General features: G+C 46.1%; 4 protein-coding genes across 6 annotated transcripts; 2 read left to right on the top strand and 2 right to left on the bottom strand.

The window, feature by feature from the left end:
• The first annotated feature begins 20,811 nt into the window (after window positions 1-20,811).
• Window positions 20,812-21,487, top strand: LOC121836774. Its single transcript, XM_042291964.1, has 2 exons — window positions 20,812-20,929; window positions 21,204-21,487. Exons 1-2 carry the CDS (start codon window positions 20,812-20,814, stop codon window positions 21,404-21,406), a joined length of 321 nt encoding a protein of 106 aa, XP_042147898.1. The 3' UTR covers window positions 21,407-21,487.
• A 9-nt stretch (window positions 21,488-21,496) lies between these two features.
• LOC120846490 lies at window positions 21,497-32,324 on the bottom strand. Its single transcript, XM_042291963.1, has 6 exons — window positions 32,221-32,324; window positions 31,344-31,502; window positions 28,440-28,652; window positions 24,785-24,956; window positions 23,666-23,751; window positions 21,497-22,025 (listed from the first exon to the last, which is right to left on the bottom strand). The coding sequence occupies exons 3-6, from the start codon at window positions 28,533-28,535 to the stop codon at window positions 21,735-21,737; spliced, it is 645 nt and encodes a 214-aa protein (XP_042147897.1). The 5' UTR covers window positions 28,536-28,652; window positions 31,344-31,502; window positions 32,221-32,324; the 3' UTR covers window positions 21,497-21,734.
• On the bottom strand, window positions 32,223-39,841 carry LOC121836773. Of its 2 annotated transcripts, XM_042291961.1 has the most exons (4): window positions 39,477-39,841; window positions 37,276-37,404; window positions 34,223-34,353; window positions 32,324-33,296 (listed from the first exon to the last, which is right to left on the bottom strand). In XM_042291961.1, the coding sequence occupies exons 1-4, from the start codon at window positions 39,627-39,629 to the stop codon at window positions 33,143-33,145; spliced, it is 567 nt and encodes a 188-aa protein (XP_042147895.1). In that variant the 5' UTR covers window positions 39,630-39,841; the 3' UTR covers window positions 32,324-33,142. The 2 variants fall into 2 exon arrangements, with proteins under 2 accessions (XP_042147896.1, XP_042147895.1); XM_042291962.1 differs by lacking the exons at window positions 32,324-33,296; window positions 34,223-34,353 and adding an exon at window positions 32,223-32,308.
• A 2,644-nt stretch (window positions 39,842-42,485) lies between these two features.
• LOC121836772 lies at window positions 42,486-49,169 on the top strand. 2 transcript variants are annotated; one of them, XM_042291960.1, is made up of 3 exons: window positions 42,486-42,608; window positions 45,274-46,720; window positions 47,590-49,169. In XM_042291960.1, the coding sequence occupies exons 2-3, from the start codon at window positions 45,274-45,276 to the stop codon at window positions 48,561-48,563; spliced, it is 2,421 nt and encodes an 806-aa protein (XP_042147894.1). In that variant the 5' UTR covers window positions 42,486-42,608; the 3' UTR covers window positions 48,564-49,169. The 2 variants fall into 2 exon arrangements, with proteins under 2 accessions (XP_042147894.1, XP_042147893.1); XM_042291959.1 differs by lacking the exon at window positions 42,486-42,608 and having other exon boundaries at window positions 45,144-46,720.
• Window positions 49,170-71,018: the final 21,849 nt, after the last annotated feature.

Below are 71,018 nucleotides of genomic sequence, written 5' to 3'. Positions count from 1 at the left end.
TTTTGAGGGATTCGGACTTTGGATTTGATGGAGAGAAATTGGGGACGGGGGTCGAGACTTTAGACGAGGCAGGATGATTTCCCAAGTTGGGACTTGTAGCTAAAGTGTAAATAAATGCACATAGTTCTCTACAAGCAGTGAGTCGACCTGTCACTCAGCGACGTTCGGGCCACCACGCTCCAGACCATCGGAGCGGAACCTGCCTCCCACACCACCGGGAGGACTCTAACTGGCGCAGTCGATATGATGGTGGCGCGATTTCCGGTGGGACGACGTGGCGGCGACCTGCGGGCAAGTACGTGAGCTTCGGCTCAACGGCGGACGAGGCAACATCCACGTGAGAAGCCTCGTGGGCTCCGGCCCGAAGTGACCAGGACGACATCCCCGTGAGAGGTCTTGGGGGTTTTGACCCGACGTCAACGGTGGACGAGGCAACATCCACGTGAGAAGCCTCGTGGGCTCCGGCCCGAAGTGACCAGGACGACATCCCCGTGAGAGGTCTTGGCGGGTTTTGACCCGAAGTGGACGAGGCGACATCCCTGTGAGAGGCCTCGTGGGTTTCGACCCGAAGAGAACAAGGCGACATCCTCGTGAGAGGCCTTGTGGGTTTCGACCCAAAGGGGACGAGGCGACATCCCTGTGAGAGGCCTCGTGGGTTTCGACCCGAAGAGAAGGAGCGGACGGAGCAACATTTACGCGAGAAGCTTCGTGTGCGGCGGTCCAAAGTGCAGCGACGACGCAGCATCGTCTACGTGAGAGGTTGCGTGGTGTTGCGACCCGAAGAACAGACCAGCCGGGCCCGAACCCAAGACCAACTTCGGCGGGTGACGTCCAGCGACACCGGAGAGTCTACGCCTCAGGAGCAGCGCACTGACACAGGTGGGACTCATTCCTGTTTCCTCCGGGTTTCGCATGTCAGTGGTGACTCGGTCGATGACCAAAGGAGCTCAGGAAGCGATGAGTGAGAGCGGCAGTAAGAGCCCGGCCATGCTGGACGACGTGTCGGAGGGGGGAGGGTGTAAGAGCGAGAACGTGCTGAAGCTAAAAATTGAAACTCTAAAACTGCAACTCCAGCTCGCACGAATTAACGCGAAGCAGGCAGAGGAGAAGGCGTGTTGCGGTGGAGAAGACGCGGGTGAAAGAAGCAAGATGTCGGCGTACGCAAAGGAGCTGCTCGCGGTGTTGGCTCAGATGCCAGATGCCGAGTCCATGGTCCCAGGGTGGTTCAAAAACGTAGACACGCTTTTCGCGTCGATGAGCATACCAGCGGAAGCACAGGGGGCCATCGTTCTTCCGTTTCTAACGGAAAGAATGAGGGCTTTCAGCGCGAATCAGTCAGACGGACGGATAATGCCGTACCCAGAATTGAAAGAAAAAATTCTCAGGGAGCTTAAGATGACTGCCAAAGAATACCGGAGGTTATTCCTCACATCTCGAAAAACAGACGGCGAGTCGTGGGCACAATTTTCCACGAAACTAGAGACGTTTTTTTTATACTATCTGAACAGTCGCGAGGTTTAGACTCTGGATCAGCTGAAGCACCTCATGGTGTCAGATAGGTTGAAGCAAGTCATGCCAGACGAAGTGAGAACCTACGTTCTCCAAAATGAGACGAATGGGTGGCTTAGGCCATAGGAGGTAGTTGAGTTGGCGGAGAACTTTGACGAAAGCCGTCGTGGGAGAAAGCCTCAAGGCAGGGAGAGAGCGTGGGGCGGCGCACCCGTTCGAGGGCGAGATGGACAGTCGAAGGAGACTGTGCTGACGACGACTGGCGGTGAGGGACGCGGCGCTGACCGAACGAGGGCGAGTCGTTGTTTTGGCTGCGGTCGAATGAGACATATCCAGAGAAACTGTCACCAACCACGAAGGCAAGCGGACGAAGGTCAGGGGAACCAAAACAAACATGACCCACGAAAATTGGTAGCCCAGGTGGCGTCTGTGCCAACGGAAACAGCTAAAGCATGCGTCAAAAGGGCCGGTATGAGCCTCAGGTGGGTGGATCTCGTACTGGCGGACAGACCTCTGAAAGCCTGCCTAGATTCCGGGCCAGAGATTACGGTGTTGAGATTGGAAACGGTTCCTGCGGCGTGCTTAGAACAGCGTAGAGGAACAATCAAGTTGAAAGGAGCGTTCGGAAAGGTGGTAACCGCCGGTTTGGCATACGTGCCACTGAGTTTAGTAGTGGAGGGAGAAAGCACGGGCCAGCAAGTCCTCACACTGTGTGCGATCACCGACGAGCTGCCGGACAGTTTGGGAGCGTTGCTTACGCCAGAGGTGTACAGAGAACTATTGCAAGTTCGATCGGTTCCCGAGAGGGAGGCGGTAAAAATTCAAGTGACGGAAAATGAGATAGACCAGGAATTCCGACACACACCTGAGGGCACGCTGGGGGACGAGGTGCTCGAGTGCGAAACCGAGGAGAACGGAGAAAAGACAGACGCGGACGGCGATGACCACGGCGACATCGAGGTCGAGCCAGCGGTCCAGACAGGTAGGGGGCACCCCAAGCCCACCGGAAAAATGGACGACGCCGACGGGTTGCCCGAATTCTTGAATGAGCGGCGGAAGCTTGAAAATCCGGAAGAAGACCGCGAGGACAACGCATATGGCGAGGACCGCGGCGGCCGCAAGGCGAAGCACGTTCAGAGCAAAGCTGGCGCCGACGAGGCAGATGCACCCGCCGGTGATCCGGTGACGCAAGGAGGCGAAAGCGAGAGCGGGAGCGATGGTGACGGCGGCGACGAGGGGACGAACCCGGTTGGCGACATCGAGCGCCGGGATCCAGGGAACCCCGGCGCACCGGTCACCGCGGCACTGGGGATGCGAGGGCCGTCCCAGGCTGGAACGAAGCAGCCGCGCAAGAGGCGGATCGACAGGTCGGGGTCGGCGGTCGAGGGGTGCTCCGGGTCCGACCCTACATCGGCTCCGGGTTACGACGCAGACGGCCACGGTGAGAACCTGGACGACGGCGAGGTGACGGCGGAAAGGGTCGTGATCCCTCCGATTCAGGCGTCGAGACGGAGGCTCCGACTGCGGAGAGGCACCGACTTCGGGACCGCGGCCATGTCGTCGCCGTGGGTCAAGACGGCGGTGCATCGCAGGGCGACTCCCGGGAAGAAGGTTGAGTCGAGCTACTACAGAAGGGGGAGTCTGGACGCAAGGGGCTGCGGGAACGGCAGGTGCGGAATGAGCACAGGGGAGAGGAGGAAGCCAAACCGGTCGGTGCCCGGGGCTCGCACGCTTGAACAGGAGACTTCAGGCTTGGGCTCGGGATCGGCGAGTGCCGCGGAAGCTACTGACTGCGCGCCGCCCAGGGCAGTCCTCAGAACGTCTTTAACGGCGACGAGGTGGACGACAAAACGCTCACGATTAGGGGGGTAGCTAGCCAGGCTACTAGATTTTTATTTCGACCTTAGTCTACTTTTATTTCACTGCCCTCCTGATTCATGTTTATTTTGCTCTTCGGTTGGCCCCTCGATATTATATATTCTACGAAATATATACTTTTTGTGTTTGGTTTATATTCTCTGCGGGAGAAATATGAGTGTACACGTAATTGAAAGGTGCTTTGTAGCATGTCGAGGCTAAATGGGCATGATTAGGGCGTGGTCCTTCTGCCACAGTTTTGAGAGCTCCCACCACTGAATTTGCGGGACCCTGGAATGTACAGGAGTGGGTCCAACTTGTGTGTGATCGTTGGTGGCAGTGTGATTTTAAACATGACAGCTATCATGACAGTTTTTTTTTTTTTTGTGCGCCCATTCTGGCGTGTGCTCGGATGGTTTGCCTGCGGCGGCAGTGTGTTCGCCGTTTTAGTATTTTTGGTTTGGATTTGTAATCCTCTTCTTTTGTTGTTCTTTTTTTTTATCGTTGCCGTTTGATTTTGTTGACATTTACGGATGAGCAGTTGGTGAACATCTAGAGCGTGATGTTGACGTTGTTGCTTTTGGTTAACTGTGGGCCAAGTAGTTGGTTCGAATATTTGCCAGTGCGATATTCGGGGAAGGAATTTATGTTGCGCTTACATCAAGTGTCAACGCATCAGTCTTGGTGGGGAGGAGTTAAGTATTTAGGAGTCATGCTTATTAATTAAGGTGTTTTCTTTTGGTTAGGAAAGTTTATCTTTCCAGAGTTGCGTCGGCATTGTGTTTTTTTAGCTTTCTACGTTTGGGTCGGCGGGGCCAGAGCGGCCGCGGTGCGGGAGCGGTCCCCCCGCGGTCGTTAAGAAGCGTCTCGGGTTTCAGGAGTCTGCTCGGACCGGGACCGAAAGAGCCCGCGCTGGAAGATGCTTGTGGCTTATAACCGAATGTGCGTGTATGCAGAGGGTTTTGCCGCTTAGTGTAAAATTGTCCTTTTTGCCCGATGCAATAACTTAGCGGTTGGCGCCAGTCAGACTGAAATAATTGCAGAGAAGGACTCTACAAGGAGTTTGGGTTTGGCGGTTAGGACGCCAAAATGACAGCTCGCCGACCATTGGGGAACAGTGTACCACGTGTGAGTGGCGGAATTTGAAGAGATTGGTCGATTCCTGAGGGGAAAGGAGGCCCCTACGGGCCTACAAAAGGAGCGCGGAGAGGATTTTGAGGGATTCGGACTTTGGATTTGATGGAGAAAAATTGGGGACGGGGGTCGAGACTTTAGACGAGGCAGGATGATTTCCCAAGTTGGGACTTGTAGCTAAAGTGTAAATAAATGCACATAGTTCACTACAAGTAGTGAGTCGACCTGTCACTCAGCGACGTTCGGGCCACCACGCTCCAGACCATCGAAGCGGAACCTGCCTCCCACACCACCGGGAGGACTTTAACTCTCCGTCTTCTCCTTTCCCATGACCGCAACATGCTACCGGCAAAGGAGAAGAAATACCCAGAGGCACGAATTCACAACAGAGCACTGGCGTGAGCAGTGGCGTAGACAGGGGGTTGGTTTGGGGGGGGGGGGGGGGTCGAAACCCCCCCCCCCCCCCCCCCAAAATGCCGAAGCTCTTCCCGCCGGGGCCCGCTCGCTTTACTCCTTACGCACACGGAGCGAAGGGGGAGCGCGGACTAGCTCCAACTAGTAGCTGCGCCGATTTGTTCTGTTGGGCTTTCTGGAAGAATTCCGCTCTGTGTAGAAGACGCTCTGTTTTGGGGGCATTTTGCTGACTTTCACCCGAATGCCTGTGACTCCTCACAACACAGGACTGCGGTGTTCTCGGAAGTAAGCGTTCCTCTCTATGTTGTTGTTGTTATTTTTTTGCCAGCTGGGCGCGGCTGATCGCAACTGGCCGACGGGAGACCTTATTCTTTTTTTGTGTTGATTGCTGAAGCATCCAAGGAAACAAAAGTGCGCGGATTTTATTTTAAGAATAGCTTTCGGTATTTTCCGTTTGCGAAAACAAGCTATTTTGCGACGTCATTCGATCCCCCGTACCCGAGAAAACTGGGGGAGGGAATGGGGGGGGGGGGGGGGGGCGGGGGCAAGTGCTTCTTTGGCACCACCCTGCCGACGCCCATGAAATGTAGGAATATTACTAGAATGGAAAGTTGGGCGAGTTGGTATGAATTCATTTTGAAAAACAGCGCGAATACCACACGGACAAGAAGGAGGAACACACAGGACGAGGCGCTGATTATCAACTGTCTATTCAGAACACATACATAGAAATTCACGCGAGGTCGGCTTCTTCTGGAAGCCGACCTGGAAGAGGGAAAAGAAGAAGCCGACCTCGCGTGAATTTCTATGTATGTGTTCTGAATAGACAGTTCATAGTCAGCGCCTCGTCCTGTGTGTTCCTCCTTCTTGTCCGTGTGGTATTCGCGCTGTTTTTCAAAATGAGTAGGAATATTTAAGCTTGTTTTCCGTGCTTGAAGGCGAGTATAAATATTATGACATGATGTGATCATTATATCGGGTATTTGGAGGTCAAATCGGAATTAGTCATGCGTTCGAATGCCAATTTAAAAGAAATCAATCGCGCCGGAGCACCTACGGCTGAGCTGGCAAACTCGCTCTCGTAGTGAAGTAACCAATAGAACTTGCCGTCAATAGGACCGTCCTCGGGGAAGCCCAGAGGTTGATGAATGTCGATAAAGTTCCATGTTGATAGCAGCTTTCTGTTTGGGGGGGGGGGGGGGGCGACTTCCACGTAGCGAAGGCCTCAAGCTTGTCTCTGCTAAACCCAACTTGTCACAACCGGTACCGACTCCGCGGTAACTCTAGGTAACTCTAGTCTCATTGAGCTGCACCACATTTCTCGCCCAGTGGAGTGAGTCACTCTCAATCAAAAAACATATATTGATAAGAGCTGTGAGGGTTGTCAGTTGTAATGTTTGTACACACGCTATTTGATAGGCTTCCTGAATAGCAGCCAAAACGTTTCAGTGTCGACAACAGCTTAGAAACGGCGAAAACGGCACTTTTTCTCGCTTTTCCCATAGAGTTCCATGCATTTGGTGGTGTCAATCAATGGCTGCCGGTGGCGAAAGTCGGCCCCAGTTCCCGAGGCCGAGGTCTGCCATCCAGTCTAACAATAGAGATCAGTGGAAAAACCACACACAGAGAAAACAGACGCCGACGTCAGTCCTACCGGAGATCAGCTCCAGCTGCAAGCACGCTCTGACGTCAACACGTAACCGCACAAACAGCCCGACCAGGGTCTAATACCTCTGTCAGACGGGCACCTATAAAGAACTTTACGCCAAAGGCCTTTAGGATTTTCAAATGACCTTTAAGATCTGCCGTGCCAGACAGCGCAAGTAAAGGCGCATTTAAACTGAGCAGAAAACGCGCGTTGCGGTCGACGTCGACGCCGGCGTCGCAAAAGACGAAGCAGTCACACCGGGCCACCCGACGGCGGCGTCTTCTCGGGGAACCTCGCGTTTGTTGAGAGAACGCGGAATGTTTTATTCGTCTGCTTCGGACGATTGTTGTTGCTTTACCTTCGCGATTGCATATGCGCTGGGAGACAACAGTCTCCACTGAATGGACAACGGCGATGATGATCATATATATATACGCTTACAGTTTACACTCCGGTTATATGCAGCATTTGCGAAAAGCACCGACTCAAGCGGGCAGCTTCAGAAGGTGTTTTTTTGCCGCATTTTTGTGCAAACAAAGCACGGTGCTACGCCGGCGCGACCGGACCTTTAACACTGGACGCAGCTTGTGCGGGAGTGTTTTCGATGGAGAACTGTTGTATTTCGTAGTGGTGGGTGCACACAAAGACTATACAACAGATTGGGAGTGATCGCTCGCGCTGAGTCAGACGTCGGAAAATACCGCGAACTTCGGTGGCAGCTTTCGCGCAAACGATGAAGAGTAGTTTCAAGGCGTCGTACACGCACATAAAACACTGCTCACAGTCAGATATTCCACTCGGCTTGTTTCTTTCCACACTGAGATGCTTCCAGCTACGTTTGGCGAGTGCACCAATACCTCTGCATTTTCGCCTTCCTTGTGGGTCGAAAATGAAAAGAGCGAAAACATGTCCTAACCGGAAAAGGGCGACACGTCACGTCCGGACGCTCGCTGATTGGATCAAGCGCGCGCGTCGAGGGGAAAAATTGGGTTCCGAGGCGTCGTCCTCCTCGGCGCGCGACTTTTTTCAATACAAAAATAGGCGAAAAATTCACCCACGACGCGCGTCTTTCCGCTGTGTGAATGCGCCTTAAATGTCATTCAGACGATATTAACAGCAATTGAAGTCTCGCAACTCGTTCGAACGCTTAAATCACGTTCACGCTAGAAAAATAATGTTTTGGCGATATAAAAAAATTTTAAGTATTTTTTAAGCAAACAAAATATTTAAAAAGAGACAAAATAACGAGTTTGGTTGAGTGATTACAATAAAGTCCATTTTAAGCCCAAGGAAAGTGTTTTTTTGTTTGTTTTCTGGCAATTAGAGGCAACCCTGAGCGCCTCCTGCTCACTCAGTCTATGGTGCCTGGAACGGGTCTCCAACTGGTGTGCTTACCGCGTCCAAAAAATTGGACCCTTGATTTCCGCCTGACGACGTGATAGAAGTGGCATGCTGTCATCGGTCGCGATCATGGCGGCGTCCCAACAGTTGTGTTATGAATGGCAGACGCGTGTTTTGGTATGGGTCGCTCGCCACTGTGATAGTCCACGGAAGCTACAGCAGCCGGAAGTTGGGACGCCTGGGATGCCGTGAAGACAGCGACACTTGCGTTCGCTCGTGCTTTTCGCCAGCCTTTCTGCGGCCAACCGCCAGGATCGCGACAGGCAACAGCATGACACTCAGGCTTGTGTGACGTCATTTGTTGTCACTTTGGGACAACTTTTTATGTATGGGCGGGATAGGACGCTAGACACACCAGTCGGAGACGCGCTACAGGCACCATACTCAGTCCTAACGTTGCTCAGTGCTCCCGCACCTTTCCATGCTTCTGCCACGCTTTTACCCTGTTTGGTTCGGTGTCGTGCTCGCGCTTGAGCTTCATCGCACCCGTCGGAGGTCCTCCAGCCGATCCTCCCAAAGTCGTATCAGCGCCCAGGTCGCTTCAACGCTCCAATGGAAAGACGCCAACCCCTTCCTACTCGTGGACGCTCCTCCGTCGTTCGACGTATCGCACGACGCGAGAGTGAGATACAAAAATATATATGTACAACAAAACAGTACGCAATACATTATTAGAGTATGATACAATATGAAGTAGATAAATAAAAGCTAGATAACTATGGTTGTAAGGAAAATCGAGAAGAGGAAAATTGAAGGGCCGAAGCGGGCGATGCGAGCAGGCGAGCGGCTGGACGACGAGGCCTCTGGGGCCATGAGTTAGGGAAAACTATTAGTAGAGCGAGGTCTGTACAGAACATACGTGAAACACGCTTTTCCAATAATAAACGTACAAAAACATTGATTTTAGATATTGGTATGATCTTTAGTCTAATTCGCTTCTCTCGTGTAGACCACTGCTGACGAAAGTACGCCTTTAGCAGCCATAAAGGAGTTGTGGCAACTCAGGTTCAGGTAAAGGACCTTTAGGCTAAATGTCATTTCAGCTGCCGTGTGGCACTGCTTAAATGACATTTACGTTAAAGGTCCTTTGGCGTAAGGGTCTCTTTAGGTGCCCGTCTGATAGGGGTATAACACAAAAAAGGCAGACCACGCAGACCCAGACAAAAGCTAACGAAGCCCCCCGAAAGATCTATATCCGAGGACGCGTTAATCTCTCCGCTCGCGAAGAACTTCTAGACCCAGAAACGTGCCTATCTTCATGTCACATCCTGCCTCGCTGAGTGCATCCCGCATTCTCATGATCTACACAAAGATGCTCCTCCTGGCCACTCGGTCACTCCTTGTCTTCAAAGTGTTACTTTCAGGTATAGAGCGAGACGAAAATAAGGAAAAGGAAGCGAGGTTACTAGATCTCTTCTACAAATCTCCATTGCTAAACATGGTGCAACCCGCAAACCGTTACCTCTTCCCAAATCAACAAACAAAAAAATTTAAAAATATCTCCGAAGATGACATAATTGTTTGTCCTGTCGTCCTGTCCTGTCCAAGCTGTCTCCCCTTGTTCAAAGTGAATAAAAAAAGGAAGCAAACTGAAATCGACGACGCCAGAATGCTGTCGACAAGAAAGGCTTCGTTTGCTCTTCCACTAAACTCTAGATTGCAAAACACGGGCTGCTATTTTTTCTAAGGCGACGAAAGAAAAAGGAACGACTTTACTAGAACTACGAGGAGTCGTCTTTCCACATATCAAGAGCTTTTAGTTTTCCGGCATGCCCGTACGCCACTGAAAAGGCAGTTGTGGCTATCACTATGAAATGCACGGACGACTTGGAATATTTTCGCGTATGAATATTCTTGGTAAAATTTCAAGGAGAGTGCATACTGAGAGACAGTGACAGCCGGGGTCACAATGCAACGAAAAGTACATGGCTGGATGTTTGAAGAAAGCGGCTATTGAGAAGGAAAAGCCACCGGAAATGTTGGAAAACATCGGGATCACCTCAGTGGACTGTCTCAAATCTAGAAGCACCGAGAAACCCCATGAACTCGGTAGGCGGAAGGAACGGGGTTTATTATATTGCGCCACCGCATAGACAGTGATGCTCATGACATGTATGGTAATTTATGCTCGCCTCTTAACGCCCTCATGACCTTGTTTCGTCCGGATGGGGCTAATATTTTGTGCGACTTTTTCATATTAACAGCCGAACGGGCAGCTAGCCTTGATGCATAATAACTAATTTTTGTTTTATTTAAAAAAAAAAAGTGCCGAGAAAAACTTCCACTCGCTTAGTAATGTACTATATTGCGTTTGCGGCCAAATCTCACTGTATACTAGGCAACAACTACTAGAGTTATAGTACATGCTGCGATAAGTAAATGATCAATACAAGTAGGCTAAAAGTTGAAGGAAAATCTCTTGCGTCCCAGCAGACTGCTCTAGAACGTATACAATTTCCAGAACCAGCGTGAAGAATGTTGAAGAAAAAGTCATGGTCAAACTTGTCGTATTTGGGTTTACACACTCAGAAAAAAAGGGTACATTCTTATACCCTTTGTCCCATATAATACACCCCAAAACTTCATTTCGACGTATAGCGCCCTATAGCCGAACAGACGGCCCCAAATTTTAGGAGCAGCTTGATAGCTGTGTGGTACGTGTTACTGACAACAAGAAAAATAATCGGGGTTTTCTTGGCCCTACTGCAAAAACTCAGTGTTTTCTTTATGTGGTCTTCGATACGTACTTTAGCTATTTAAAAAGTTACATCTCACCGTTATCAAGCACCTCTTGAAATTTGGGGCCGTCTGTTCGACTATAGGGCGCTGTACGTCGAAGTGAAATTTTGGGGTGTATTATATGGGACAAAAGGGTGTAACATGATACCCTTTTTTTATTAGAGTGTAGGTAATGGGCAGTTAATCTGACGTAAACATTAAAAGGCGCCTAGGCAATGCAGTACGACGGCTAACCGTCTTTCGGGTGCCAGGTTCAGCAGGGGGACTCCAGGTCAGTTGTTGATGAAACGATGTGACGTGAAAATGTCGTTTTTTGTAACATCGCTAGATGCAATATATTTTTCTTAAATAAACGGGTGGGGAATTTTGTCACTATGTCACGACCAGGGTTGGGCAGAAATAATCAAAAATGTATATGGAAATACAAATACTGGGGCACGTTAATACAGTAGGTAAAATACAGATACTAAAATTTATCTCTAAAAATGTATCGCGATGCGTATCAGAAATACATTATAAAAAGAGGCAAAAAGTCTTTGCAAATACAAAAACCATAATACATTTTAGGGAGGGCATAAGTACAAACACAGAAGTACTGATACTGCAATACATTTTTTTAAATTTGTTTTTGGACGCCGACTGAGATGAAACTTGAAGTTTGAAGTGAAAGTTTTTGATCCCGAAATTACTTTCCCGTAGGCTTGGCACTTTGTCTTGAAGGTGGTGGTTTCGGACGACGAGGAGTCTTCAATGAGCTAAAAAAAAACGTTCTATCAAGGATTGACCGCGCTCCCTTCCCTGACATCCTCTCTGTCTGACGAGGGATGCGAAGAGACTTCGACCTCTAAAAAAATTCTGTCACCTGTCAACATTGATTACATGACGTCACGGTGGAATGAACTGGTATTCTTTATCTGTAGGTGTGGCCTTGAACATGAAACTTGACCACGCTGCTGTATGAAAGGACAATACGTTCTTTCGTTGTAGGTTACCTCGTTGAAAATCTTGCAGGCAGCGTCATTTGGAATTTTAGAGAATAGTGGACCAGCTGAAGCATCCTGGAACAAATGTCTTATCTTCTGTTACGGTTGAAAACACGATACGGTGGCATCCTTGTTGCGAAGATCCTTTCTGCTCACCCTCCGCCACCTACGCATAAATTGCAGTCCTCACGTTTCGCCTAGCATCATCCAAACAGCGACCTCGTGGATTGCGACCTGATACTTTTGTGTTTAAACAACTGTCTTTTTACTTACCCTCCCTTGTGTAATACCCGGCCACGGGTCCTCAAAGTAAATAAATGAAAATATGGCCGGCACAGGTGCGAGCTCTCCGAGAAACACAGCGCTTGAGACGAGTCGCAGGTGTAAGAAGTCTGGGTCGGCACAACGAGGCCACGTCTGGCCTCCCTCCTGGGTTTCGGATCACCAGAGCAGCGGTTCACGTAACTCACGTTCACGTCGGCTGATGACGTACCCTTGAGTCGTGCAATATTACGGGCGCAGCCGCAGACGCATTCGAATATGTGCCGAACTTCACTGCGTTAGTCATCCTACCATTTCAAGTCAACCACCGTCAGGCTCGTGCTGCAGCGGACTGTGACCCAGCTTTGCCGGCTGGGTGTACTGTGTACGGTAAGGCGAGAGAGACGTTTAGCAGCGGGCATTGGATGTCAGCAAACAGTGACTCAAGAAATCCCTACCTAAGGACCTGCCGCAGAAGATGCTCCGACTCTACTCCTGGCACGCCACCTGGTTCGAGTCCTCGGCTATGCAACACTTCTCAGAAGAGAGAAGAGGACGTATGGAAAAATAGTTTAGAAAATCGGAAGGCACCTCGGTCAGCATAGTAACAATGCCCCAGCATCTCTTTGATCCTGGTGCCCTCAGAAATTAAAAAAAAAAGCGTTTGGACTTTTTTTCGGAGGGAGTGCGGGGGGGGGGGGGGGGGGGGGTATATTTCTCAAGAAATGTAACAAAATATATTTCATCCCGATTGTATCGCCATAAAAAAAAAAAAAAAAACATTCCAAATGTATTTTGATGCAGAAATACAGATACTGATGAAAACAAAATGTATCGTAATACAGGAATACAGATACGAAGAGTATTTCTGAAATACTATCGCGATACATTTGTATCACGATACCGCCCAACCCTGGTTAGGACTTGGGAGCAGTTATTCGTATTCTTAATTGTTCATTATAACGACGGGAAGCAATATAACACTTGTGGCGGTAATTGGCAATAGTTGGTATACCTTTCTGCTCATCCCGCTATTCTGGTCACTGTGCGGACACGTTCCTGTGGTCCGAGGACAAGCTCTTGAGTTTTGCACGCTTCTTTCGCTTAGAACATGGCGGAATTCGAAGCGCATAAAAACGTTGGCGTCACCTATATTGTAGGAACTTGTCCGGGGACACGTCCGCCATGTGAATACACCGTAAGAATGCGCTTCTTCGATAAAAATTTTCGCCTTTTCATGTTTCGAGTTAGACTCGATGAGCGCTATTCCAGACATGTATCGAAATTCCGTTCATGAAGAAACAAATTAGTCATTACTTGACCAGTGCAGTGTGACTGCCCGGGGTCTTTATTGTGCGCCACGCGGTAGTGATAAACGACTCCACGCCGATACGAACCTCGTCCATATCCAAACTTGCAGGAGTGGAAATGGAAACCAGGATCCCTGGGTTCTGCTGTGCGAGCTTTCGGTGCACGTTCTCTAAGCTACGGTGCGCTCACACTCCGCTCGTGAACTCCGCCGCCTGTACGTGGAGAAACAGCTGTTGTTTCGCGACAAAAAAACACACGGCATGTCAAAGCTTTCTCAGAAGGTGCAAGGAATCTATATATTTTTTTTCATTAAGCGTTCAGCGAAGGCTACATGATTCTGTCGGAATTGTACTGAGCTCGACTAAGGTCACAGCTGCGCTCTGCAGCCCAGCTGCAGAGCGCAGCTTTGATTTTAGTCGAGCTCGCTGCGCTGCGCTCGCTCTGCAGCGCAGCGACTCTCCGGCGTGAACCATCCGTTGATATTCTTCGCGCAGCTGCGCTTCAAGAAAAAGAACAGTTCTGCGCGTGCACCCAACAAAAACGGTGGCTTGGATCCCGTTGAGGGGGGGGGGGGGGGGGGGGGGGGGCGCTTTTTACATATTATTTTCCTGTTTAGAGTTCCCCTCAAACATCTCGCTTTAATTTGGCTACAGTCTAAGTTTAAGGCCTTCCTTTTATTCAGTTGTAAATCAATCTGTCCTGCCCATAGTTGGGTAAGTTGGGAACTCAGCCCATTGGGGCGACAACTTGAATTATTCATTCGTGTTTATGAAGCCGGACGCTCTTTCAGCGTTCGGCTAGGGCTTGTGTTAAATCAGTGAAGCACCGATTGAGTGCACGAGTCTCAGCCGAATGTTGGCCCAGGAATCGTGTCCAATCTCCGACCCACGCTCGATCGAGGAAGATGCCGTAAAAAATCAAGTCCACGGTTCATGTGTCCGTATAGACACCGAGCACTGTATAGAAAACGAGCTGGACACAGCTTTTCCTATTGTTCAATCTCCTCGCCAACGACGTTGGTTTGCGAAGCAGGAGAGCGTATAAATAAAAGAGCGAAAGCGTCCGGGTTTGTGCCTCGTATTCTGCTTCTTCAAAATCTATACATTCCGATATAAGGTGAGATAAAAGACGGACGGTAGACATTTGAAACTTATTTAGAACTTTATATGGCCCTTCGTGCTGTATAGAATAAACGAATACATATATAACATATATAGTTCCTTGACCCCAGAAAAGCGTTCTTGAAGCGCGAAACATTGTAGATTTCTGAAGGTGACAAGTAGCGTGCATTTACGCAAACGGCCGTTCTGGTCGCATTTGACGATAAAAACATATGAATGATTTCATCGGGAGGATTTTAATGCCTCTTAGAAAATACCAATGGGCTTCTGTAAGGTCGGAAAAATATAACTTGTACTCTTAAATTTTATAGGTTGTTTTCTAAAACAAAATATCAAACTTGGGGCCGCGTCATCGCTCCTCTACGGTTTTGAAGATGTATAGCAAGGTCCTTCTGCTGCCCTTTTCGATACATTAAAGGTTATTCTGCTGTCTTACGGGGAAATCAAACCTTACGGGAAAGTGAAACCTTTCCGCAAAATTCCATAAGGCCTCTCGACGACCCACGTATTGCACCCGATGACGCGGGGAATTGTGGGGCCTTAATCCTACGCTCCGATTATACGGGGAGCGACGCGATCCCTTCTCTCTTATTACAATTTCGAATTGAAATTCACAACGAAAACAGAACGAACACAGAAAAAAGCGATGCGTACCCTGTTAGCTTATCGTCCTGCCCTCTATACTTTCTTAAGTCGCAGCCAACGATACGAGTGGATAGGACGAACCCAAAGGACGTCGAAAGCACAAGTACGTACCTGTGCCTTCCCTGTACAATATCGGTTAAGCGATTGAAGAACATGCGCATAAACGCGACAAAAACACCATGTAAGTGCGCATTTGACGCTGTTTGATTGGTCCCATCAGCTCACAGTGTCGACTGCGGCTGGGCTGAATCTGAAGTGAAGAAGAGCGACCGCTTCTTCTATTTACGGGTAGGATTCCGCGTCTTTGTGGTTCTTTTCTTTTATCCCCATATTCGAAAGCATATTTTCTTGTCGGACAAATATTCGGTGCTGTTCAGGGATTCCAGTGAAAAAGGCGGTACATGGGCGTAGGATTCCACAACCCCCCCCCCCCCCCCCCCCCCCCGCCATTCCAGGGACTATGCGCGTGATCCGAATACACAGAAAACATCTCGGTACCGGCAGGAAAAGCCTAAACGCGATGAAGGGCATTGGACCCGAATAGAGAAGCAGCCTCATGTAAAGTACAAGCAAAATTGTGCTCTGCAGGTCAACATGATATACATCTATACGTAAAAACTTCTTTAGGTAAAGCTTGTTTCTTTTTCTTGAAATCATTATCCAAGGGCAGCTTTGATTCGGTCTTTTTCCAGCTCCCTCGATTTCAAGAAAAGCAGATCCATTGTTATTTTGCTAGGTTTTCCCGTCTATATAGTGAAATCGTGGAGCACTCCTTGTGGGTACATGGAGCACGCGCCGTACACTTTTCTACACTGTTAAAGGTGCGCTGAGGAAGGTCCTGGAATCACTTAAATATGGCGATAACTCACTCTGCACTCTAAGAAAAAATGGAGGAAAAAAGTAGCAACGGCGCGTCTTCTTCCCTTCTACTGACGCGCCCCCAAGCGGACACGAGAAAAGTGGAGGAACAAAACGTTCTTCTCCTTCTCCATGCAGGCGGGAGAAAGCTTTTGCCCTCCCGACTCATCTTCTTTCGCTTTCGTTTTTCGAGCAGGTCGCGCACGTTGTTTAATAAATGCTGTTGAGTTGATTGAGCTTCAGCGGCAGCGAAGGCCGCCTATAATTCCGTCTTCTAGTCTAAACGTGCAGAACATTTCGGTTGCATTGACGTTTTTATCACTAATTTTATCAAACGAGCAAACGAAGCCGCTAGAAACAGCGAAGTTCCGGAGCAGTGCCAGCAGCGCCACGTACACTGGGGGATGGCCATCTCCGGATTGCGGGCCTCGCGCGGCACGGAACTACAGTCACTACAGTACCGAAACCACGCGGAGCTGTGTCGACGTTTTCGACGTTATGGAAACCGCAGGAACTGCGTCCAAGACAGGCAGGTTTTGCTGCCGGCTGCCTGGGTGCCTTCCGTCCTGAGTTCGGTTCTGTTTTCCGATGCCGAGTGCAACCGGCGTTCAACGTGGTTCTGTATTTGTGCGTGTCAGTAACATAGCTGCAACATCGTGATAACAGTGTTGTGGGTTGTGAACAGAAGATTGGAATTATCGCCGATGTGACCGTGAGTTCGCGTATCAGTGGTGTAACAACAAGATGAGATCGTAAATTGTCGGGCATTGATGCCGTTGGTCGGGCCGTGATCGGAGGGGGCGGGGTGTCGCAGGTTGACATTCCGCTTTACATTAAAAAGTTTAATACCACTTGAGGGATTACGTGCAATCGATCAACGTGCGGATAGTCATGTTGGAACGCTGGTCTGAACAGTAGAAGCTCCTATCGCTATCGTACAGTGGCCAATGTGACTGTCGGAATTGCCTCGTCCCCGAGAGCGATTGCGCTTGGGGCAAGGACTGAACAGTACGAAATCGTGACGGAAAGTACTTATATTTACAGTATGGAATTTCGGCATTAAAAAACAATAGTAGGTAAAATCTAAAAAAAAAAGCTACCCTTTATTTTGCTGTTTAAATATTCTACGGCTCCTGGAGAAACCGCCCTCCAAGTGGCGCGCTGGGATGAGCGCTAGAAGTTTTCGGGCTCGCCACGGCGTAGCTCCGTACACTGAACACCTGCCGCAAGTCGCGGCTTTGACTGCATTCAAGTTGATCGAAAAGCGATTTCTCAGCCCGTGAAGCACCACTTCCAGCTGAGTGAATATCCGCTCTACAGAAATTAATTCAAGACGACAATTGCAGCTTTGCGCGAACAGCACAAATAGAAAAACCAATAGAAATGCAGGCTACGACGTGCCGTGTGGGGAAACAAACTCATGGCTTCGAACCGCATTGGAGCGGCTTGATTCATTGGCTTTCAAATAATTACGGCATGATCGGGCGTTTACCTTTTAATAAGAGATTAATCCCCTGAACCATTCAAAATACTCTCAGAGGTATGACATTGCTGGGAAAAAATCAACATGCTGGGAATATTTTTTATTGCTTAGGGAGTCACCGAAAAGTTCCGTACGTTCAAAACGACCAGTATAAAAGACGGAAACGCAGAGCACGGGTGTAGTGTTCGGATTAGTGTGGTGTTTGGGACACGAGAGCTGAGAAGCTCTGCGCGCAGGTCGTTCGGCTTGCGAAGCGAACGGACGCGTCACTATGAGCTCCGTCGGAGCGGTATCAACGGCTGCTGATAGCCGTGGCGACAAGGACGAACGATGCAACGAACCTTATCGGATTGTCATGCCCCCGATACCGACAGGCGAGTACCTCCTGAACTCCGTTTTCCTTCATGCCGACATCGGAGCGAGACCATACAGAATTGAAGACTTCCAGGCCGGACTAGAAAACGCAGGAGTCCTCAAGGAGATAGCCGCGTGCGGGTCATTTCAGATGAACCACGTGTGGCTCGTGACGCTCAAATCTGCCGCTGCCAAAGAGAAGTTAGCAGCCGCTAAAGCTTTCGAGGTGAAAGGCAGGCGGTGCGTTATCATTGACCCGGACAGGGTAGAAGTGCGTCTCAAGCTGCACTGGATCCCGTTCTACATGCCAGACGACTGCGTGAAAAAAGCCCTGGAGCCCTACGGCAAAGTCGAAGAAGTCTCCAGAGAAACCTGGCACGTAGGTGGATTCGAGGGAGTCCAGTCAACCACGAGGACTGTGAGACTAACCCTGAAAGAGAACGTCACCGTCGAGCGCCTACCTCATCAGCTCCGCCTCTCTGGCTGCTCGGCGCTGGTTCTTGCACCAGGACGAGCGCCACTCTGCCTTCGCTGCCGCAAGACCGGACACATACGGAAGGAATGTCGCGTACCTCGCTGTGAGGGCTGCCGACGCTACGGACACACCCGAAGCGAATGTGCGAAGACGTACGCTGACGCGGCCCACGCGGCCCACGCGAAGGTGGACGACGATCTGGCGGAGCACATCATGGACCAGGACGAGGCGGAAGCGGTGGCGGGAGAAGCCGGCAAAACCGACGTCGACCTCGAGCCTCGTGGCCAAGCTGGAACAGCAGCGAGCACCTCAGTCCAACCCCAGAAGCCACCGTCGAAAACGCAAGCCCCGGTGGTCGTCACTCCGACGTAAGAAGCGGAGGGCAACGAGCCCACTCGTCCCCCGCCACCCCTGAAACCCGAAGGCAAGGATGACGACCTACACCGGGTGCCACTTGACTTTGCCCAGGGCACGGAATCCGAGAAAGGCAGCGTAGCCATGCACAGTAAAAGTTTTTACACCCTTAAGGGTGTACACCAGTTTGTCCCAGGGCTAACACCCTTAGGGTGTTCAGGCAAACACCCTTTATAATGGGTGCTTGCCAAACACCCCTGGTAGAGGGTGCTTGCCGTAAAATGGGCGCCCCCTGGGGTGGCCCAGTGGATGCTGGGCCACCCCAGCCAATCCAGTGCCGGGAGAGTATCATGCAACGTTTTGGTTATGTGGAGTTCAAGCTCACATGACACTCTGCCGATGCTGGATTGGCCGGTAGCGTCTGCCGCACTCGGACGAAAGCTGAAATGAAGCATAGGCCCTAGTAAAAATTTTATAGGCATGTGTCCAATACACATATCAGAAATTCTAAATTGTACGAAAATCATATAAAGTATTGGATATTCTTATCATGATTCTCAGCTTATCATGTTTACTAAACACATTTACTTTTTTTCACCTGGGGGGTATTGCCAAATCACATACAAGGCACATGATAAAGAAAGAACGAGTCACATTGAACGCAACTCACTTCATGAAGTAATACAAAAGAGCTACTTGCAAGCCACATCATAAGCCTGAGGGCAACTGGTAGTGCTTCCGGTGCCGCCCTTTCTCGAACTTCAAGTGAGCAAGCAGTGGCCCCAAGCATCGTACTGCACGGCTAAACCATAGTTATAAACATAATGGGCTTTTACAAATGAAGCATGTGGAGCTTTCCTGTTTGGAGATCAAGTGCCAAGTTTTGTCTCAGAGGATTGCAGGAAACACACTTCACTCATCTCCTTAAGCATATCTATTTACTAATTGGAAGCATGGCGGTCTAGCCCTTGACTGAACCACAGCAGTATTTCAGTAAGTGAAGCTCATTATGACATCAATTAGAATGTGTAAAATTGAACATTTATTGTGCCCTAAAAGACAAACGAAAAAAAAATACAATGTATGCCATTCCTTGACATAAACAATGCTATCTGCCAACATGTAATGAAAAATATCACAGAAATCTCAAGTTCAAAGAAAATTATAAAGTTTTGGAAAGTGACTAGGAATGAGGAACCCCCGTACAGATAAATTATACCTCACCTACAGGAGGTCGGCATAAGTTATACATTTAAAGACAGAAAAAGAAAACATGCCTCCATAAAACATTCTATCATTTGTTCTGTAAGCAAAATAAAAATTAACCTGATAATACTGTCGCGAAAAGTGCAATATCCACATAGAGGGTGTTTCACGAAAAGTGGACAAATTCGATATTGCGAAAACTATGGGTCGCAACAAAAAAAAGGCTTGTGTCATTCTGGTCCTGGACGAGGAGCCTAGTTAGGAAAATGATTAAAGTCCGGGATAATTAGATTGTTAATTATTTTTGAGTAACTAACTTTTTAATATTGTGTTTTAGGTTATGGTTTTAATTAGAAAATTGCTCAGCATCATTGAAAAACACTAGATCAACATATTGCACAACAACAGAAGGCGTGCACAGCATTTTACGGCTTTCTGAAAAACAGTACAAATTCGACGGGTTTTTAAGTTTCGTTTTGCAATTGGAGCACATCTCGGCCCCGATTGCACCGCGCCCCATGGAGAAATGGCGCAAGCAACCTCTGCTGCGATGTCCTTGCGCAACGCAGCAGAGGCTGGTTGCACCATTTCTCCACGGGGCATGGTGCCGTCGAGGTCGAGATGCGCTCCAATAGCAAACCGAAACTTAAAAACCTATCCCATTTGTGAGGTTTTTCAGAAAGTCGTAAGATGCTGCACGTGCCTTCTATTGTTGTGTAATATGTTGATCTAGTGTTTTTCAATGATGCTGAGCAATTTTCTAATTGAAACCATAACCTAAAACACAATACTAAAAAGTCAGTTACTCAAAAATAATTAACAATCTAATTATCCCGGACTTCAAAAGTTTTCCTAAATAGGCCTCGAGCCCAGGGCCAAAACGACACAAGCCTTCGAGCAGTTTTTGCAATATTGAATTTGTCCACCTTTCGTGAAACACCCTGTATAACCTCCTGAGACCCTGCGTCCACCAGTGTAAACATTGGGTTTTGAATTGTAAGAAGAAGAAAAAAAAAAAAAACTTCGTTGCACACAGAAAAGGACGCCTGTCCACCGTCATGGACGTAGTCTGTGCTGCCATCTGGAGGAGTGTTGAGCAAACAGCACTGAAAACTTGTTGCTTGCTGTTAAAAATGGCGACCTGCAGCACTCGCATGTTCTACGGGCGACGCCAAGGTATGTAATCAGTTTATGTGATTTACACAAACGGAGGCTGTGTTAATTTATATTTCTAGAGTTCTTGAAAGTTCACAGATGGTCACTAATGCTTAATATTTTCAACAGTATTAGCAAGGGTTATAGTAGTCCCTTGTCAAACTGTCTACGTGGGTGGACGCTGGGACCCAAAACTTATGACACGAATTTCGCGATGATCATGTTTTGCTCGCACCAATCTGAAACACTCGCGAAGTGAAAACAATTGGTTTGATTGATTGTGCTCGATTTTCAGGACTAACAAGTCAGGCTGATGCCATTTTAGAAAGTTTGTGCGGTGCCACAGGTTCCGCGCAAGAGAGTCAAGCCACTGCCGAACTCGCCAGTCCAGACGGCGCAGGCACTTCACGTGCCAAAGAAAGAAGACGTCAAGAATGCTACACAGTGCAGGAACCCTGGCTCCTCAAAGAAAACTCAGCACCATTGCACGTCCTGTGAAATCTACCTCTGCACTGAAACTGACTGGCACTGCTTCTTTGATTTTCGTACCAATAAATGAGCCTCATTTCTCTGCCGGTATCACTCCAGTTTTGCTATTCTTCCCAAAACCTATTTTGTAAAAATTAACTTATAAAATGTTGAATAAAATATGTGTTCATTTTCCTTACTTGAACTGTAAAGCCCCACTGTCCCGTGGGTGGACATCCATTTTTACAGAGCCTGCAAACTAACACCGTAAAAAAAAAAAAAAGAAAAAAAGAAAAAGCTCAAACTGAACCGTAACGAAGCAGTTAATGCGCGTGTGGTTGAAGCACAAATCATTGCTTCAACCATGCACGTGCCTGCAAACTTTGTTTAAAAATTTAATTACCACTGCCCTTGGAGTTGTGTGGCTCATGCCGAGAAAAAGCCTCTCCAGAGTGACGAGCATGTTGAAGGCCTTCCGTTCATATTGTATACTGAACAACCAATAGGCTGCCAACAACATACACAGCCCCTCCTCGGCATTTGGAACGGAGAACAACCTCTCACGATCAACAACCAGGTGAAAGAAGTCTGCATCCTCTAAGTCTTGCCCGCTGTACAGGACACACGGTGTCGGTGGGATGTTTTCATCCTGCGTTAGGTAAAAGGAAAAGGCACAACATATTTTAATGTAGAAGGCCAAAACATGTTTGCTCTTGTCAACTGCTATTATTCACTCCAGTTCAGGCCATGAGCATTGCTTATGTTTAAATAAGTAACCGGCATCTGCAACAATGTAAAATGAATGAGGAATTACAATTGGGGAAACATCACGACATGAAAATATTGCGATATAAGCTTAGAGATATATTTTAGTATCTATTTCAGTATGAAGATGCATTTGTGAAACCTATTTGCATTTCAATAGTGAGATACTTTTCCGATGCATTATGATACGCTGCTAGACTTATTTATTGTTGGAAATGAGTACAGGTCTGGAGATAAAAAAAATAAAAGTCACGCCAAAAATCTGACGCATCACTGGTTCGTTTTCACCATGAGAGTGATTTTTTGCTTTGCTATCACATCTCACTTTTACAGTGGCCTGGTTTCTTTATGCGGACAGCAGCCTTCCTGTGTACATTTGAGGTTATTGTTTGGATAAGAGGACACCAACAAATGCACAGATGAGAAACAATACGTGCAGAAGGAAGAGAAGACAAAAAGCAGGGATGTTTGCGCAGACGCGCTTTGTCAGGCAGTGTCATCGGTCGTCAGCGCTCATTGGGTGCAATAATGGGTTCTTATCGGTATCAGCGAACATAGCCAAGGGCAGACAAGTTTCAAGGAGAAAAAAGGGGGCAAACACCGACAGAAGGCAGGCAGCTCAGGTGCTACAATCTATGTCTGCCACGGACGCACCCTGCTTACCTCGCCACCCCGCATTTATGAACCGTACAGGGCTACCGACTGACCATAACGGTACATGCTATTATTTGTTCGTTGGCCAATGTTAATTTTTTTGCTTCCTCCTCTACACTAAAAAAACCCAAAGATGAAGGTTCCAGAAAACAGCAAACATAACAATGTCTCGTATGTAGTTGTATAAATTAATTTTCACGAGCTACATTTACATTTTATGTGCAGTCGCTGGCCATATCTCTCCCGTCCGAACACCAACCGGAGCAGTGAAAATCCAGCATGAGGCACGTTGAGCATGGCTGTGTTTTGGAAGCCAGACTATTAGGTTTTTGGCGTTTCAGCCATTGTACCCGAAACTTGGTTCGCCTCAAATTTTTACTTTATATCTCTGTAATTTAGGTGGCCATTATCTCTTGAGCGTTACAGAAGTATTTGGGGCCTGGTGGGCCTAATGTTTGGGACACCCCATTAACAAAAGGGGCCAGGTGAACAAGCTGCTATTGAACTGTTGGAAGCCAGTTAACACGCTACACTGTCTCTGTATTGAAAACCCTAGAAAGATCAGCATGCCTGCCGCCTTCCAGCCTTCATTGGTTTTTCAGGACTTGTATTCATGTGCATTTCACATGTTTGTTTCCTTTGACATCAACATGGTCACTAATATGTATTCAGAAGGCTCCAATTCTAGCCCCTGCGGGCACTATGAAAAAACATACCGTGAAAACAAAAAAAAAACGAACACTCTACCCACAAAAAACAACAAAAAAACCTCTTTAGTTAGCATTTATTTAACCCTGCTACATTGAAGGTAGGCTGGAACTTTGTTCTTGCTAGCATCAACTTTCGCAAAAATATAGTGAAATAACTTACATCTTCTTGCACGAACATTAGGGGCAGTGATGTTGACTCCTTGACGTTCAGTGCCAAAATGCGCAGAGTTGCAACAGTCAGGATGTCTGAAAAACACCAACAACATTTGTGCAAGATATCAAATACATTTTTGTACTCTTCGTTGCACGTGTCCTGGACGGTTTCAGAAAAAAAATGTATGCATTGTTCTGCTTATCTTCCAGTAGGATCAGTGACAATGAGGGAACTTCAGACAAATACTAAGATGTTCACTTGGCCAAGCCTGTCCCCACTAAAAGAAAAGAAGGCAACACACCAGAACGACCTAAATGGGTGCAACATAATATTATAGATAAGCCATTGGACATGTCACCAAATGGTATGAAACAATTCAAATCACCACGGGGAAATAACCTTGGGAGTATGATACAAACTCCCAAAGTTATTCCCCATACACTGGTGTGCAGCCCAAATGTCTGTCCTCTACGGCCCTCCACCACGCTGCCTGCACCTTGGCAGAGGGTTCTCCTCTGCCAAGGCGCTGCGCATGTACAGCTGCAGCAGAAAAAGATTAGCACGAGCGACCAACGACCAGAGCGGCAAAATTGCAGCACGTAGCACTATTGTTTCCGAGCGCGCTGATAGCGAGAGTGCCAGTCACGTTCCATCTTTCAATACAGGGGAGGCCAGCACAAAGCAGCCCACCCTAAAGGCCGCATTTTGAAAGCTATAGTTTCGCTTACTTCTCAGCCGAGCAATGCGCCAACGTGGTTGCACACATAAACTCGGTTATTTTTTTTACAGTGGAGCTGTTAGCGGCTAGTTTCCCCAGGGTCGTGTCAGTCCTCAAATAACCCGATGACACAGAACTCTGGACAGCTACCGCCATATATAGGAGACGGCAGCAACCATCATAGATGGCCGCAACCTTTCCACTCTGGCTTGCCGACTAGCGATCGGCCATTACTTCATTCCCACCATAGTGCAGCTCCGCTAGTCTTCCTTCCTCAACAAAAGAGAAAGACTGAAAGTTTTTTGTTTGTTTTTTTACTATCTTTTCCCATGCATGCATTGAATGGTGGTATTTTATCGCTTGGTCGAAAAGCCTCCCTTGCGCAGCGGTTTTCTTACTGTACTCACGCCGTGTCCTGAGCCTCCCCAGATCCATGTGCGGTGCTGCTTGCAGTGTAAGTAGGACATGCTCCTGGCAGTCGATCGCCTTCTTTGTGGCCAACAGAACGATCTTGTCAATCCCTTTTGCGACTTTGTCGGCCAGGTTCATCTTCGTGAGCCTCTCGAAATCTTTAGCGAACTTCACAAAAGAAAATATAAAAATTGAAAGTTCAGGAAATATGCCACGGCATTTCTTTAATAAAATTTACAAAGAAATTGGCACTTGTTCATTAATTTAAATAAGGGAAACAAGAAACAACGCCTAAATTCAGATTTTACTGGCACTACCATTTACCGAGTCTAGGCCAACTCACCGAAAGCCAACTCATCGACGGTAAACTCGTCAGCAGCCCATTTGTCGAATAGGCCGAATCGTCATAAGGCAAATCGTCGAAGAAAAATTAGTCGAAGACGCCAACTGGTCGCCGCTGTTTCAAAGCCATAATATATAATTTTGTCCTGAAATGTTAAAGCAAATCCTGCCCTATAGTAATGCGTAATATCGCCGTATCGTAATAAACATCCAGTGCGCTCTTTCTTGTCGAAGATAACAACTTGCAGCTTTCTCCACTTTCACGGTGCAGTGGGGGACAGTTACTACGTCGCGTGTGCATCACTGTGGCACGTGTGAGTTTGCTTGGCCTACCCGTCCACGCTGCTTCGCGGCAACAGTCCGCAGCGGCTCATTACAAAAAGTAATAAAGAAAACTAGCAAAAGGACAATCCCGAAATTTACATTTCTAAACTTGTCTCAAGGTACTGTCCTAAAACCTAAAAAGACCGCTGTCCCTAGTCCAAACACAAATAAAAATTTAGATCAAAAGATAACAAGGAACCATGAACTTTTACCTGGGACCGTCATTTAACCCATTCGAGGAATCGGCCTCGAATGGGTTAAATGACAGTCCCAGGTTGCCTTTCGACAAGTTGCCTTTTGATGAATTGTCCTACAACAAATTGGCCTATACTACGAATTGACTGTCGATGAGTCGGCTTTCAGCGAGTTGGCCGAATCCCCCATTTACCACAACTTGAAGGTGTGGGAAGGGCTTTAGGAACAAACATACGAACACACAATACGCAAGTTTCTTTTTTTAGTAACATTATTTTTTTTAACTTTCCTTTGCTTCTGAAGTTCTTAATATGTCTATTGACTTGCCAAGAAAGTCTTGCAAGAGTGCAGAGAAATAATTGGTACTACAGACATCACGCTGATGAAATATCAAACCTTCTTCTTCACATGCAATCTCTTACTCTTTTCTTTCGGACCCTCGAGTCCTTTTCATGCAGTATGGCATAGAGTTGATAGGATCTCCAAACCTGGCCTGTGAACCATAGCTTCCAACTAAGTCGTTGGTCGCTGCATTAGCTAGGATGTTGCTAACACTCAACAGGCTCCCTCGCTTGGCTGCTCTGCCTTGAAATCGCATTGCCTTGTCGCCTGTCTCCTCTTAATCCGGTTTTTCATTTCCATTACCTATTTTTATCTGTACCACTGTATTTTTTATTGCTTATAAATGTTTCTATTCTCTTCTGCACACGCCGCTTCGCGTGTCGTTCCGCGGGTGAGTACTACCATTGCTACTGATTCCTATCGTGCTGTTAGCTGTTCATTATTGGTTCATTTGACCCAGGTGTAGTCGAGAGGAGCCGTTTATGAACACCCGCACCCATGTCATAGGGGTAGGCAGAGCTCTGAATCAACAATCACGACGCGAGAGCCGAGTGCGGTGCGAGTCAACAAAGCGAGTGCAGGTGGCTCAATCGCACTCGGCTCTCGCGTCGCTTAGTTGACTGGCACTGTAGCATGTGCCTTCAATACCGCTTACTTGAGTAAGATACAGCCCGCCGCTTTGCTGTCACGAATCATTTGTCTGAATGCCTGCGAAACCGTAACACTGTTCGGCATGTCCAACTTTGCAGCGCCTCACAACTGCACGCAGTTGTCTTCACCCAAACGCTTCGCAGGACGCTGTCTTTTGGGAAGCAGTGCCAGGAAACATGCCGTCCGCCGGCAGTACTGTTTGTACAGCCTGGCACACAGCAAACTGTACTATGAGGGCATGTTACTGCTGAAGGTGACCTAAAGAAATAAAATACCTTGAGCTGACATCTTGACTAGAGAAATAAAATTATCGAAGGAACTACGAGTTTCAAGATGACTGCCTGGGAGACAGCACACCTCTGCACTTGAAAAGGGGTGCTTTTAACTGACAACCGCTTAGCAAGTAGTTTAAGAAGGCATACTATAAGCGCACACAAGCCGCGATGTTGGGCCGCCCGGCGCTTGCGAAGGGCTCGCGCCGCTGAGCGCAGTTTGTCAGGCACCGCAGCGTTGGATATGACAAACGGTGCTACGGCTTTGCAGGCATTCGGACAAATGATTCGCGGCAACTTATCTCTGCACTTGAAAAAGGGCGTTGGCAAATGACAACCGCTTAAAAGAAAGATTATGAAGGCATGCCATAGGCACATTCAAGCCGCGACATTGAGCCGTCGGCATTTGCAAAGGGATCGCACCGCAGCGCGCAGTTGTCAAACGCCACAGCGTTGCATATGCCTCAGCTTTGCAAACATTCGGACAAATGGTTCGCAGCGACAAAGCAGCTTGCTGTATCTTGGTCAAGCAAGCGGCACCCGAAGGCATACGCTGCACTGCGAGTCAACGGAGCAGGCGCGGGCGGCTAAATCACAGCGCACTCTGCTCTCGCGTCGCAATTCTTGATTTAGAGTCTGCCTACCCCTATGACATCTGCGTGGGTGTTCATAAACGGCTCCTCACGACTGCACGCGGGTCAAGTGAACCAAAATGAACAGCTAACAGCACGACAGGAACCAGTAGCAACGATAACACTCACCCGGAGAACGACACGCGAAGCGGCCTGTTGTTCGTCAGCACTCCCGTCGAAAAAGGCATAATAAAGACAAAAACTATATATATGCAAAAAATACTGCGCACAGAAGAAAATAGAAACACTTAGAACCAATAAATATACACTTGAACATATAAAAATAGGTAATGAAATCAAAAAACAAGATTATGAGGAGACGAGCGACGAGGCAATGCGATCTCAAGGCAGAGTGGCCAGGCCAGGGACAGTCTCTTCCACAATTCCTCGCGCGCGGGCCAGGGCGCTTGGGGGATTTCGCAAAAGGGCTATTGAACGAGGAAATGCACAGAATGCGTCCGGTTCTCTGTGCAACTTTTTTTTTCCTCAATAATCTTATTAACAGCTTTTTAGAAGTCACAAAAAAAGGGTTTCATCTTTTTGCTATTTTTAATATTGACTGTGTGCCTTCAATGACCCACGACTTTGATTAAATTTGGTGGTTGTGTCTAAACCTTAGAAAACAGCCCGTGATCACAAAGAGAGAGAGCGCAACTCGAACCGGCCAGTTCTCGTGGCGGTCCTCGGGCGGAAAGAAACTGAATTTTGAGCCTCAAATTCTGTTCTGGGCAGTTGGGTTCTCATAAGCCATGTACAACTAAAAACATCGGCGAGCATAAACACCCTGTCAGTGTCCCTTCAATAAGAGTTTCTGTATTCAAACAAGAGTACAAAAAAAAAGTCAACAACACCTTCGTATTCAATAAAGCGGAAGAGTAGCAGCAATGACTCACTCGCTGAGAGTCCATCAGGTATGGGTACCTTGTCCTAACAGCATCAATGCCCATTTGTGCCATGTCAGAGAGCCTCTTCCTCGCAGTGAGAGTCATCCTTTCATGGATTCCTTTTTCATCAAGAGCTGCCTTTCGTCCTTCTCGTATAAGCCATTCCTCATGGGCGATCAGGCTGGCTTCGTCCTCTCCAGCCAAAGCCGAAGCAGTGATGTTCTTGAGAGGCATGATCGAAAGGGCGCGATTTAGACATGAATATTCATTAACAGAAGGACAACAACTGACTACCTTTTTAGTGCTTGATGCTCTTAGCATGCCAAAATTTCTGATAAGGTAAAATTGAATTCAATCATTTGACCTAACATTGCCCAAGGCATTACCCTACGGGAGCACAAACAGTAGAAAACACACAATATAAAAAAGGAAACAGTCCAGATAAAAATATATAACATATTTCCTTGCACCTTGCTCAATAAATGCACCCCCAACTTTGTATCACGAGGTGGGAACGTTCAAATTTTTTTATGCGCCACTTTGAGCGATAAACAGCTAGACGATCATGGGAAGGAACGACCTCCATCTCCAGGTGGCCAAGCCAAGCCGGGGTCGTGGGAAGAAATGAACCTTCCGCCATTTTGCAATAAGCTTTTTTCCGAATCGGGGCGGCCCCTGGTGAGGAGATGCCAAGAAATGAATTCCGGGTACTAGCGGGCCATTTAGTTCCGGCTTCAGATATTTGCCATGATTATTGTGTCATAATGGAACTCGCTACTTCATTTTCACAACTGAGACATCCCACAAGTGTAAAATACCATAAATGTCGCCAAGCAATTAAAAAAACACTGGCCACTATTTTATTGGTTTCGAGCATGCCAGGTTTTAAGCAAAAAAATTGCAGGTGCCTTGGTTGATGTTTTACGCGAGAGAAACTTCAGCATACTTGCGATTGCACATGTTTCGTCGCGCAAGCAGAGACAACGCCTGTTCGACTGAAACCATGTCACTCAGCTTCGCAGCCAACTGTTCCGAGCGTGCAACGCATGCAATGTTGCATGGCAGGATTTTTGAAAGTTGCCTATAGACCTTTCAAGCGGCAGTCTCGAACGAAGCGATTTACAGCAGGCATCCCTGGTTTTGAGAGGATAAGTCAGTGTTGCCAGACTGCGCTGAGCTGTGGAGTTTCTCGTCAGTGGGCTGTGGCAGCCTGCGTGGGCACACTTTCGGGCGCTGGTGGAGGCTAAATTGCCGTGTTCTATTTTTCTTTTGTATTCTATGGCAAATAGAATTTCTCGGGGTTTTTAAGAATGCTCTGTACTATTTTTGAGAACAAAAACAAAGCAACGAAAGCTGTTTTGGTGAGTCCGTGAGCGACAGAACGAATGCAACTGGGATGTTTGTTTTATTTTATGTTGGTCTTTTTACGGCACCATACACTCCGCCTTGTCAATCTACAAAGATCTTAACCGTCAAAAATATTTGACCGCACAGGATATTCAAACTGCATAGATTTACTCACCCACAAAATGAAATTCAACGAGTCTCATCAATCGAACAACATATATTGTACGTACCCCACAATGCCGCGTTATCCGAACAGGATTTGAGAAAGGTCTCAAATAACACAGCATATCCAATAAACAGTGTCGACGATAGTAACTTCACGACGATCAGACGGAATCCGGCGTGTTTTGGGCACATGTAGAAGAGAGCTGCTTTTTTGCACAGCTTCAAAGCAAACACTCCGGACCCGACCCTATCAGCTATTTTTCGCGAAGACTCGGAACACAAGTCGGGAAGGCTTTCTGGAGATTATCTCAACGGAAATAATCCTTCAAGAATGTCGAACTGCCTCCGTCACGACTCGCGAGTTGCTTGACGTTCACTCTCTTCGTTTGTTTCCTGCGAAGGCCGAGCAGGCTATGAGCCCTGGTATTCCCTGGTTCTCACAGTGCACGATAGCACACAAAGGGTAAGCATCCTAAACAGGCAAATAAAGTAAAAATTTCCAAGAAAAGTTGGCGAACTCTGAATGCACAATGCAGCTGGGGAGTCATGCTGACCGGGTTTCCACAGCTCAGGCAGGTGGCAGAAATTTATGGCTGGTAGGGGCCGCTTGGTTCGCAAAATGGCGGCGGCCAGAGAGCTTTTTCTGCAAATGTCTATAGCTTATGGTTGCCCCAACAGCACGATCGTGGGGTTTCCACGATGGTTTCATACATTAGCTAACATGCGGTTTGAAGATTAAGGTTTTCAAGTATGCTACTGAACATGGCCGTCGCACAACAGGAAGAAATTGTAGTGTTAACGAAGTCTTGAAGATTGCTCATGTGCAAAGCTCTTTGGCGATGTGCAAGGAGCTTTACGTGCCAGTGATCTCGAAAACCATAGTGCGACAAGGGTAGTACTCTTTCTGCTCATTAGAGTGCTGCATGTTCTCAGATCTTATGGACATTGTGAGACAAGGACCCAAGAAGAAGGACGATTGCAGGAGGCTCCACTGGTTCCAAATCACTGATTGACACTTAATGGAAGCTCGCCTGGGATCTTGAGAGCTTCCAGGTGAGCTCCAATCTCAGGTGAGCTTCCAGTGAGTGCCAACCATCGAATCGGAATGAATCGAGCTCCCTGCCATCATCATCTTTCCGAATCCTTTCCACTCGAAAGCATTTCATGCTTCCACCTACTCGCGGAGACGGGATAAACCATTGTAGTTTTCCCGATTCGCGTTATCTGATTGATGGAAGCGTTTCGTTGATTTCTAAGGCAGACACTGATGAGTAGAAAGAAAACCATGCGTAGATAACAATTTGATCATCCACTATGCAGACACGATATCCGCATCCGAACCACATCAGCAATTTTTGATCTTCCAAGTTTATCCCGGAAAGTTTAAACATTGCCCCTCACCAGCTTAATCTTTTTTTGCCGCTTCAGCTGTGTGGCTGCACCTCCATCATTTGGTCTTTTTGATCCAAATTTTGCACGGTTTTCAGCAACCCGGACGTCGTCTGAGAGGCGACGTCTTTCATTTTTGAACTTGTACCGCAGTGCTACTCTCCACGAGTCCTGTAAAATAAAGAAATACCACAGCTTGAACAACTATCTAAATTTAAATTTAGGTCCAGCCATAGCATTTTTGCTGCGATATCAGTTATTGGGAGCCTACCAAGGGAATCGTTCCTGCGCCAAGGAATGAAATTATGGCGTCCAGCTATACTCTTTTCACCTTTGAGCTGGGGAGAGCTTTCTTTTTCACTAAAGCACCAAGGTAAAGGAACAAACGCGACTGACCCGTTTCCCACCCCAACCCAGACAACTATTTTTGGAGATGACCGAGGATTCTATGCGGATTATCTCTGGGAGGGGGGAGAAGAATGTTTGCAAAATCGCGTTGAGGGCAGTTCGACGTCCATCACTTCCTTCGTTTCCCATGAATGTCGAGCAGAAAAGCTTGAATGGCAGGCACTTACCAGTCTTATATATCACAATGGAAGATAACACAGAAAGGGTATGCAGCACTCATAAAAAAAATTAAGTGGGAACTTTCAAGAGGGGCGAGAAAACGTTGAATGCAAAACCGCCAAAACAGGTAGAGAACCGCACTGAGCGGGTGTTCACAGTCCAAGAGGGTGGCAGAAAATTTCTAGCTGATAGAGGGCCAGCTGCATCAGCATCAGCAACATGGCGGCGGCCTAGGAGCGTTTTTTGGAAAGATGTATAGAAGCACCAATGCTAAGAATTGATCGCAGCTATTATTATAAACGTGCAAAAGAAATGTGCTTACTGATCCAGTTCCTATAACATCTTGGAGCTGAGGGTACTTGTCAGTTAGTAGCTGAGTGACCTTGGAGTAAAAGTGCTGAGATGGGAACCTGCAGAAAAGTCGTGCCCATTCTTATGGCTCAACAATCTCTAATATTATAACCCACATTGTGAATCAATAGGTCCCGTATGCAGACTGAGCCTACGCGAGGAAGATGCAAGGTATTGTTCAGATGGTACACAGTGCATCAATGTTTTAAACATGCCAATGACCCCCAATCGATTATAACTAGTCGCACCAAATTTTCAGATATTTAAAAAAAAAAGGAATATCTACACATTTTCCGCTTAGCAAATTCTTGTAATATGAATTTCGACAAAGAGACATGTTGTCCTATTGAAGGAAAACGAGCAAGTTACTTAAAGCTTCCATTAATTTTACACACCAGCAACACATACACCTGTAAATACAGCGAGGGCATGGATTGCTTCTAGCAAATGACAAGAAGTGACCTAACTAACCAAACATTTCTCTAGCCTGAACTGACTAATTTCATTTTTGGCGCAGCGGTCTCGACCAAGAAGCCTAAAATTCAGCACAAAGATGCACTTGTGAAACAACGCAAATAAGCCATCAATCTACTATGTTTACCACTGCACAAAATTTGGCAAGATAAGGACCAGAAAGAAGCAACCTAGCTTTTTTTCCGAATTACTTTTTTTTTTTTTGTATACAAGGAGGGTTAGAGGGATTAAACCCACTTCAAATATATTGCAAAAATCAGTTTCACCTGCTTCGATACTGTGATTTAAGACATAGGTTTAGCTGGATACAGAAAGATACAGCAAGACAAAGGTTGACCGGTGCCCACAAAGAAGTCACCCATGAAAGGAACTGGAAATGATGAAGCTAGGAATAAGTCCGAATTTTGAGACCACCTTACTTACATTGTTATCTTCACCATTGCACGAAAGAGGAGCTCCACAATCTTTCGGAATGATGAAGATGTCAGAGGTTTGCCAGAGATGATCGTATCATGGAGAGCTCCAAGCTTGGGGAAAATGAAGGTGTTCCCATCGTCGTCTGAACACGAAGGCCTAAAAATAGTGCAATTATTTTATAAGAAAATGATTATTAAAAAAAAAAGAAAAAAAATGTTGCTATGTAGAAGCATATAAAAAAAAAAACAGAAATACAATAAATATGTTATAGGCGTCTCACATGCTTTTTCTCAACCTCATTTTAAAGCGATAGCTGTTATGGGCTCTTCACCCCCCTTTGAAATGATGGTGTAGAGAAACCGTCGTCGATATTGATGAATGCTCTAAAACATTTGTTACACTTTGCCGCTGCCAGGGATCGAACTATGGGCCTACTGTGTGTGAGCCAAGTGCTTTACCACCTGAGCTATCAGCTCTGTGTTCCCTGAATAAACTGCATGTGGTGAGGACACATGCGTGTATCAGTCTTGTGAAGCGCCCGTGTTCCTCCCAGGCACTTAGCCAGGGTCTTGTTTCGGAAGAGGGAGGGAGGGAGGGAGGGAGGGGGGGGGGGGGCAGAGGCCAAATGCTGTATGAGGGGGAGGAGGGAGAGGAGGCCCCAGCAAAATGGAAGATATTGGGGGGGGGGGGGAGGGGGCCGGGCCCCATGGGCCCCCCTGGATACGTGCCTGGTTCCTCCATTGCCCAGGGAACGCAGCAGAACACAATGGTCCATGTACGTGAGATGCGTCAAAGAAGTAGATGAAACAAAACGGCACCGCGCAGGTAAAGCTACTAGCCGACATGTGATCCAAGCAAACAATAAATAAAAAGACGCGAACCAAAATGGCTAGATGTCACCACCCTAAGCAAAGCGCACATGTACGGTAGGCACCCGGTGAGACGCTAGTGCAGCTGGTATGAGCGTTTCCATTGATGCCACTTTGTCCGCCGTTCTATAGTGACAGCGGAATAGAAGCATTTCGAGGCTGCCTTGTATCACAACATAGCCTCTATAGTCGCAACCATTAAAACACACTTACAGCTCAAAGGGCTCGATGCCTACCAATGGTACATCTGGAGAGGAGTCATCTGGAGAAGTTTCATCTGGCAAGCTCTCTCTTTGGGCGGTTTCACAGTTTTCAGTGCGCACCGTCTCCAATGAAGCCTCCTCCTAAAACGAAAGGAAATCCCTGCAGTGTAAAGTTACTGGATTTGTGTTAAGGACCCCAGCAGGCTGTTTTAATGATATAACGGTTTGTACTTTACATGCTATAAGTAAGGTTTGGTGTATTTATTACTAATAAATGCCGCTAGATGCTCGCCGTTTCAGGAATTCAGTATAAATCGTAATGTACAAAATTTTCATATGCACACATGAAAGAATAAAAAACGCAGTGGACAAGAACAAACCAAGATATCTTTCCAGAGGTCCTATTTCGGCCCTGTCCACCTTCCGTTTCTTATCCTTTCGTGTGTGGATATGAACCTTCACCAATACGCTCGTCTTCAATAATACAGAAATTCGGCACCGTATTCTTGGTTCGTGGCTCATAATCTGAGCCCGAATTTGAAGCTTAAGCTCTTCGGTAGATGCAAACATGCACAGCATGCAATTTCACATAGTGTCAAACAGAGATGCTGTTCAATGCTAAGAATAATATGCGGAGTACAGTGCAACACCGTCCAGTAGAGCATGCAAGCCATATCACTTTGAAAAAGACATGGCCCTGACTGGCCCCCTCCTTCTAATGCAACACTCAAACTGCTCTGGTATCCAGTACTAACACGAAACAAAGTTTATCTAACGAGGACCTCGATACATACATTAGCAAGCGATATAAGCAGGAAAGCATGAGTGACGACCAGGCTGTGGCCAGTCACTTGCTGCGGCTATGTGGTCTGCGCAGCCCGGTCACCGCTTGCATATTCCAGCTCACACCACCAGCAACTGTACTTGCATATACAATACGAGCACATAGCCCCAAATCCTCAGTTTTGCTGGGACCTCCTCTCCCTGCCCGCTCCCCCTCCCCCATCTATGCCATTTTGACATGGGCGGTCCCCCCCCCTCGACAAAACCCTATGTGCCCGATACAATACTCTATATATAGGGTGGTCCAAGTCACCAGGATCGATCTAAAATGGACCATAAAAACAGGCGCCTGCACGTAGCAATCTAAACCTTTCGTCAAAGATCTATTTCACGGGTCAATTTTTTTTTGTAAAATTACAAAAAATAGGACCAAGAAAATTGCCAGGGTTAACGGCAGGCAACGACCCAGACGACCAAGCCCAGTAGCAGGGCGTGTTTGGCGATCGTATTCATAGATGGCATCGGGAGCAGCGTCCGACGGTGCAGCCGACCAGCTAAAGCTAGCAGACGACACGTTGGCAGCAAAAGCGCTGTCGTTATGCAGACACATTTTTTTTTACTTTAAGTTCTGCTTTTATTGCCCGCATTTATTTTTTAACCGAAGGTACATTTGAAAAAGATTATCTTCATTTTATAAAACCTTGGTCGCAAGCCGTCGCAGTAAGGAGGTAGCCCATCAATCTATACGAACGCCAAACACACCTTGCTACTAGACCCCTGTCGTCTGCGTCACTGTCCGCCGTAGACCCTGGCAAGTTTCTTGGCCTTATTTTTTACAGAAAGAGAGCTACGCTTTCTAATTTTACAAAAGGAAAGCGACATGTGAAATACACCTCTGACAAAAAGTCTAGATTGCTACGTGCAGGTGTCGATTTCTATGATCCATTTTATATCGATCCTGGTGACTTGGACCACCCTATACTTTGGTCTACGTGCTTGAGTGCAGGCGAACAATCACACTGAACTTCTCATCAGTTCCCTTATCTCTCAAGGTGCTTCTTTACAAAACGCTCGTGCGCTCTAAGCTGGAATATGCCTCTTGAATTGGGAACCCTGGCATTAACGTGTTGATATTGGCTTTTGAAGCAATTCAGAACAGATCTGTTTGTTTCATCCTTGCTAATTATCACTGCACTGCCAGTGTAACATCAATGAAAATAAGTTTGAACCTACCTAACCTTGCATTACGTGGAAATCTTAACAGTGTGTCTGTTCCACAAAATTTATTACTATAATCCTCTGCTATGTGACAAGTTACTGACACCTCTTTACATATCATAATTTCTTGACCATCCACAGATGGGCATTCCTCAATGTAACACTACAACTTTTTATAATTTATTTATACCTCAGACGACGGTCTTATGGAATCACCTTCCAGCATCTGTGGCATCCATATCCGATTCCATCGCTTCTAAACGATGCCTTAACAGTGTTAACTTTTAGCATTTCATTATTATGTATTTTTTTCATTCTTAAGATTGTCGTTTGTTTGCTTTTGATTGTTGTTTGTTTGCTTTTGATGTCTCCTTGTAACACACTCCCCTCTGCAATGTCCTCAGGCCCTGACTCCTGAGGGTCTGAAGATGAAGATGCTCAGGAGCATCTTCAACTTCCTTCATCAGTAAACAGAAGTCCGCCATTAGTGTAGCACATATGGCGTTTTCAGATGATGATGATAGTGATCAAAGTGGCCAGACTGAATTCCGGAAAGGGTCTATTGTAGTTTTAAAGGTGGCCATTAATAAAAGCCAACCCAATTGACACGGTTCCCGAAAAAGCAACAGGCTTTGAGATATTCATCTGTTAATTTTTCCTTTTTTTGCTTAACTCAAAACCACACGCTGAAAGGTGCACCTGATTATGATGCAAAAAAAAAAGTGACGCCCGTGTTTCATGCCCTTCGCCACTATCTCGACAGACAGCGTGTCTGCTGGAGGCGCCGGCGTCACACTTGCTGGATAGTGACGGACGTACAGAAGTGACAGGACGCTTTTCTACCAATCATAATCAGGCACCAAGCTCCACAAACATACAGTGAAGGCGGCATTAACATAGCTATCACCATTAAAAAATTTTTAAAGAATAAAAAATTAAAAAAACGCTCGTATAGACACAGCCTATCACAGTTGTGATTATATTCCTAGTAATAAACCGTTTCTTTTTTTTTTTTTTTCATTAATGCTTGATATACCTTGAACTTGTTGCAAAACCAAATACCTGAGTGGAAGATGAGCCTGGCCCACCCTCTGGGACAGTTACAATGGGCAGGAGAGTGATTTTAGCCATGTCATGTATTTCGTCGTCCGCAGCAAGGTCAGTGTATTCTTCAAATACCAAATCCAGCATCTGTAAAATGTATGCGCATGGACTAGCTTCACATATATCTAACCCAAAAATATTTTTATATAGTTAGTAAATCAGCTCCAGAGGCACTTAGCTTCTTTTCAGTTCTCATATGTGCTGGCTCAAATCAGTCCTATTCAATGAAGAGTAAAGGCTATAGGCACGAGCTCGTGCACGTTGACCGGAAATGGCCATACGCACGACGTGGAGAGCTTACTGTAAATATTGTCAAATGCCCTACAAAAAAAAAGTAAAAAAAAAAGAGGTGTCTAGCGTTACGTCCAACGCTGTGGCTAGCGTTACGTCCAGACAGAGCACTGAAATGGATATGCCTAACCTTCTCCCCCACCCTCCTCTCTCGCCCCTGTGAACCTAGGGAAGGCGGCGATTTGGACGTACGGTGTGGCTAGCGTTCCAGACGGAACGATAGCTGCTACTAGAGTTCCGTCTGGAACGCGGAGCTAGAGCTCGTGCCATTTGGGTCACCCTTTTCCGACGGCGCGTGTATCATTGGGGGGCTCGTTAACACCCCCCCCCCCCCTCCCCTGCATTCACGCCGCTTCGCGGCGACAGTATGCGGCTGCTAATTACAAAACTAAGAGGGAGTTTTCGTAGACCATGTTTCGTTCACCGCTAAGCCCTCTGCAACGAAGAAGCCGCTACTGCGCCTGTGCGCCCATGCCCTTGACTGTAGAGTTCCGACATCATAGCAAGCTGCGTAGGGCATTGCGGGACGGCGAAAACGGTCTATGAAAACTCCCTATTAACCCACTTAGCCCTCCGTACACGCCGCCCAGCCAGCAACCCAAACCCGCTATGCCCTATTGCACCTCCGGCCATTTAGTTCAGCGAAGTTTCGTCGACAACATGCCTTCATGTCTTTCAGAGATAATTGTAAAAGAGAAATGTAAATACCGACAAAAAAAAAATCGAGAAGAAAAAAAAAGAAGTAAACCCACACTGCGGTTCGAACCCGGGCCCGCTGCGTGTAAGGCAGACACCTTTCCACTACACTACACCACCACTTCAGAAAGGATAAAGCCTACGGACTCCGGAGTGCACTTCAAACGGAAATGGCTATACGCACTCCGCTAGTCTCATATAAAAGGAATAGTCACAACAACTCATTCTTTTAAGCGGTGGCATAGCGTAGTGGTTAAGGTGTCAGCTTCGTACGCTAGTGGACGTGGGTTCGATCCGCGGTGGTCCCACTTTCTTTTTGTTTCGTTTTCTCAAACATTTTGTTTTGTCAAAGCATTTGGCAATATTTACTTTTTTTTTTTTTTTTTTTTCCCGGTGAACACTAAAAGATTCGTTGCCGACGAAACTTCGCAAAACTAAATGGTACGGGACTCCCTTTCCTGATGCGATCGGGGACAGCGGGGCTTAAGTTGCCGGCTGGACGCCGCGAAGCGGCGTGTACTGGTTACGTTTTGTAATTAGCAGCCTCACACTGTCGCCGCGAAGCGGGGGGAACGCAGGCGGGCTCCCCAGCGATACACGTGCCATTCGAAAAGGGTGACCCGAGCGGCATGAGCTCTCCGCAGAGTGCGTGTAGCCATTTCCGTCCGAAGCGCACTCCGGAGTGCGTATAGCTTTACTCCTTCAGAAACTAGCCTTCAACATTTGCTTTATACGAGACCCAACTTGGACGTTACTTTAGTGGCGACCATCGTTCCGCCTGGACGGAACTCTAGACACTTCCTTTTGGATTACAATGTCGCTTGCTCCCGTTGCTTTCATGCGGATTGCCTCGTCGCGCGAGTGACCGAGCGACAGCGAAGCGGGTTCACCGACGCTTGCCTCGTCACTCGCCAAATCGCTTTCATGCGGTCTATACTTTACTCTTCGCGCTAAAACGTCATTTCCTCATATAACATGTACCCTTTCCAAGATAGATTCGAAGATGACGGTGGTTTAGGCGGTTAAAATCTTATCACTTCGATATTTTTTTCTGGATTAGGTGGTTCACAGCTTCGCAGTTCGGTGTCTTCTCTATCCTTCGTTTACTTAGCTTACTGTGACCTGCTACAGTTCGAGCACGGGGAAAATGTCAACAGAAACGAGGCACTTGCCTGAAACCTGACAGAAGACAGTTTGATGGAGTTCCCAAGAACGGGGCACGTAGCCACCGCATGTTTCAAAGAGTTTACCGATCCATCCTCGAGCTTGAAAGACCTGGCAGCCTGTAGGTGAGGCACGGTGACCAGACACCGCACGGGCGGCATTGTCGAACGCTGCTAAAGCCACGCGAGCAGCTAGGCGCGAAAATACTGACATTCGTTTGGCTCGTCAACTCGGTAAACTCGCCAACCGTCATTCGTCACCACCGCAAGTAACGCGCCAAACAGAACAAAGGAACGATAAGTGGGTGAAGGCTGTGGGTGGATAGATGGCTGAACCGATGGTTAATGGTGTATATGTGGCAGCTTGCGCCACCTAGTGTAGCTTAAGCACACACTATATTCCGGAAAATACTTCAGGAACAAACCGCGCCAAAACTAAGAATTTAAACAAAAACACTTTACTATTCGTAAAGACAGGGGACGGGAGAACACCATCTTTCAATTTTCAACAAACAAATGATTTATTGCCGGACGCTTCTCCTTCGGAGTTCCACTACAGGAGAGGGAAAGTTAAAAGGAGGGGGAAGGGGAAGGGGGCGGACAAGACAAGGCCCCGGGAGAAAACTCGGGGAAAGTAAAGCGCAGAGACAGCGGGAAGGAGGGGGAGGAAGGAGGCATCCCGATTTCCCTCTCAGGAGTAGGGACCACTCGCCCGGCCCGCCAAGGACGGCAACTCCGGTCTAAGGAATGTCACCTCTCTCTCCGACAGCGACAGCGAGGCCGAGGAAATGTTCTTCGGCGCCTCTTTTATGGGGTACGCCTCCACGATCTCGCGCCCGTAGCGGTTCTTGTTGGCCCCCAGAACACGCGCGGACGGGAACTCGGGGGCACATGGAGCGCAAACCTTGAGGTGATGGACCATGGGGTGTTGGGAGTCCCCCTCGTTTCTTTCTATTTCTCTCTCATGTTCGCGCAGGCGGTCGTTGAGGCAGCGGCCCGTCTGTACGATGTACTCTGCCCCGCACGAGAAGGGCACGGAATACACCCGTCCGACCGCGCAGGGAACGAAAGGGGCCGCGTGCCTCTTGGCGCGGCCTCAACTGCCACCTGCGCGAACATAGGAGAGAAATAGAAAAAAAAACGACGAGGACTCCCAACCAGGGGCGGATGCAGGAATTTCCTGAGGGGGGGGTCAGGTGTTGGTCAGCGCACCACATGTTTAGGACCCCCCCCCCCCTCTCCCTCGTTTCACGCCCTAAATTTTACACATGCAGAATTCAAGAGGGGGGTCAGGACATCCGGACCCCCCCTCTAAATCCGCCCCTGCTCCCAACACCCCATGGTCCATCACCTCAAGGTTTGCGCTCCATGTGCCCCCGAGTTCCCGTCCGCGCGTGTTTTGGGGGCCATCAAGAACCGCTACGGGCGCGAGATCGTGGAGGCGTACGCTATAAAAGAGGCGCCGAAGAACATTTCCATTGACTTAAAACGAAAGAAACACACAAGAGGACGAAACAGACGACACAGCTTTCGACTTGCAGCTACAGATTTACTGGGGCGGCTAGCCGCTCAGAGCTCGACTTGGGGAGGCGATGGGGAAAGAGGAGAGGGCGATGAGGGGAGGTGTAAGAACACAGGGAGACCGTTGCGGGGGCGAACACAGCGGGCTGTCGAGGGAGGTGACATTCCTTAGACCGGAGTTGACGTCCTTGACGGGCCGGGCGAGTGGTCCCTGCTCCTGAGAGGGAAATTGGGATGCCTCCTTCCTTCCTCTCCTTCCCGCTGTCTCTGCGCTTTACTTTCCCGCAGTTTCCTCCCGGGGCCTTGTCTTGCCCCCTCTTTCCCTTCTCCCTCCTTTTAACTTTCCCTCTCCTGTAGTGGAGCTCCGAAGGAGAAGCGTCCGGCAATAAATCATTTGTTTGTTGAAAGTTGAAAGATATGTTGTCCCGTCCCCTGTCTTTACGTATATAACTCTTTCTGAAACCTATATCATTACCAACGCGCTCACTAACAAGTTTACTACTCGACAGCTCTCAAAATTGAGGATACGTAAACGGCGTAAACAGGCAACGTCCAGAAAGTAATGGCGGCACCTTGCACCGCATAGAGCGCCGAGCTCATGGTCGAGCTGCTTTGCCGGCTTTGCCACACTCCGCCATTGATCTCTATATTGCTCTCCGCCACCCCGCCAAAGTTGAGTGGAGTGTCGGAGACCTCTTTTCAACAGAATGAAAAAACATTTCAAGGGCACAGCAATGCACAATTTTGAAGGGCTGTTCTCATGTTAGCCATCAAACGCATGTGAAATTATTAAGAACGAAACTATACATATGCATCTACGTATCCTTCGATTCATCTACCCAAAGCCGTATGCAGCCAACGCCACTGATCTCAATGGCCAACGCAGGCGCGTACGCGCGTACTTTCGGAACGGATACGTCTTTGGCTTTGCTTGGTTTCGTCCACAATTGTCATAGAGATCAGTGTCGTCCACGTACTATGAGAAGCGGCAACTCTTCAGATAGCGGCCATTTTACACCTCCGGCCCCCTCCAAAAAGAAAAAAAGTATATACAAGCTCGTTGAATACAGCATGGGAATGTACCTACATCGTTGGAAAGTACTAAGGGTAATCATTTTGCTTTCTGGAAAAAAATGTGTTTTACACCTGGCCGCTGGAAATTGGAATTAAAAAAAAAAATGCTGCAAGCAAAAAACGCAACTAATTTCTACGTGTGTTTCTTAGTATATTATTTATGATGTTATGTTATGTATTAAGACCAATGAGAAATACACAAAGGTCTTTTTTTTACTTTCTTTTTAGTATCTACTGGTTGTTTGGTGATCTACTGATATGTATGGGGCCCATCTACTGACTTCGATTTTTTTTTCCATCTGGTAACGCTGGTCCAGCATTTGCTGGCACTGCTCGCAGCGCGTGGAGGGCTGTCACGGCTTACTTTACGTTGGCTGCGCTCATGTGGAGTGGCCGCGTGGGCACCTGCTTCGGTTTCCCGTCCTGACCACGTTGTCCCCACTCACGTGGTGTGGCCGTGTGGACACTTGCTTCGGTTTCCCGTCCTGACTAACGAAACAGCCACTGCAGAGCATCACATCCGAGCGACGTCGTACGCATCCAAAGGTATATATGACCCAGGACGCGTTGATTTCGGTCTCTGCCTGCTCCTGTCAATTTGACGCACGCTGCGTTCCGCGTTATCTTCCACCCGCCACAAAATCTCGCCGTGGAAGAAGCGCCGGGGAGAGAGAAAGTCAGCTTTTTCCTCAGAGCAGAGCCACCGAAAATTGGCAGCCTTGGCGGAGCGGGCGAATGAACATGCTGGTGGGAAAGAAATCGGGATGCCGCCTTTCCTTCCGTTCTTTCCCGCTATTTCGGCAAGTTTCGTTTTCGCACCGTTCCCTTCACGCGGCTTTCTCTGGAGCCACTCTCTATAGCACTGATGGGATTGCTGCCCCAAACTGCGCCAAGGGGCTAACCCCGCTACGTCCTGCTACGGTAGCCTGCGCCAAAGGACGAATATTGGTCGCCTTTGAAAACCGAAACTAAACCGGGTACCGTAATTGAGCACACATGAGCTAGGTGGTTCAAGCAGCCGTCCGACACAGTACCCTGCATCAATCGTTCATCTGGTCTTGCATGGTTTTTCCTGCCGTCTCTAGTCTCGCGTCTTTTAAAAAAAATTTAATCATAGACATGGGCATGTGCGGACGCTACGACGCTAGCGTGCTGGTTACCAGCCATGCCGTCATGCTGTGAAACGAAACCATGTTTTTGCGCGGCGGGAGTGATTTTATGGGCTGAAGCACTCGCTCCTAAAAGCAACGGCCGTGGCCAACCATATTTGGTCCCTGCCTTCCAGTCACTGTGGTCGCACGACATCGGGTGTTGCCGTCCCCACGTCACTGCAGTAATGGCACTTTCTGAACTGAAACGTAAGGACAATCCTGTTCTTGTTTAATGCGCTACTACAAACATACCTTAAGCTCAAAGACTGCAGTGTCGAAGTATTGATTACCTAGGTTAATCTCGGTAGGCTTTCTTTCGAGACGTACCCGGGTACGTGAAAAATGAGCCGCGAAAGGAAGTTGGTGAAGAGAAGTGAGCTAAAGCAAAGAACGCAATGTCCGCATGCTGAACCCGCACAGCGTGCTTATTTGTCTCGAGTTCAGTCGTTGCACAAACCGATCCAAGAACTTTTTGATCCTGGCTCGCGATGTCTTGCATCGATGCGCTCAGGTTTTTTTTTTTTTTTTTTTTTTTCCTCTTTTTTTTTTTTTTTTTGCTTTCTTTCTTTCTGTGTTTAGCTTGTACCTCGTTTGCCGCCTTGGCAAGAACGTGCCGCTGGACTTTTTTTTTTTTTTTTCTCGTATGTTGGACAGTTACATTTTGCATACAATTTTGGGAATTAGTTGAGGCGGAGCGGAGTGGCATGGTTTCGATCGAACAGCCATCTCCGCTCGCGCGACAATTTTGCATTACAAGGCAGTAGTTACGTGCTTCATCAGTCGGAGATTGCTTCCATTTATTGTATTACTAATAAACCTAATAATGTGATATCTACTACTAAGCTGGTCATTTTCAAATAAATTTAAACATGTGGTCCGATATATTTGTATCACGTCCGGGTCACCAAATGTAGAAAAAGACAGACGAAAAGCGGCTACGTCTGACAAATTCCAAAATCGAGCTGATGTGGCACTTTTATTCCACGCGATCTTCTTTTTCAATGGCTATCGCCACAAACTGAAGCATTACAAAATGTGTCATGTCATTGGCATTTCAGTTACATGTTGAAAGACTCCCAGGTGGTCTATGTTAACAATAATTGGTTGATTGCGGCGAGCAATGTGTCCTTCGTTTGTCCACTACTTGAAATGAATATATATTTTTCTCTACGGATATCTGCTCCAAAAGCCAGATTTGCTGTTCCACAACTCTGTTTTGGCTGCTCCAGAGGGTGCTCCAAAACGGCTTAGGCCAATCACATCACTGCAGTAAAGCGAGGTTACCCCTGCTCTAACTCGACAATACTTTGTGTGTTGAAAGTTGAAAATATGTGTTTTCTTGTACCCTGTCATCGTGTTTAGTGGCCGTGCTCTATGTTTTACAAATATTTCCAAATAAAAGTTATGCTTTGTCGTTTAGAGTCATGTTCGCAAGCGATGACTCAGTACGGCAAAAAGAAGCGAGTAACTTTATATATGATACTGACTAATGGCATATGATATAATTTATCTTCTCTAAACTTACTTCCAACTTAGTTTATCTTGACGCAGAAATTAATTTATTGCAATTACATACTTCACGCCACATTGTAATGTTTAATGTCGGAAGAGATTGTGCTCTTTATGTTTCCTCGGTCCTTTGAAATGAAAACATGGACAGAAAAGACACAAAGGAAAAGGATGGACAAGGCACGACTTTGTCCTTTCTGTCTCTTCTCGATTTTTATTTCTTCGATACCTGCATGTCAGTGCAACTGAAGGAAGAGTAAAGGCACAGGCAAGAAGGTAAATTTAAAACGTTGGTAAACTTTAAACACAAGAGGACAGAAATGAGACACGGAAAAGGACCACACACCCACCGTCTCGAAGAGTTCACAGCTGTGTTAGAGACTGCGTGTATTTTTTTTTTTTTTCGTTTGTGTGTGCATCTCCTTTTTCGGTGTTTCTCGGGTTTAGAAACGTTACATTGCACTTTGCCTCTTGTTGATTGCGTGTAGTGTGAGCATCAAACTTACGTAACGAAGGTCATATCAATGAAAAGAGGGCTTCTTTCTTTTCAGATGCCAGGTGTCCGATACTTCCGGTGCCCAAGGTGTGCGTCCCACATTTTTTCGTTGAGGGCACTATTCAGGCACTTTCACTCAGTTCATGGGTACGAAAGCAACTGGGTGTGCGGCCTAAGTGGCTGCATGCGGACATTTAAACTCTTCGCTTCCTATAAAAAACATGTGTACAGAAATCACCCTGGATCAGTCGAAAGAGAAAGAGCCGTGGGAGCGAATGAACTGGTGGATGCAGCACCGAGTGTTGGGGATGCCTTTCAAAGTGATGACGTTGGTGTACAGAGTAATCCGGACGCAGAAGAAAGGCAAGAGGAGCTGCGTACAGAGACTTCACAAGTGTGTGAATCCACCCAGGGTCCAAGCGGCTGTGTAAAGCAGCTGGCTCTCCTTCTTCTCAAGTGGAAAGAGGGAAGGCGACTTCCAGAATCAACCTTAGATGAAATCACAAATGATGTGATTTCTTTCGTAAAATCCATTTTGGAACATAAACAACTCCAGCTCAACAACGAGGTGGCCGCCAACGTGAGGGAGCTATTCTGTGTTGACGAACTGGACCGGCTACTGACGACAGCTGGCCGGAACGCGTTCTGGAGGACACATCTTCCACTTGTTGAGCCCCGTACAGTAGTGCTAGGAACCAACAGCAATGGAAAAGACGACACCATGGAGTATGTGCCGCTCTGTGATCTCCTCACGTGTATCCTTGAACATCCAACCTTATCGGGTGACTTTAATGCTTACACAAAGGTTGACAACCATATGTGTTCTGTGTTTGATGGCAGTGCATTTCGCGACCATGCCTACTTTGAAGGTGACCATCACAAAATCTGCCTGCAGTTATATACTGATGAATTTGAGGTGTGCAACCCTTTGGGCAGCAAAAGAGGAAAGCATAAGATGACCGCCGTGTATTTCTCAGTGCTGAATTTTCCTGCAAGGTTCCGCTCTGCGCTATCAGGAATGCACCTGGCACTTTTAGTGAATGACCACCATGTGGACTCCTATGGTCTGCCTAAGATTCTTGCACCTTTGCTTGAGGATGTGAGCAGATTAGAAACTGAAGGCATAGTTGCAAACGGAAAAGTGATGAGAGGGTCAGTCTTTGTTTTGACTGGGGATAATCTGTCGAGCCATAGAATGGGAGGCTTTAAACGTAGTTTCAACAAAGGTAGGATTTGCAGGTTCTGCATGGCCGTGCACTGTGAAATCAACTACAAGCACCTGGAGACCGATTTCGTGCTGCGCACACCGGAAGGTCACGAGCATCATATGAACATGTTGAAGGCTGGACTGCCAACTGCATCATTGTATGGGGTCACTGCAGCTTGTGCTCTTACATGCCAGGGGTTCAATGCCACACAGCATTTTCCGCCTGACGTTATGCACGACTTGCACGAGGGTGTTATACCATTTGCACTAAGACACATCATTTCTTCCTTAATATCTAGGGCTGGGCGTCGATTAAAAATTTTAACCCGATTAATCGCCACACTTTAATCGATTAATTAATCGATTAATCGGTTGTCTTGCCTTTGAAGACTTGTTTTATTCTCTGTTACATGGCGCAAAGGACATTTAGAATTGAGGATACATATAGTTCAACGATTCAAAGACACATATTTTTGCTCCAGCTACGAAGACAAAGATGTTTGTCCACGTTCTCCGACAGGAAGACAAGAAGTCAGAGCTTGGGCGATGCTTTCTTCTTTTTTCAGAGAAAGGAACCTCGATGAGAAGGCGTTGATTGTAGTCTGCATTTTGGCGGAGGGTCCTTGCTGCAGCTACATGTGTGCTTCGCCTGTAGGCGATACTGAAGCGAACTTACGCTTCCACTGTACGAAAACGGCTTTCTGCAGATAATGCAGTGGACTTCCTTCGAGTTCAAAACTTCACTCGCTGGAGCTTACTTTAAACCCAAACTTTCCATCGAGATATGCCTTTCATAATTGTGAACTCGTCCATTTTTACGTGCCGAATACTGGAACAAATAACCATGGCGTTGTTAGTTTCCCAGCTTGTTTCTCTACTTGTTTGTCTTGCCTGGGCAAGATTTGTAATAGATCCTCAATACGTGAAGTTTCGCGGTCACGCGGGGATCAATTGCGGGCCCGGCTTGTTCATCTGGCCTCGGCAGAACACGTGACGCTTCGCGAGCGCGAGAATCGAACCTTGCTCATAGCACCTGGCTGGGAACGGACTTCTTTTGAGTACCAATTAAAAAACCGATTAACCGGCTAAAAAACTTGATCGCGATTAAAGCCTTAATCGATTAATCGGAAGGTTAATCGATCAATTGCCCAGCCCTATTAATATCACAAGGACTTTTTACTCTTGCACAGTTAAACAAGGAAATTAGTGAGTGGAATTATGACCCTTGTGATGCGCGAAATAAGCCAGAGCCTATTTCTAGTGAATTTCTTAAAGGAAAGGCAACCATGAAAGGATCAGCCACGCAGGTCTTTTGCCTATTTCGTCATCTAACCTTTTTCGTTGGCGAATGTGTTCCAACAGAACACGAAGTATGGCAACTTTACTTGCTTTTTCGCGAAATCATGGATATCATCATGAGCCGGAAAATCCCAGTCTCGCACATTGGCTACCTGCAAAGGAAGATTCATTTTTTTTGTCTCGACTTCAAGACATTGTTCCCATCTGTTAAAGTTCCTTGCAAAATGCACTACCTTATTCACTATCCGTCGTGCATGGAAAGGTTTGGACCATTAGTTGAACTTTGGGCGATGCGCTTCGAGGGAAAGCACCAATATTTCAAAGACATGGCTCGTAAAATCCGCAACTTTAAGAGTCTTTCGCACAGTCTAGCAGTGAGGCATCAGTTTTTGCAGTGTTTCTCTTTTGCAGCTGTTGGTGAGAAGAGCGTTCCCATCACAACAGGTTGTCGCCCCATACTTTGTGAACATCTTCCTGAATGCGTCAAGGAGTTTATCTCTCAGCATGATCTTGAAACTGTTGATTCATTCGTAGCGAACTCTGTGAGCATAGAAGGCAGGGTCTACAAAACAGGATGTGTTCTTGTCCAAAGTGTTCCTGACGATGCTCTGCCCGAATTTCTGCATATATGTCAAATTTTTTATGTTAACAAAGTGCTTTTATCTTTGGGGAATGTGCTTGAGACAGTCCGGTTCGACGAGCACTTTCACGTCTATGTTGTCCGTGCGACGCAAGAATTCAAAGTTGTAACATCACTTACAGACTGTACAACAGAACCATTATACATGCGGGAGCACAAAGGACAGACTGTTATAAGCGCACGTCACTCATTGCTATGAGATTTCATGGATCATTGAATGGTAGCCCACTCAGTTCTGGTGCTCTCTGCAGAAACTAGCTAAACAACGATGAGAGACAGTCGAAAAACAGGCAGTGAAAACAACTGTCACCTTTTCTCAGTTGACTCTTGCTGCGATAACTGGTTGGACAACACACACTGAGTAGAATTAGCTTTTTGATTGTTTAAAATGGTTGGACAAGACAGCTTATTTTTCTTGGTTTTTTTCTTTTGATAAATGTAAAAATAGAATGATGTCACTGTCGACAGTAAAGTCAAATGTCTCCTTTTTTCTCCTGGTTCTCCAGATTTTGTGTGATCTACACCAGGATACTGCATTAGCCCATATTTTAGGAAGTCTTATGTCTCGGACTGGTTTTTTATGGGTTCTGCTTCTTTATGTGTGTGAGTTCTTGTGCATGTCGTCATATTTTCAAATCAATATTTTTCATAGGTTGACATGGTAATGTGACAGGTTCTGGCAGCATGTCATGAATATTTGTCAAACATATTATATTTTGATTTCATGTTGTGTTGTCAGAAGTAAACTGGAGACTGATTTTCTTACTGCTACACTTCGATCAATAAATATTTGTAAAAAATGATAGCATTCAGAATTTCTCCCTGGTTTCCAATTTTTTGTGGATGGAGTAATTTTTAAGAAAATTGAATATGAACTCGTATAAAATTTTGTGAACACAAAAAATTGCACGCAGGAGAGGCACTTTATTATCAACTATTTGCATGAATTACAACTAACATTATAAAAAACGACTGCTAACAACCGATGTTTTTAAGCATAAATTTAACCTATACATTTATGGGGAGGTCCACATATAAGGTTTCAGAAATCCTTTCATATTATTATTTAGCACCCTCTTCTACACCCTTCTCACACCCTCCACTAAATGGAGGGTGTAACACGAAACAACACCCCTCTCGGTACAATAATGTGGGTGCAGTAGCTGATTTAAGGGTGCTAAAGGGGTGTAGTCAAGGGTGTAAAATGCCAAAACACCCCTTTTACACCCTTAAAGGTGTAAAAACTTTTAGTGTGTGGAAGTCGTGGCTAGCACCGTCAAGCGACCGCTTCCGACTGCGGACGCACGGGACGGCGACCAATCTAAGGGACTTCAGCAGACGGTTCAGGACAGGTGGAAGGTGGTGATGACCAAGAGAGGCAGGCACCACGGGGGACCTCCGGCCCTAGCCTCGGCAACGCTCAAGACAAGCCTCGACAACACCCGCGGTGAAGCCTCCGCCAAGGAGAGCTCCGCTTTGTGAGTGAGGTTGTTTTGTTTTTTTCTTGTGTTTTTTTTTTCTCGTCAGACAGACATTATCGCTGCACGATCTTGCCTTTCTTTGTAACTTTCGCTAAATGGCCCTCAGTTTCGCAACCCTCAATGTTCGAGGATTAAACTCGAGGAAGAAACGATATCAGCTGCAGCGCTTGTTATCTGACGCGAAGCCGGATTTTTTTGCTGTGCAGGAGACGAAAATGGAAAATGATAACGACATTGCTGTTGCGATAAAACCATTTCTTTTTCATTACGAAGTATGCGTTAGCCACGCGGTAGGTTTTTCGGCGGGATGTTTTCTTTTCTTGAAAAAGTCTGTTAACCTTTCCGATCTGCATGTGACTGTAGATGAACAGGGTCGTTTTATTTCGTGTGATTTTATTTTAGCAAATGTTCAGTGGCGGGTTATTTGCGTCTATGCCCCAAATAATGCAGCGGACAGAGAACAGTTTTTCCAGTTTCTAACCAGCTACGTAGAGTGCGACAGATCAGTTGTATTGATGGGGGATTTCAACTGCGTTTGCGATGAACGCGACAAGTCCTCTCACACCAGAATAAGTGACAATAGCGTGAACCTTTTGAAAAATATGATAGTCTCCTGTGGCCTAGATGACGTGGGCACCTCGTGTGCCCCACCGCACTGCTTGAAATACACCCATTTCCAAGCGTCCTCCCATGCCCGTCTTGACCGCATTTATTTATCCTGCGACATGTTACAGCAAGTACATAAATATGACGCCCAACCCATTTTTTTCACAGACCACTGCCTTGTAACCGTTAAAATAGGGAAAAAGGAAAGTGCAGCCTCAAAGTTTCAATGGCACCTCTGGAAAATGAACAGAACTCTACTGAAGGATGAACAGTTTATTGGCACTGTTACCGAACTGTTGCAGCGTATGAGCGAAACGAGGGGGGAACTAAACGAGGCGTGGGAGCAATTTAAAGAGGAAGTTAAATTAGCAGCGATTGAAAGATCCAGCAACATTCAGTTCCAACAGACAGAGCGCGAAAAACATCTAAAACGTAACCTAGATGCACTTCACAGATTAGAAAACCAAAACCCTGGAACAAGCATGGGTGATATTCGGAACATTAAAGCAGAACTAGACAAATTATACCTAGAGAAGTACAGAGGAGCTGTCATACGCTCACGGTCTGAGAAATATCTATTGGGAGAACAACCCACAAAACGGGCTTTGTCCGACGAAAAGAGGTATGCTTTGGCGAAAGAGATTCATGAAATAGATTTCAACGGAACAACCAGTAGAGACCAAAAAACAATTCAGCAATGCTTTGTCAATTTTTACGCTAAGCTTTTTGGCGAAAAGCCGACTCCCAAAGGTTTCACAGAACTCGATAATTATCTGAAGCTCATGCCTCAGCTAAGCGAAAACGAGAGAATATGGCTGGAAGGGGACATCACCATAGGAGAAATTGGAAAAGCTATTGATTTGCTAGCAAAACAGAAGACACCGGGACCAGATGGTCTCTGCGCAGAATTTTATCAAACCTTTAAAACATCTGTCAGCCCTTTGCTACTTTCAATATTTCAAGAAGCATACACAAAATACAGATTACCTTGCTCATTTGCAGAAGCTCACACCATCTTTATACCGAAATCAGATGACATGATCAGAAGACGCAGTGTAACAGGCTACCGGCCTATCTTCCTATGTAACACAGATTATAAGATTTTTACCAAAGTACTAACGCGCCGTCTACAAGTTGTTATTCGCAACCTCGTCGGCGACGACCAAACTTGTGGCATGCAAGGGAGGTCCATACAAACCAACATACACGTCGCAAGGAGCATTCTGGAAACAGTAGGGAGAGGTCGCGTAGCTATGATTCAGTTGGATTTTGAAAAAGCCTATGATAAAGTGCGCCATGACGTTCTTAACCGGATTTTATCTCACGTAAATGTCGGGGAAATTATTTTGAAGGGCATCGCAATGGCTTATAACAACTGTGGGACGAGGCTGATAATAAATAATTGTTTATCAGAACGCATAGGAATACAGACATCAGTGCGGCAGGGCTGTCCTTTATCGCCGTTACTCTTTTCGCTCTACCTAGAACCTTTCTGCTTAAAAGTTGCAGCTTGCAGAAGCATCCGGGGCTTTACCATAAACGCGGTTGAAGTCAAGGTGTCAGCGTATGCTGACGATGTTGCGATTTTTTGCTGCGACAAAGAAAGCATAATGGAAACCGCGCGGATAACAAGAGAGTTCTGTGATGTCACTGGGGCCGCAGTTAATTGGGGAAAGTGTTGCGGACTCTGGCACGGAAATTGGGTCTCAAAACCTCAATCCTTTGCAGGCGTAAGTTGGACGGACACACCAACCACCTATCTCGGAGTACCATTACAGCACTACAAAAATAGCACGCCATATTGGGCCGAAGTCCTAGGAGATTTAAAATCAAAGGCAACCTCGTGGGCAAACCGTGATATATCGATGTTTACCCGTGCCACAGTGTGCATCATTTTTCTCGTCGCAAAACTTTGGTACGTGTTGCAGGTGCTTGCATGCAAGCGAACGAGCATACAAAAGTTCCACTGAGTATTCGCCACTTTTGTCTGGAATTCCAGCTGGGAGAGGACGCGGCGGGATAACCTTTTCCGCCGCGTCAAAGTCGGTGGACTGGGACTCACCCACTTGTTTGCGAGACAATTGGTCTCACGTTTCGCCCTTCTTCGAGGCCAGAACCATCCTTTCTTACGAACTGTTATCCAGATAAAACTGGCGAACGCACTGCCCTCTATGCTAGTAACAAGCGACTGTGGTGAACCTTTGAGTCTTTTTGGGTTTCTGAAAGAGGTGAAAGATGCTGCCTCCTTTTTACAAGCACGATTTTCTATGGGGTACCTAGAGAGTGTAAAGAAAAAGAGATTGTCGTGAGATTTGATTGAATTGCTTTTTCCCGCGCCCCTGTATCGCACTGTTTACAGCCATTGTCCAGGGCAAAACGTATTGTTCCGCGTTAAACAAATGTGTGTCCCCCCCGCAGTCAAGTCCTTCTTCTTCAAACTACATAGCGGCACCTTACCTGTCAAGCCGTGGTTGAGGGAAAGGGGATTTTTTGTTCCCTGGTCGCTTGACTGCCTCTTGTGCAAAGTACCAGAAACAACCGAACACATTTTTATTCATTGCTGGGATGCGGTGTTTTTGTGGGATATTCTACAGAGGACGTTGAAGAAGGATCTGACTATAACACATGAAACTATCCGTTTTCTGCCAGTCGGAGAAGGAGACCCGGTTCCTTATGATTTATTTATGGTACTTGGCCTCTTTAGTTTGTGGAAAACCCGAATGGAACTGCATCATGCAAACCCACACATTAAACCTGCGCGGCTTCATTTTATTGATTTGGTTACGCAGGTACAGTCTGTATACTGCAGGTCCCCCGACACTGCGCCCGACTGGACACGCTTGTTTGAGTCGATGAAAAATATGAAAGAATTTTAGTTAGCCCACAAGTTGTTGGGCGGTTCGTGTGTGTATTGACTTAGCATTCGTATGCTGCATTCTGTGTTCAAGAAAGAAAAAAAAAAAGTGTGGTGTTTGTTGTATTGATGTTTGTGTGTGTCGTGTATGTGCTCAATGTATGTTCACCTGATGCTTGTAATAAGCGTAATGTGTGTATAGTAGAGGATCCTCAAGCGCAGTAGTGGCCCGAGAAGAGCAAATTATTTTTTGTAGAACATGAATTGGGCGGTACCTAGCGCCACCTAGCCTAGCTACTTGCAATTACTCTGCTTGACCCCGCCATCTGGTGGCTAGCGATTTAACCTTTCACGCTACGCGATAAACAGCGGCCCAGCCGGCCCAGCGGCTTCGAGTTTGTTCTTTCGAGAGCGGCTTTTGGTTTCGCGGATTGAGTTTGCCGTTCTCCGTGATGTGCGTTTGACGGAGGAATTGTGACTCGAGGAACACCAAAGGTAAGACGCAAAGTGCGCGAAGTAACTGGGTATCGGTTGTCTCCGTTTAACATCGCAGTGCTGTCGACGAGAAGACTGAGTAACTGCTTTCGAATCGCAAGTTTCTGTACATGGGGGGGGGAATCTGGTTTCGGAAATAAACACAGTTTGCGGAAAGCTCGTGTTACGCGTTTATTTGCTGCTGCTCTCGGCCCGTGCAAGAGACGTAGCGTCCTCGTCAAGCCTTATTGGGCTCGATTTGCTCGATTCGGGGCCGCCATATTGAGATGCAAGCGACGGAGGAACGTTGCTCCCCTGCTTCAGGGACGAACGTTTCTCCCTTTCTAAAGGAACATAGGTTACAAGACCGTTCCTCCCCTAAGGGAGGACTATCCATACCCTTTTTTCTAAGAGTGTGGTCGTCAGCTCTCGAGCGATCGAGCTCGCGCTCGATGGGTTGAATCGTTGTCCGGGCTGTATGGACCACGAGCCGCGCGCATTCGAGATTTCACTCCGCTGTTCCACCGGTCGGAGGCTTGTCGATCCTTCGCTTGCTATTTGGCTGACAGGGGTCCTGGTTTCGCAACATGCTCCTCCCATTCCCGGAGATGAAATGGGGTGTTGCCATCTTTGGTTACGTTTTTAGTAGAAAAATCGGCCGCGTGTCGTCATAATTATAGGTATTTCTAGGATGCGTAGAGCCATCAGAGTGAGTCATCGCCCTATATAGGCGATCTCAGAAGTCTCCGCAGTGCCCTGAGGAGGTTTCTGAGTTCGCCTAAATATGGCGAACGCTGTCTCGTTCTCCCGCCTTGCTCCTGCTGTCATGTTTCCTGGCACCGGGAGAACTTAGGCAGAGTGGTGCTCCATGTGAGAACTAAATTCCCTTTCTCAGGACAAGCGGTGACCGAGAATACCACAATATATGTATATATATGGGTGATTTCATCTCAACTCAGGCACGAATTATGGGTCAAATATTTATTTAAAGAATACATATATATGTTCTCGGGCTATCCTTATAATACAAGAAGACGCAAAAGGCAAGTTCGTCGCATTTTTCGTTCTCAAGTTATGGACCGTTGAAGCGGCCAAGGTCGAAACTGATGTTTTCCCAGCTTATCGGGGGGTGATATTTATTTATTTATTTATTTATTTATTTCAGTTTACCCCGCAGCGCCAGAGGCATTATAACAGGGGGGGGGGGAGGGTATAGTACATTTGCGTATAAGATGACTTGGTACTTGTGTACACAATGTACAAATAAGCAGAAACACAAGCTCGCAGGTGAATATACACTTGAACAAAATCAGCCAAACACGAGACAAAAAAAAGTGAAAGCCGTTTACAGCTCCCTGTAACACCGAATTAGAGCGCAGCTCTTGAGGAGGAGGAGGGAAGGGTACTGGGGGGTGAAGTGACCTGGGGGGGGGTCACGAGACCTTGGGGAGTCACGTGACCATGCCGATGATGTCATCAGTGACGATGACGATGCGGACTCCGATGACGTCATCAGCGATGATGACGATGACGATGCGGATGTCGGTGACGTCATCAGTGACGTCACTGATGACGTCATCTGTGATGATGACGATGACGGTGCGGATGCCCCCCGAAGTCACGTGACCTCCCCGATGACGTCATCGTCACTGATGACGTCACCGGCATCCGCATCGTCATCGTCATCATCACTGATGACGTCATCAGTGACGTCACTGATGACCTCACCGGCATCCGCATTGTCATCATCACTGATGACGTCATCAGTGACGTCACTGATGACGTCACCGGCATCCGCATCGTCATCATCACTGATGACGTCATCAGTGACGTCACTGATGACGTCACCGGCATCCGCATCGTCATCATCACTGATGACGTCATCAGTGACGTCACCGGCATCCGCATCGTCATCGTCATCAGTGATGATGACGATGCGGATGCCGGTGACGTCATCGATGACGTCATCGGGGAGGTCACGTGACCTGGGGGTGTCACGTGACCTGGGGGTGTAACGTGACTTCGGGGGGGGGGTCATGTGACCTCGGGGGTCACGTGACCTTGGGATGACCTTGCGGGCCACGTGACCTTGGGATGACCTTGGTTACGCCGACGCCGACGGCGACGCCGACGCCGCTCAAGCCGGGAACGGGCGCCTAAGAGCTGCGCTCTAAAAAGTGAAAGCCGTTTACAACTCCCTGTAACACCGAATTAGAGCGCAGCTCTTGAGGAGGAGGAGGGAAGGGTACTGGGGGGGTCACGTGACGATGCCGATGATGCCATCAGTGACGTCACTGATGACGTCATCAGTGACGATGACGATGCGGATTCCGATGACGTCATCAGTGACGTCACTGATGACGTCATCCGTGACGATGACGATGCGGATGCCGGTGACGTCATCAGTGACGTCACTGATGACGTCATCAGTGATGATGGCGATGACGATGCGGATGCCGGGGACGTCATCAGTGATGATGACGATGACGATGAGGATGCCGGTGACGTCAGCAGTGACGTCACTGGTGACGTCATCAGTGATGATGATGATGACGATGCGGATGCCGGTGACGTCATCATTAACGATGACGTCATCGGGGAGGTCACGTGACCTCGGGGGGTCACGTGACCTTAAAGGAAGGGGTCACGTGACCTTGGGATGACCTTGGTTACGCCGACGCCGACGCCGCTCAAGCCGGGAACGGGCCCCTAAGAGCTGCGCTCTAAAGGAAAATGTCTGAGTGTCACAAAAAGAGGCACGAGCCCCTCCACTCACATCAACCACAATAGGAAGAAGAAGCACAAAATCAATAACCTTATAAAAAAAAAGAAAAATCGCAAAACAGTGCAATACAGCAATACAGCGCTACCCACAGAACCCTCCACATTTTGTACAAGAGAAGGTAAACGTAGGGGAGATATATTCTCTTCAGTCGTGACAGCCTGCCCAACCATCGCGCGGCAGTTTGTCGTAAAAAGAAGACTCGGACACGATGGAAACAGTTAGTCAGAAAGTTCATTTCACTCTTTTATGCTATTAGGAAGAAAATGAATATTTAAAAATGTTGGTTCAGGCTGTGTATCCTCTTATTTTCTTAGAGTGGTCCAATCTTCGAGAGATGAAGTGAGGTGGTTGTATGAACTTCGGTTAACTAATACCCGTACGATCATGATATATGGCATGAAGAAACTTCAAGCGCAGTCGTCCCCTTTTTGAGCATAGTGGTTCCCATTCTAACTGGTTTTTAAGAGCAGTAACACTTTCTCTGTAGTTATAATTTCCTGTAGCAAATCAAGCTGCTTTGTTCTGAACTGGCTCCAGTTTGTTTGCGAGACAGCGCTCTTTTTGGTCCCACAAAACACTGGCGTTCTCTAGTATTGGTATTACGTTAGAATTATACAGGGTTGCTTTTACATTCCAGGGACATTTGTTAAAGTTCCGTCTTGGAAAATTTATCATGCGGTTTGCTTTAGCCGTAATGAAGTCTATGTGTGAGCTCCAAGAAAGACTGGGGAGAAGTGGACGTCAAGATACTTTACTGCTTCAACCTTTTCTAGCGGAACATCGGTAATCATGTATGAGAAATTAACTGGTTGATGTTTTCTAGTGAAAGTCATCAGGTTACATTCAGTAATATTTAACTTAATTTTCCATTGAGCACACCATCTTGAAATGCGATCAATGTCCTCTTGCAGCACCAGGCAATCTGCCTCCGACTTGATGCCACTGTATAGGACACAGTCGTCCGCATATAGACGAATGTTTGATCTAATTTCTGCAGAAATATCATGAATAAATATTAAGAATAAGAGCGGTCCTAACACGGGCCCCTGGAGGACGCCTGACGTTACATCTAAGTAAGTTGACGTTACTCCTTTAATCAATACTGCTTGTTTTCTATTTGTTAAATAGTCGGTAAGCCAGTTAAGAACAACGTCTGGAACGTTCAATGATTTCACTTTTTGCAAAATTAATTTGTGAGGGACCATGTCAAATGCTTTCTGGAAATACAGAAAGATGCCCTTTTATCAAACGAATAAGCGATATCGTGATAGAATTCTACTAATTGAGTGTCGCATGAAAAACCACTTCTGAATCCGTGCTGATTGGGAATTAAAAAATTATTTCTGTCAAGATGTTTCGCAAGTCTACTGTAAACTATATGTTCTAATATTTTTTAGCATACACACAGTAAGGAAATAGGTCTGTAGTTTTCTACTTTGTTTCTTTTCTCGCCCTTGTGAGCCGGCACAACATGGGCTGTTTTCCATTCCTTGGGCAGGCTGCCAGAGGACAAAGATCTATCAAATAACGCGTGCAAGAAAAATGACAAATTCCAGAACACTCTTTAAGTACGCGGCAAGGCATTCCGTCCGGTCAGGTAGCTTTGTTTTCATTCAAGCCATTTATCAGTTTCAAAATCCCGTCCTGGCTTAGTTCGATGTCAGGTATGCTATCTTCAAAGATTGTGGAAACGGGGGAAAGGGCACCCACTATAGGTAACGAAAATACAGACTCAAAATAACTATTAAAGAGGGCCGCCTTGTCATCATTATCAACTAGCCGAGCCGAATCGCTGATAGGAGGAATGCTTGTCACGTCTTTCTTTGATGTTTTCACACACTTCCAGAATTCCTTCGGGTTTCGTTTTAGCCTATCACCGAGGGAATTGTGATATATAGTTTTAAAGTTGGACACTTTACCCTTAAGAAATGCTGTGAGCTCCTTTAGACGGCCCAAAAAATCAGGATTGCCATTTTGTCTATATTTCACATATACACGCCTCTTTTTCTTAGCAATAGTTCTCAGCTCTTTGTTTACCCATGGTTTATCTTTCCGTCTCCTCAGTATGATAACTTTTGAGGGAATATAAGTATCAGTAAGTGCCTTCAACTTGGTTTTGAACATAATCCATAATGTATCTACATCAGCACCGATACTGGTTTCTTTAAACGAGGGAAAAAAAATTAAAAAGCTCATCAGCTATGCTCGCGTAGTCACCTTTATCGTAGAAAAGAATTCTCCTCGAAGGCATATTTGCCGTTTGTTTCTTCGCGCATTTTATTTTCCCGGTTACTGTCAGATGGTCGCTCATGCCAGGAAGGGTAGAAACGGATGACACAATAGAACTGTAATTGCTGAATATTAGATCCAAGGTACTATTTCTCCTAACATCTAAGCGCGTCGGAAATGTAACGTGCTGATGTAGAGCGAAACTCGACACAAAGTTCACGAACGTCCTGTACTGCACTGATGCGTTCAAGGCAACCGGAATCACTTTGTTCCAGCGTATGTCTGGAAAATTGAAATCCCCTCCCAATACAAGATAGTCGTACGAGATTGAGGACAGGGCGTTTGATAAAGTTTGGATACATTCGTCGCTAGACGCAGGTGGTCTATAAAAGGAACCGAAATTTACCATCACGCAAGGACAGTCTACACCAGACAGATCCAAATGAATATTCCGGAAAATCAATGGAGATGCTTTGTAGGCTTCTATGAATCAACAGGAATACGCCACCGCCATGGCTGTTCCTGTCCTGTTGATAAGCAACATAGTCAGACGGAAACACTTCCGCGTCACCATCAAGTCAAGATTCTGTACCTATTACTATACTAGGCCTAGTCAAATCAAGTAGTTCTGCAAAGTCATCAATTTCATTTTTAATACTGCGGCAGTTCAGAAGTAATACATCATGTTCGTTCACTAGTTCGGTCCTCTTGACTACAGGATTCAAGGGATGCCGGGCCGGCAGCTATGCAGCATTTTCTTTGACGCACATGTCTGTTGGGTCAACATAATAGGTTTTTTAACCAATAACCAGTTTGTAAAACGCAGTTGGAATTTAGTTTTTGGGGATTTGGCAAATTCTAGAAGTTTCCTTTTTTCATGACGGACGTTATCAGAGAAGTCCTCTCCAACTGCTATTCTGCTGTCCCTGAACTTAAAGGCTTGAGACAGTATTCCTTGTTTAATCTTGAAGGATGAAAAGTCCACAATGATTGGCCTACACTTTTCTGTTTGTAACCGGCCGAGACGATGAGCACGTTCAACATGACCACCCTCAAGTTTAAATCCGAGCAGTTCGTCGCACACTCGCGCAATCTTTGCCTCCGACACTTCCCACGTCTCGCCTGTTCCCTCGGAAACGCCAGAAAAGATTAAGTTGTTTCTTTGAGAGCGATTTTCCAGATCATCGTGACTGGTGGCTAATTGTCCCAACTGTTCAGTAAGTGCCGTCGTCGTGGCTTGCATTTTCTTTACTTCACTTTCAGGTGGTTTTAATGAGGCAACGTCATTCTTGAGGGAATCAAGCGTCATAGAAAGCGAGGTAAGCTTTTCTTCTGCCGTTATCTGCTTTTGTTTCACTCCATCCCCTTTCCCTACTTCGTACGCTACGTCAATATAGCTTTTTGGGAATACTTTCGAGATATGCTTTTTTATGCTAATTAAGCGTCTAGGTCATAACATTCTTAATGTTTTTGTTTTTTTAATTTATATGTCAAACCGCATCTCCGCGACGATAATTGACGAAGTTCAACAAGCTGTGCTGTGTGACCTAATCAATATAATTTTATGATCTTTACATCACCGTAAAGCACCAATTAGGTTCTTTTTTGTATAATTTGAATATTTTGCGATAACTATATAATGCGCTACATGTTTCTGAAAAAACGAATATTTCGAAAAACTAGCAAGTTTGGAGTCGATTTTCTAAAAAAAAAAAACATTTTATTTTTTTTATTTTTTATTTACAGTTACGTCTATCAGGAACTACAATAAAAAACTGTAATAGATTGTTTGTATGGCCGCCATTAAGACTCGAATGTCGTGCTATGAGCGTTTTGAACGGGACTTCGCACAGGCGCTTTGTTGAGCAGAATTTCAAGCTATGTAAGGTTTTCTATTTATCGTTAGCAGTTACCCCAATATCCAACCATAAACATTGATGCAATTTGGAGTAGTGTACTTAAAAAAAGTTACTTAGAAGTCCGTACCCACAGGTACGGGGACCTCCCCCCCCCCCCCCCCCGCGCCCCCCCCCCCCCCCCCCCCAGCGCTTACTTCCTCCCAATACGGGGGAATGCATATCGATAGAGAATTCCTCTGGGGCCTTTTGCTTTCGGCTTTCGCTTTGAAATACCAAACTTGATATGTAATTGTCATATTTTTTTATGTCAAACAGATATGCAGTGCATATACATATGTACGATTTAGTATCTGACGCTTAGGAAGTACGGTTTATTTTGTGCACGTACGGCCTATTTTGTAAGATAACGAGCCTTTCGTAGCGTGTAAGGCTTCAAATGCGTTAGTCATGTGTTTATGTTTCGTTTCTATTTTCAGTGATTCATGCCCGGTTACTTAGGCTTTTTCCTCTTGACTTGAGTTTTTCCAGGAGTCTAGGTATTAGGTATCTTCTCCGTCAATACATAGGGCGAAGCTCACACACATCGCAAATCACCCCAGTGCCAAGTAAATAAATGTTGTTAGGAGAAATATTGTTGCTTCACTCGCTTTTACGCTCAGATATTGAGGTAAATACTAACATTAAATAGAAGCCTCACATAGGTCAATAGTCTGCTCAGCTGAGCGTCTGTGCGAAGTCCCGCTCAAAACTCCCACAGCACGATGTTCCAGTCCTAATAGTGGCCATACTTACAATATATTACAATTTATGTTGGTAGATTCTGAGAGACTACTATATTATCTAAATGTAAATAAAAAATGAAAGAATGAAAGCTGGGTCTTTTTAGAAAATCGACTTCAAACTTGCAAGTCTTTCTAAATATTCGTTTTTCGGGCAAATGTTACGCGTTATATGTTTATTGCAAAATATTCAAACTATACTCAAAAGAAAGAGCTTAATCGGAGCTTTACGGTGATATAAAGATCACAAAATATACTAATTAGCTCACACAGCACAGCTTACTAAACTTCGTCAAATATTGTTGCAGAGAGGCGGTTTGACAATTAAAAAAAAAACTTAAAGATATAATGACCTAGACGCTTTATTAACATAACTCGCCGTTTGCATCTTCTTTTATTAAAGGTATTTGGAGGTAGTTACTAAAAATTTCAGAGCCGTTAATTATGAGTCAGTGTATTTTTGTGAGTAACTTGTATTGCTGAGCGACAAGTGAACAAAAACCAAAATGTAAGCTTTTATAGCCGCCATACAAACAAAATATTACATTTTCTGCTTATTTTACTTGATAAAGCACTGCAATAGGTAGCTAGAGAAAAACAATTCGCGAAAACGAAAAGGTAGGCTTTTTAGAAAGTCGGCCTCCAATTCGCAAACTTTTTGAAACAGTCCATTCTTTACGAAAAAATACTGTCTTTTCACTTTTACACATAACATAAAATTTGTTATCATCACAAGGAGCAAACTCTAAGCTTTCTGAAAATAATAAATATGTTAAAACACCTCATATAGGTCCCACGGAAGATCTGGTAAACGTTTACAAATATCGTTCAAAAACGTCATATTGATAATTTTCTGAAATAAATTTCATATAAATAGTCGCGTTAAAATTAGTTATTAGAGAATAAGTGTGTTCACAGGTATCTATTAAAAAAATAGGAGGCGCTAATTTTGAGTAAGTGTATTTTTTGCGAGTAAGTTGATTCACTAACGAAACAGTCAAACAAAATCAGAATTCAAGCTCTTATAGCTGCCATGCGAACAAAATATTACATTTTCTGTTTATATTACCTTATAAAGCATTGCAATAAGCTAGCTAGAGAAAACAAATCAGCCAAATGAAAGGTAATTTTTTTTAGAAAATCTACTTTCAATTTGCCAAAATTTTGAAATGGTCCTTGCTTTACGAGAATACACCGCCCTTTCTCTTTTACACACAACATTAAATTTACTATCAGTAGAAAGATTATACTCCTGACTTTCTGAAAATACCAAATATGTTACGATATCTCAAACAAGTCACACGGAACAGCTGGTCAAACTTTGACAAATATTGTCAAAGGGACACACTTTGACAATATTTAAAACAAAAGTGAAGATAAATAATCACAACAAAATTATTTACCATAAATAATCCCTATTTGGAGAACGGCCCCAAAAAGTTACATTGCACTACCGAAAAAGGGCAAAAAGTAGAAAGGAGTGAAATTTCTCTCAAAATAGTATTTTGAGAGAAATATTATTTCTTTCAAAATATTAAATACACTAGAATATGCGAGATGAACCACAGATATATACTTTAGTTTGTTTTCTTGCTTCTATACCTTTCTCTGCTGGTATTTGAGTTTGTATGCAATGTTCATGCAGGAAAAGTTTTCTTGTTCTTGACTCTACCCTTCCCCTTGTTTTTTATACCTGAAGAACGAGCTGAAAAGTAGAGAGAGCGCTCAATTCTCTGATTTACTTTTGCCTTGAATAAGTCTTATATTTGCTCGTTATCCTCATATCTATATTACTTGATAATTATTTTACATGGAATGAAAAGAAAATGCACCTGAAAATAATAAAATGATTGAGGTTCCAGAGGTAAAAAATTTGATCAAATATCTTATTAAAATGTTTGATTTCAATCAACATGATAAAATCGGTATCATTAAAATCATACTTGGGTAGTAATTCAAACACAGAAATTGGGTTAGTGCATTTTAATAACTTTCTGGTAATTTGGAATTCTAATTAATTACGTTCGGCTAAAAGGAAAAGGTTTTCGGTGCCGACGGAACCTCTCTGAAAGTCTCAGCGTTCGCACAAGCGGCCTAGCGCTCGGTGACACACTTGCACACATAGACATGCACACACACGCACAACAAAAATAGCGTCGCGTTGTTTGTTGCTTACACTGTGGGCTGAGAAACAATCCTCTTTGGAGCCTACCTCAATGGCACCGTGTGGGGCCGTCTGCGGTGCAAGCAAAACGCAATAGCGTAAACATGCCAATATATTTAAAGAAAACAATTGAGCTTCAGCTTTCAGTAGAGGTTGGAGATTATCATTGTCCATAAGGTTATTATTTTTTGCCAGTTTTTTACATCCCTCTAGGCTCTTCCAGGACTGTTGCATATTTGTTTCTTTGTACTATTTTCAAGTTCATTTGCTGTTGGTTTTACTTCGGATATCAGCATAAGTATTTTTGAGACTGACCTCACACCTGTGAGTACTGTCACCATTGATTCGGGAGCCCCGATTTGGTTCTTATATCTTTCTGAGCCATTATAATTTCAACTCAATGTAAATAATTTACGATAACATGAAACGTTTGTATGTGAATGTGGTTGTATTAGCGCCGTGTAGATTGTAGTATTTACATATCACTAATTGTCACATTTTTTATGTGCCTGGCGAACAAAAGTGTCAACCCAATTTGACTTTAGCGATCTGTCGTCTTTGAGTATATAAAATAAGTTTTATTATTTAAAATATAAGAACGTAGGACTTCATTGCCGGAACTGTAAGGTTCTATCATTAATTTAACAAAATTTATAAAAGGAAAGGCTTCAAACATTGGAGCAAGGAATGAACAAATGCATTGCATTCTAAACAATTGGTTTAAAGTTATGTGGCCCAAGTAGGGTCGCTTTCAGAAATAAGCAATTTTAAAGTAATTACATTAGTTTTTAGAAGTAATATGTAATTGCAATGAATTATTTCTCAGGTAGTAGTAATTGTAACTGTAGTAACTAGTTACTACTTTTGGAGCAAAGTAATTATAATTAAATTACATTTTGGAAGTAATTTACCCATGTATGATTAAAATCGCGATGTAAATCATTATTTCAATCGTGATGTAAACCCACTTGATTCTTATTCTCCACCCTGCCGCTACGTGTGTCAGTGTACGGCCACTGCCAATCATTTCATTTGCAGCATGTGACATTCAGCCCTCAAATCTTTATACGAGGGCAATGGGGGATTGCCAAGTAATGAAGATGGGCTGAATTACTTTTTTGCCAACATTTTGTTGATATGCTATTAGGTAACTTTCCGCTCTCCAGGTGAAATATGGGATGGTCTGCTTTTCTGGAATCTACAAGTCTACACCAAATCTACAAGTCGAATAAATCAGACTGTGTCCTATGCAGTGTGACCAAACTGTGTTTAATTTTTAATAGCTAACTTACTAATATTGTAGTATTGCTGCTTTTATGCTTGCAGAAGTGTGTAGATAAGTGGGTAGCAGAAGTGCTCAGAAAAAGTGGCGATGTTATGTTCTTTATGTACTTGATTATACTGGAGACAAGAGCTTTCTCAAGAAGTATTTGCGACTCTGTGTAGGCGTCGATCAGGCGAAGACAAACGATGCCTTGTAACGCAGAGACACGAGAAACTATGTAGCACCACTTTTCTTTGCAAATAACGATCCTACAGGATTGACTAGTCCAGAGATGTCTGCAAACGAGCCGTCAGCGCTACGGCGACAATAGATAGTGCTGCCATAAAAGGGCTCTCATTTGTGGCCGTCAAATTAGGAGGGCCAGCAAAAGGGTTATAATAATAATCGTCTTTATTTTGGGTGCCAAAAAAAACACATCAGTCTTAATTCTCCGTGGTGCACCAAAACACACAAGAAAAGCAGCAAACAAATGCTAAACACACATAAAGTAAATAAACGAATGTAAGATTATCCAAATGGCGACGGTACATTGTAACAGATGCAGATATATAAAGGTAAGGTGGAGCGATGGCATTATATAATGACCGAATCCGAAAGAAAAGTGAGGTATTGCACAGTGAGCAAACATAGAAGCATACAAAATGTCTGGTTACACGTGAAGGAACATGAAACAGTTCAGCTCTATTTCGCCAGTAGCTCAGTTTACAAGGGCATCGGTGGACATCTTCAAAGACTCCCACTCTAAAATTACATTGTCGACGCTTTGATATCACAATATGGCGGACGTGCCTGCAAGAAGCAGGAACATCGTTGCACGTTGCCTAGGCTGTAACAATTTGCTATTGCCGATGTGCAATAGGTGTTTTTTGCCTGCAGTAATTACCTTACCTGTGCGATGTGCAGGAATTTGCAGCTCCCACGTCGACCAAGACAATGAATTTGTTACCCGAATATGATTGTCTATTGTTGTCACTCCAATAAAAGAACTTTCCCTGCATCTTGTGACAGTGCTACCTGGGATCCGGTTCACTCGTTTCCCGCAGTACGGCACCCAGGCCCGAATCCATGTCATTCAAGGAAGAAAATTGAGAGGGCACGTGCAGTTGCCTGGTAGAAAAGCAGCTTTTCTACCAGGCAATTAGAACTCAGTCATGTGGTAGCTGTGATACTTATCTGAATAAGTCGAACAAAGAAATTGTTCGTTAACTGGGCCAGCAGCGTCTGAAAAGCATTAAACGTCTAATACATTTAAGGATTAGCAGCAAAATAAGAATAGTGTTGGTTTCAAACTTTTTGACACAAAAGGAATTGAATACTAACTCCGGACATCTACCACTTACTTCAACCGTTGCTGGTTGAAGGAAGCAGTCCACCGTAGTTTCTTTCCATTCTTTCAGTTAGAAAGTCTTTCTATGATGTACTGATATGGCCCTACATTTTAGAGCGCAGCTCTTAGGAGCTTGTTTCCGGCTTGAGCGGTGTCGCCGTAAACGGGCGCTGCATTATGGGAAACATCCCATAAAGCAACACGTGGGTCTCACTCGCGATCCGCACGTTGCATTATGGGATGGTTCCCATAATGACGTCACACATGACGTCAAGAGGGTCCTCCCACATTGCATTGCGGTAAACGTCCCGTGATGCAATGCGCGCCCTATTGAGAAACCCAGCTTAAGCTGGTCCCTGCTTCAAGCTGGGTTATTGCCCCAGCATGCCCAGCTTGGCATGCTGGTCATGCTGGTCGATCTGGTCCCAGCTTCAAGCGGGGTTATTGCCCCAGCATGCCCAGTTTGGCATGCTGGTCATGTTGGTTGATCTGGTCCCAGCTTCAAGCTGGGTTATTACCCCAGCATGCCCAGTTTGGCATGCTGGTCATGCTGGTTAAACTGGTCATGCTGGTGGACTTCCCAACCAGTTTAACCTGTTTAAATTAATACACAGGCTAACCAAGGCAAGGTCTTCAAAAAAGCCAACTCGGCATCCAAATTATTACTTTCGTACTTGCGGCCGCCTCACATGAACTCAGATGCTACATATCCTCGGCGCTGACACAGTATACTAACCGACGCACAGACAGTGGTTCCTGGTGCAAAGCCTAGAATGTTAACAAAACCAGATTGCTTATCTTTCAACACGAAAAATACTAGACACACGCCAAAACCAGGCAATAGCGAAAGAAAATACTACACGGATAAGAGAAGCGAACCTGCGTCCCGCCAGTGATAGGGGCGAAGCGACAGCTTGCGTGGTCGGCAGAGGCGAGGAAATCCGTGTGGCTTAATTGGAAGGCATTCCTCGGCACCACCGTCATTCACGAGCACACACACGTTCGAAGACACGAAGCGACGCCTCACTCGGGACGTCCGACATCTTCCCGCACTGAACGGACTGTCGCTCGCTGTCTCCTCAAAACCGGCTTCGCTTGCACCGTCGTTCAAGTAGTCTCCAAACAACGCGCACACAGCCGTCCCTTCGAAAATCTGCCCAAGGTAGCCAAACGCGTCTCAAATTCTCCGTTGCTACCGCTCTCTCTCTCTCTCTTTTCTCGCGCACAAAGGTAGCTTGCAGCGTGCCTGACGCGCCCGGTCGTCTACCAAAAACGAGAGGACAAAGAACAAGACGTGGCCTCGTTCCAGCCCAAGCCGACCTTGGCGCGCGCGCTCCCAGCAATGCCAATTCGGTTATCTCTAGCCGACCTTGGCGTGCGCGCTCCCAGCATGACCAGCTTGACCACCACGATTATTAGTTCGACCAGATTCACCAGCTTGTCTCTCAGCATGACCAGCTTGTCTCCCAGCTTGACCACATTGGCTCCATGGAAAACCAGTTTGACCAGTTAGGACCAGACTGGCTCCCAGCTACACCAGATTGAATCTAAAACCAGGCTCTAGTTAGACCATGCTGGTTTTTACTTAAACCAGACTGACCAGCTTAAATTCTAGCTTGCCCAGCTTAAATTAGCTTGATTGCCAGTTAAACCAGTATGACTACCACATTGACCAGATTGACCAGCTTAGTTACCAGCTTGGCCAGTTTGATTTTCATGCGGGTTTTTCCAATAGGGCGGGGAGGAGGATGGAAGAGGGGGAGGAGAAGAGGGAGGAGAGGAGAAAGAGGAGGAGGGGGAGATGTCAGCTACCCATTGTGAAGGCAAGTGATATCACTATTCATAAATCACAGAGAGGCAGGATGAAAACGTGGTGTACTCGTTATTCAAATGGCCATATCTACATGGGTACGGGTCTGTGCTGTATCCACCGGCCTTTGTGGCACGTCAGACGAAGTTGGTAAATAATGGGCCGTCAAGGACGAACACGGCTTGCGCGCAGTAACTTTGTATCTCTCGTCTGCAGTACTCACCAAATATTTTGTGCAAGACAAAGAAGAACTTCATATTAGTCGTGCAGGAAAACATCCTATTGGCCCCGAGAAACGTCCACTCGCTGTTCTGCTGTGCCATCTCGGGGGAAGTACGCTCAAGACTAAAGCTGAGGAAATCAAAAACGCCAAGCAGTCTTCGACAGAGCCAACGGTAAGTAGGATGACATCTAGAGTATCACATGCTTCGTCAAAGTGGTGATTTAAAGCTGTCTTGTTCGCTCGCCTTGATCCTGCTGTCCTGTTTCCTGCCACCGGCAGAACTTACAGTGAAGCTTCCAGATGTGAGAACTATATTTCCTTTGTCCGGGCAAGCGGTGAGCGAGAAGCACGCCGATGTTTTTACGGTGCAATTTAAACGGCGATAAAGGTGGTAATATTCAGGTTCATAACATTTTATAGTGATGTTATGAACTTAATGATGTTATGAACCTCGACTGAACCAAGCACGTTTTGAAGGCTTTCAGCAAGTTGGCCGAACATGTATTGTTTGTACAAGAAATGCCGACGTTGAAATTCATAAATGGTTTTTTGAACTGTTGATAGCGGCATAAGAAGCGTTCCGTTGAACTTCAGGTACAAAAAAACAAAAAAAAAACACAACAAGGTCGTATTTTACGGCCTCCCTTTTTTCTCCTGCAGACAGAGACATTAACACGTCGTAGTTATCATCAGAGGATTGCATCACGTTAACAGCACCGTCTTCATTATAATCCGCACTAGTCGACCGAGTCGAAGAGTCCTCAACCTGAAGAGGGCCTGCAGGCGATGCGCCGTCGCCCAAGAAACCCGTCACTCGTAAACACGCCCAGTTCAAATGTGCCGTGATCGAACTATGATTTCACACCTTCTGACAGTTGGAGCACGAACACGAGAACAAAATACTGTCGGTGATGTGGCCTTTTAGATATTTTAGCAAAGCCTCCCTTGTGTGGCACTCCTCTAGGCATGGTGGCAAAGTGCACTGAAAGCTTTCCAAACTCCTCGAAACAAATTAAACTTCCCTTGGGCGTACGAATGCCTATGTCTTCTCAAAATATGACACCTGAGAGCATCATACGTAACAAACTGGCGACAGCATCCTTCGTCCACACACGGAATAATTCGAGAGCTGAAAACGTGCTCATCGAATTGCACAACCATCAAGCGTGCTTGAACTGAAACTACAAATTCTGCAAGTAAACATCTTTTAGAGTGTTGTATTTATGCCACCATTACACTATCCTTGCCAATCAAGCAGCAGATTGATAGTGAAATACCTGCCTCGGGTATCCAGTTGCCTTCCGCTCCAAATTTTCAGGTGCACAAAAATCCGGGCACAAACGAATGAGGACAAAATGGTGCGGAGACGGGTGGGAAGGCGGGAAAATGAACTGAACGTCAGCTTCTTCCACTTCTTTCCGCGTTGTTCCAACCACTGTGGTTCCAACCAACATTCATTTCTTTTGTCTATGCTTCTAGCTCGTCGCATTGTTGCTCTACTGTTTGCTCTTAGTTCTCTTTTTTTTTCAGTTAAGGCAGTTACGTTCTGCGTTGGCGCGGCTGGCGCGGACAAAGAAAGGAGGTGAAGGGGCGAGAGGTGGCTCTCTGGGTTCCCGCATGCAGCTTCCGAAAGGTCAAGCGTGGTGACCAATTAGCGAAGCGCGTCTTTTCTTTCTGTTTTCTTGCTTCATGAAGTTTTGCGTTTTCCTCTCGGTTTTTTTTTTTTTTTTTGCTCGTTTACCGTGCATTTCAGGTAATTCCTCTTCACGGCGTACTTGTAGTTTTTATTAGCGTATAGCGCCGTAAATTTGACGGTTATTTTTTACAGTGTATGCTTTCGAAGCTAAGCGCTTGTGAGCCCGAGCATGCTGGGCGCCAATAAAAGCTGCGCACATGCCCTCGTTACTACTACTGATATGTCAAAAAACACCTATACCGCACGAACACTCGTGTGGGGGAAGCTCCAAAACTAATAGAATGCGTTTGTCCAAAGTGAAGTAGGGTAAGATGGGCCAAATGAGACGCGGGGCAAAATGCGACAGTTGGAGTGAAGGCACCCTAACGAAAGTTTTGTTTAGTGCCAGCTATCACCTAGACACAAGTTTCAAGCTTCACTGAGACGTGCCTTAGCCTGTTCACTTTGCGTGAGTCAAAAATGACTGCCTTTGGCAAATCCATTCCGGAGAAAAAGAAATGCCGATTTGAGATTGCCGAGTTTACCGCCCGTCAAAGAGGTGCATAATCCTGCGCGAGATTTCGCTTCGAGACGTACGCCCTGGTTGGCACAGACTTTCTACCAAGGGATAATTTAATTTCATTCCTAAGTTTTATTAGCTTCATGCAGACCAAATTTGAGTGTTCAGCGTGCTTTGTTTTACGGAAATAATTATTCACGTAACGGGATACACGTGAGACAAAACGCGACAATGTGGCATTGTATGACGCGTGTGTCAATAATGTACCAGTTTCCTGGTTGTTCCTGAGTCATATTTTCCTCTCGGTGTCTAGGAGGATCAACACGTACAAAAGAAAGACAACAGGGGCTTCATGGCGCATAAGTAACACTACGAATGCTCTTGAAAGTGAAGGAACAGCGTCACTCCCTTCGCGTTGCTGCCACACTTTTTGGCGTACCAAGGGATGTGCTTCAAAAGCGAGCAAAAAGACAAAAAAAGAAAAAGTGGCTCCACAAAAAAAAAAAAAAAAAAAACTGCCTGGCGAGGCGTTTGGGGGGAGGGGGGGCGGTGGGGGCGATCGCCCCCACCGCCCCCCCCCCTT

The sequence above is a fragment of the Ixodes scapularis genome, unplaced genomic scaffold, assembly GCF_016920785.2.
Source record: "Ixodes scapularis isolate PalLabHiFi unplaced genomic scaffold, ASM1692078v2 PGA_scaffold2__306_contigs__length_199485367, whole genome shotgun sequence".
Classification (NCBI taxonomy): Eukaryota; Metazoa; Arthropoda; class Arachnida; order Ixodida; family Ixodidae; genus Ixodes; species Ixodes scapularis.
Note: the sequence above shows the minus strand (reverse complement) of the source record. Positions and strands in the feature narration are given on the sequence as shown.

Coding starts and splice junctions, on each gene's coding strand:
- LOC121836772 (XM_042291959.1), top strand. CDS start 45,247: ATGAAAAGAGGGCTTCTTTCTTTTCAGATGCCAGGTGTCCGATACTTC. Junction 46,721..47,589: donor CATCATTTCTTCCTTAATAT/CTAGGGCTGGGC, acceptor CCCTATTAATAT/CACAAGGACTTTTTACTCTT.
- LOC121836773 (XM_042291961.1), bottom strand. CDS start 39,629: ATGCCGCCCGTGCGGTGTCTGGTCACCGTGCCTCACCTACAGGCTGCC. Junction 37,405..39,476: donor TGTCTTCTGTCAGGTTTCAG/GCAAGTGCCTCG, acceptor TACATTTTACAG/ATGCTGGATTTGGTATTTGA. Junction 33,297..34,222: donor GGCATCGAGCCCTTTGAGCT/GTAAGTGTGTTT, acceptor CACTATTTTTAG/GCCTTCGTGTTCAGACGACG.
- LOC121836774 (XM_042291964.1), top strand. CDS start 20,812: ATGGACGTAGTCTGTGCTGCCATCTGGAGGAGTGTTGAGCAAACAGCA. Junction 20,930..21,203: donor GTTCTACGGGCGACGCCAAG/GTATGTAATCAG, acceptor CTCGATTTTCAG/GACTAACAAGTCAGGCTGAT.
- LOC120846490 (XM_042291963.1), bottom strand. CDS start 28,535: ATGACTCTCACTGCGAGGAAGAGGCTCTCTGACATGGCACAAATGGGC. Junction 24,957..28,439: donor ACCTGATGGACTCTCAGCGA/GTGAGTCATTGC, acceptor TCTTTTGTGAAG/TTCGCTAAAGATTTCGAGAG. Junction 22,026..23,665: donor TAATGTTCGTGCAAGAAGAT/GTAAGTTATTTC, acceptor TACCTAACGCAG/GATGAAAACATCCCACCGAC.